The sequence below is a fragment of the Calypte anna genome, chromosome 2, assembly GCF_003957555.1.
Source record: "Calypte anna isolate BGI_N300 chromosome 2, bCalAnn1_v1.p, whole genome shotgun sequence".
Classification (NCBI taxonomy): Eukaryota; Metazoa; Chordata; class Aves; order Apodiformes; family Trochilidae; genus Calypte; species Calypte anna.
Window position 1 is genome coordinate 127859990 of NC_044245.1, and position 63246 is coordinate 127923235.

The following is a 63246-nucleotide window of genomic DNA, read 5'->3' on the forward strand; positions in this document are numbered from 1 at the left end:
CATGCTGGGCCACCTTACCCAGTGTGTTCACAATTGCAGCTCCTCTACTGTTTCAATAGTGCCCTTGCAGGTTCCTGGGGAAGGCTTCCAGCTCTGCGGGTACCCCAGGTTATGGCAATGACACTGTAAAACTGGGTGCTGTGGTTTGCTGTACACCACAGGGCAGTAGCAGTGTATTTGAGGTCATTACTCAGATCTTCATTCTTTGTGGCAAGGGGGTAGCAGTGTCTGGGGGGAGATGGCATCCCCCACCCACACAGGACGCAGCCTGCAGGGCATAGCCAAGCCACCCACCCAGCACTGCATGGCAAGTGGAAAAAAACTGCTTGGAATAAAGCTCTTGGCCACAATAGGTTTAGAAATAAATGCCACTGCTGGTTTATTGTGCAGGTGATTTTCCTCCCCCTCCCAACTTGTTATAAAACCTGTGAGCTGTGACCATCTTTCTGGATACTACAGGCGAGTAATTCTCCTATTGAAATTGTTCTGGCTGCAGCACAGTGATACCCAGCATCACCTCCACCAGCTGAGGCCATGGCCACAGAGCACACTACCCAGGCCAGGAAGATGGAGGCTGGTAGGTGGAATTTTAAAAAAAAAGGCAGCACCTTCCAAATCTGTATCTGTGTGTGCTCTGGGATAATTGTATATTGGCTGAACCAACTGGAGGGAAGAAAATTTCTGGTTTAATTAAATTAACACATTGAACAACCAGATGCTTGAATAAAGAATAAAGAAGAGCTGCCCCATGTCCTGGAGAGAACTTTGGTGCCAGGGCTGGTTCGTGGATGGGCCACGTTCTCCTGTTCCTGCCCCTGGGAAAAGCCATATATTGTTCCTTTGCTTGCAGGTGACTTGGACTGACATTGGTGGTGATCACACATTTGCACAGGAGGGGAAACTGAGCTCCCCTTGACAGCAGATTCTGGCTCTCCCTGCAGTGCACACCAGGACCACCTGACAAATCCCATTGGGTGATGCACAGCATGCTTTGGGTACTGACAGGTTTACAGAAAGCTGCTTAAGGTGGAAGGCAGCTGCACGGTGGCTGCATGAGGCACTTGCACCTCCTCCTTTCGCTGCGTTCAACTCAACCAAACTAAGAAGACGAAAAGCAATTTAAAAGCGCCTTGTGGATTACCTTGTCCAAGAGCTTCTTAAAAGCTCACACAATAGAAGTGCATTTGAGCTAAAAATATGGCATCAGTTATGACAGTCTATAGCAGCTATAATGTTTAACCTAGGAGGAATCAGCTCTGTTAAGCGTATCTCTTTACAACTGCTGGCACCTGGGAACAGCGTCTGTGTTTCTGGGTCAGTCTTTCAGATCCCAGTTTGTCAGACTAGAAGGGACTGATCCTCTTCTACCTAAACCACAGCAGCCCTCCATATTGTGCACTCGAGTAAATCTAGTGGCTGGCAACGGTGCAACAAAAATCATGTGGACAGCTGGTGAGGGAATTGATGCCTGTGATTTAATCCATCCCAAAATCAGTCTCAGGCACCCCATTTCAATGCAATTGGTGTTTTATGGAGGCATTTCTGCTGCTGAGTTACTTCTACGGTTTCAAGCCTGATGGTGGTCACATCCCCCATCCTGCCCAACCTGCCTGGCAGCCCCATGGAGGGTGAAGGGCTTCTTGGGAGTGGAGGCAGAGATATCCTTGGGCTTAGGGGACCTGAGTTTCACCTTTTGCTTTGACAGCCAAGTTGTCTTGACTTCTCTCGTTTTTAGCACAAGTTGGCTAATGAGCATTATCTGTTTGCAAAGGAAAGTACAAACAGCTTTTATCTCCATGAAGCCAGGCAGTGTGTGTTCCCACCAGCTTGGAGTTATCCATCTATCTGCACTGTTAAAAACTACCAGCTCCTTATCCGCAAAACCTCTTGCAACAGAGAGACCTGAGATAATCTTGTTTTCTGGCTCTCAAGACAAAGGCAGAAGCTGAGCTCAGCACTTCAAAGTTTCATTTTGCCAATCGTGAGTTTGCAGGGCTTGGTGTGCACCATCCCCAGCCAAACAGCCATGCCAGCAGGGCTGCTGTTATCACGGCAGTGAAGCCTCTTTAAACTGCCACCCTGCTATCGAGTACCCCAGTCCCGACACAGCTGGGGGGAAGCAGGTAGTCAGTTCTAGGGAAAGTGCTGTTTGCTTGATAAACATTGACAGTGTGGAGCAAGGAGTACTGCAACACTGCAAAAGGTCCTTAAAAAAAAAAATGTTCAGAGGATGAAAATTGCCAGCACTGTTGTGATTTTGAAGCTCAAATAATAAATGATTCAACAACTGTACAGTTACCATGGGGATGAATTCTCATTGAGCCTAAAATTACCAAGCTGCTGACAAGGACCTATTTTTAGTATCAGCAGATGTGTATCTTTAAAAACATCAGCACAAACCTACTACTGTGTGTTTATGTATGCATGCCTGCTTGCTTGTAATTGAGTTTTCTGATGCTAATAACAAAAGAGAAAAGAAGTAAATGTCTGATGGCTGCAGCAGACGATGCAGCGATTTAGTCTGGGGGTGGTAAGTGGAAGTTGCAATTAATACCTGATAAATAAAGCATGCAAAGTGGCCAGATTGCCAGTATGTAACTGAACTAGTAAGCAGAGCCCTATCATTACTGTCAGCCAGTGTGCAGCCGTAATGGAGTGTCTGCTTTCAGTGCCTGTGAGTATCTAATGGGAAGCGCCCGTCTGCCCTGTCCACAGCCTCACGACAGAGGGAAACGGAGGCTCAAAGCTGTCAGGAGCTGCTGGCACAGATCTCTGCGCTCCAAGCCTGTTTGTCAGCCCTCTCCTTCTACTTCACACTCGAAGGAGGTGCAAGGATAAACCTCCCACCCCCGAGAAACACACAGATTAGGCAAGGTGTTAAAGCATCCCCAGCAATGACGGGAGATAACGGGAGCGGGTGCCGGGGTGCTTGCAAACCACCCAGCAGCTCATCCCCTCCCTGCCACTCACCACTCTGTCAGAGGTACAAATTGTGCCACCAATTTAATAAAGGTTAAGGCCCCGGCACCGCTGGCTTTGACTGGGTTTTTCTCATTAACTCTAATAGGCCAGGCTGGAGACCTGCCTTTTTTCATAGCCTAATTTTGCTGAGGGAGAGGCCAGAGGGTGGCTATAATGACATCTCATTTGGTTTTAAAAGGACTGGTTTGTTTTTGCCAAACACGTAGCTGGATAGACATATCTCTGCTCGCCTCTTGGCATGCCAGTGCAGTACATACACACACAAACTGAGTTTGCTAGCAAACCAGCCAAGCAAAAATCAAAAGCAGTACATTACAGCTGAGCAGAATAATAGGGCATTACAGGAGACAGTTCAGCAGTTTTGTTCAAAAACCAAACAAGCTCTTCAAGTTTCTTAAAGGTAGAGATGGAGGCAACAGAGAGGACTGCAGTGGCTCGGAGCCGGCAGGAGTGCTCCCTGCCTGCACTGCCATGTGAGGCACCAGCCGTGCCTCCCACAGAGAGCAGTGGGAGAATAATGGCATTTCAGATAAGAGAGAGAATTAAGGACCAAGAGAAGCCGTTGTGCCGAGACACGTTTGAGAAAAAACTCTATCCCAGAGTAAACTATGTAAAGGGGACAGATTAAACTATTCATCATTTCCCATTTTTTTTAATATTTAATTAGGAAAAAGGAGTTAGTTCCTTAGAGTTGGCTTCTTGAGATGTGTTGGCCGTATATGATCAGCTTGTGGAGCATACGTGCCTCTATTACAAATGCCTGACTATGCTAACACCATAGTGTTCTGCTGCCATAGAAAACTCCCTGGGTTTTTGTTGTTGCTTTTTCTTTTGTGTGTGTGGGAGGGTGTTGTTGTTTTGTTTTGTTTTGTTTTGTTTCGGTTTGGTTTTTGTTTGTTTTGTTTTGGTTGATTGGTTGGGTTTGGGGTTTTGGTTTTTTGTATAATTGATCTTGTGTAATTTGAAGCTCGGTGGAATTTTGCTTGACTTCGAAGAAGCTGTCCCTGTGGAAGCCAGCCAACTGATATTCCAGGTGGTTTAGAGATGATGCTCTCATTCAGAAAGCCTGTCTGAACAGCTTGGCCAGGCTACAGAACACTGAACTGCAAGCTTCAGGAGATCTGGATCACTGAACTGCCTGGGCTGGCCCTGCCCTGTTAAGATCATACATGTGGGCTCTCATCTGAATTTCCTAATGCCTTGTTAAAAGAAGAATAATGTGGCATGCACCGGAGACCAGAGGTGTACAGAGTACAGAGACATGTCTGAGATACCCTCTCAGGCTTGTGGCTTACCTGAAGCTAAGAGTGCAAATTTAATTCTGTAGCAAACAGAAGCTTGACCTCGCATTCAGTCTTCAGTTTGAACAATCAAAATTGGGGTTTTTCTTGTTATCCAGACACAGCCATCTAAAAACATCCAACTTGGCCACTGAACCAGGACATTTTCTGAGAAGTTCACAACAAACTGCTTTCTGATACAGAGGGTGTTGTCAGCTCTTTTCAAGTCCCAAGGCACTAGAAGAAACCAAGTGTCCATGGTCTTGTCACTCCATTGGACCCTAGAGGAGGGTAGTACTTGAGATGAAGAGGGGCAAATGAAGCTAAAGAGGGAAAACATCTTGAAACTCCATTCTTATTAGGGGGGCTACATTGATTTAGCCTGGATTCCTTGCTCCTCACTGAGATTTAGGGAAATACGTGGTGAATTCCATTCACTGCATTAAAATGGACTATTTCACTTCAGGTGGATATGCCAACTTTGTAAAATCCTACTATAATTTGGGTCAGACAGATCTCGAGAGGTCTCTAGTCCAGCCTCTTGTTCAAAGTAGAGACAACTCTGGGGTTAGACTATGTTGCTCGGAAAATTACCCAGTGTGATCATAAAAGCCACCAAGGATGAAGTCTGCAATTCTGGGCAACCTGTTCCAGTGTCTCACTGTCCTCATGAGGGAAGAGGTTTCTCTTTATATTCAGGACACAAGGATGTGGTAAATTCTGTAATCAGCTTCTCTGTGCCTCAGAAACATCATCCTACACAGTGTGAGTGCTAACCACTGATTAACAACAGTTATCCAAGGGAACCTGTTGACACCAGAATCACCCAGTTCCACAAATCTCAGCTGTGAGACTCTCAGGACCATGTGCAGAATTGCAAAGGCAGCCCATGCTGACAACTTATGAAGTACTGAGGTCTTCGGTATTGACAAAACATTTCCTGCCATTGCTGAATGTACATTCAGAAGAACAGCAAGACACTAAATGGTGGGCAACAAACTCAGTATGAGTGTGCTGTAGTGACACAGAAAGCTGACAGGATGCATCAACAAGGGCATCACAAGCAAAGATAGAGAAGTCATCATCCCACTACACTCAATGCTTCACAATGGAGTAATGTGTTTTGTTCTGATCCCCACTATACAAGGAAGATGTAGACAAGCTGGTGAAGGTCCAGAGAAGGGTCACAAAGATGATCAGAAGATTGGGAAGCCTGCTGTACAAGGAAAGGCTTGTTTATTCAGCCTGCAGAAAAGGCTTAGAGGAGACCTTATCATTGTGTTCCAGTACTTAAAGTTTGGCTACCAAGAAGATGGAGACAACTTTTTATGAGGAGTCACATGGAATAGACAAAAGGTAATCAGTGCGAGTTACTCCTGGGGAGATTCCAATGATGTCAGAAGAAAATTCTTCACTATGAGATAGACATTTTACCCAGGGAAGTGCTTATCCTCCAACACTTTTAAAATTAATCTTGACAAAGTGCTGGGCCATGTCAACTAAATGGTCTTCCTACCTAGAAAAGCTGAGCCAGGTGATCATTGAGGCCTTTCAACCTGGCATTTTAAGGCCCCAAATAGTGTCTGTCCTGCCAGTGCAGACCCACAGTCCTGAAGACAACCAATGCAGGAAAATGTCAAAATCCCAGTGAGACCCAGGCAGGTGCCAAGGCCAAGGAAGGGCTGCCCGTGGTCAGTCTCCACATACCAGTACCTTTCAGAGAGGAAGCTGCTTGAGCCTGTCTTAGTTTTCTCTGCCATGCTACTGTTTTTCCTCACCAGGAAGCTTGTTTATACCTACAGTTCTCTAGATGGGTCTAGAGCATTTCGTCTCATGATGGGGCTCCAGAGTCTACTCCAAAGCTTGAGTAATCACCATCTCTAGAGGTCAGAAAGGGGAACAGAGACTTACACACACCTCTGGGTTTCAGTGTACCTCGTTTGGTCTAGAGTATTTGAAAATCTTCTTGTCTAAGTCCTTCACTTCCTTGTTTTGGTTCAAATCTCACCTCTTTTGCTCATCTTCTGTTTCTCTTCCTGCTCAGCTGCAACATTTCCTTAGGCATCTCTTCTTATGGAGCTTAACTTCCAGTCCCACACCTCTCTCCAGAGGCAGCTTTCATGGGCAGCATCCATTCCTGGTGTTATATTGTCAGCCCTTAGCATTACAGCCAGAAGCCAAGTTGGCCACCAAGCTTGTCTGGCAGGCTGGCCAGACTCTCTGCTTCTCACAGAGGGACCCTTACTCCCCCAGACACCCCGACCACCCTTTGCAGAATTTAGGTTTGTATCCAAGTGTACGTGGGCCAACTGACCAGAGCAGGTCAGGTCTCCTGGCTCCAAAAGCACTGGACCACCCACACAGCTATGCACAGCTAGCAAGAAAATCCACTGTAACCATGACTACAGATCTACAACCCAATAGTATAGAAGGGATAGTAAACACAACCAAGAGGGAGCCAAACTACCAGACATCAGGATAAGTGCAGGGACTCCTAATGATATGAAGCATCTGACCAGCACCCAAGATACTGAGCTACCTAGAGCTCAGTTCTCACCCAGTATGACAATCCCTTGAGTTTTAAAGATTTAATTATGTGGGTCTGTCACTTATGAAAGATCACCTTTGGTGTCAACCCATTAATCTCCTCTGCTGAGTCACAGGAGTTGAAATAAATTGGAGTGGACTACTTGCAAAGTTGAAATTGCTCACTGAAAATCTTTGATTTTTCTACGTAGTTTTAACATTCAAAGTAACTTCCTCTGCAATTTAAAACTTTCTAAAATCTATGGACTTAAAAGTAATGTCTCCTGGATAACACAATTTAATTTTCTAAGTGGATGTGCTCATTGTAGTTAAAGGTGAAGATCAGTTAGTCATGTAATTTCTCCAAGCAGATACAATCTGGAACCATTAAATGTTTTCCACAATTAGATTTTGAGTTGAATTTGTCTTTATTTTTTTTCTCCTCAGCCTGAAGGAAAACGTTTCTGACACTAGAAAATATGAGAAAAATCTCTACTCTTGCAAATGAAAAAATACATCCTTGGGAGAGTCATTCAGCATGGATATATACCTGACAATAAAGACTTTTATTTTGCTTAGGAAAAAGCAGGTGAACGAAAACCCAATTGAAATTCTATTTCTTACAATAATTTGGTAGCTCTGGTAGGGTCCGATCTGCTTTTACTGAACAGATCAGGAGCAGCTATCAAGGAAATGCATGCACAGGATATATGCAATATTGCACTACGAATGTTTTTGCCCTTAACTTTGACAAGACAAAAAGCATGATGTATTCTTCCATAATTTTTGCTGTATACTATTTTTTTTTTTTGCAAAAATATCATTTTACAGTGCTTTAATAGCACATCTCCTTTGTGTAGTACTATCTACTATCCTTAGTGTCAATAAAACATCTGGACATTTGACCTTGTGTGCAAGCCCTGTTTCAGCCTGTGACCTTGTGCTTGTGTGTGCACGTACACAGCACCCATGTGGTGCATGTTTGCTCTTTAGCCCCAGAGCACCTTTGCTTTACTGAAGGCTGAGGAACAGGATCAACACAAAACAAAAGGTGCTGTGAAAGGATGGCCAGCAAAATAATGGGAAAAGTAAAAAATGGAATAGTGGATCACTTCCATATCCATACTGAGGCAGGCAAATTGGCTTTCAGAGGTGCTGGCCAGCAGGTCCAAGGAAGTGATTCTGCCCCTGTACTCAGCACTGGTAAGGCCACACCTCGAGTCCTGTGTCCAGTTCTGAGCCCCCCAGTTCAGGAAGGATATCGAGGTCCTGGAGCAGGTCCAAAGGAGGGCAACCAGGCTGGTGAAGGGACTCGAGCACAGACCCTATGAGGAGAGGCTGAGGGAGAGCTGGGGTTGTTCAGTCTGGAGAAGAGGCGGCTCAGGGGAGACCTCATCACTCTCTACAACTCCCTGAAAGGAGGTTGTAGCCAGGTGGGGGTTGGGCTCTTTTGCCAGATGACTTTCAACAAGACAGGAGGGCATGGTCTTAAGTTGTGCCAGGGGAAGTTTTGGTTAGATATTAGAAAGAATTTATTTACAGAGAGGGTGATCAGACATTGGAATGGGCTGCCCAGGGAAGTAGTGGATTCTCCATCCCTGGAGATATTTAAAAAGAGACTGGATGTGGCACTCAGTGCCATGGTCTAGCAACCGCAATGGTGGTTCAAGGGTTGGACTCGATGATCTCTGAGGTCCCTTCCAACCCAGCCAATTCTATGATTCTATAATTCTATGACATCTGTAGCTCCTCTTAAAGGAAAGAAAATGAGTAAAAAACATTTCAAATGCAGAAGTGGGAATTTCTGACTCTAATTTCCATCCTGCTACCACTCCAGGCTGACATATTCCTTTTGTTATGATACTAAGAATTCTGGGTCCTGTGGCTCAGGATTCAGCCACAGTTTAGGACAGAGCTCAAAGTAGCCATGGAAGTTTCATCAGTGGCCTTGGTGGAAAGCAGCTGGTGGAAGCTAACAGAAGAAAAGAGCAGTGAGATGCAAAATACAAGTATTTTCTTTTTCCTTCCTTCCAGAACCATGTACAGATGGGGTATTACACTGCTGGGGTATCACACTGCTGGGGCATATGTGTGCACTGACTGATAGGTTGGTATTGACAGAATAACAACTGCCAGTGCTGCCTGCAAACAGCAGGAGAAGATTAAATATCCCCCCTCTTTTCCATCCTTCAGAAGCTGGGGATGTACATACACACATTCAGTCACCTGTTTTAGCACTGCTTGGTTTCCTGTGGAAAATTACTAGCCTTGTAAATATTAAAAGGCATCACAATGTGGATTTAAGAACACTAATAACCCAAATTTGCACCTTAACTTGGAAACCATGATTCTATAGATTTAGGCCTTGAAACTAGGCAATGGTTGTGATACAGACAGAATAAGCCTCGACCCCTTGTGATAAAATACTTAGAGAAGGAAATATTCAGTATTCAGCCAGAATCCATTTCCTCTAATTAAAACAATTTCATCCTAGTGCTTTTACATCACACACCACCAAATGAAAAATGTATGCTGCTCCTAAATTCAGTGCTGCTCCTAATAGTGATCCTGTTGGCTGGAAGACTACAACCAATCTGGACTGTACAGTCAATCAGAGACCACCTACTGAGGGGCAGCTGATAGCAGAAGCCCCATTGCACATTGGGGGAGGAAGAAAATTCCTTAGAGGAGGACTGACAGTACCTACAAGGGAGGAAAATTAAAGTGTGTCTATTTATTGTCTAGCTTGCCACTTGGATTCCACCTCTAAAAGCTCAAACAGGTTGGGTTGTTTTGGTTTTTTTTTTTTTCCCTAGCTTTACAATTGTTGCTGTTATAAAACCTGTACTTGGGGATGGAATTGAGCATATTATTTTTTTTCTTATAGCTCAGGAGCTTACAGTATTTCTTTAACACCTCTTCATGAGAGTCCTGTCAAGTCAGTGATTGCCAGGGGGACAGAGAGATGAGGTGTTTTTACAATTTCTTTTGATCACTGATTTCCTAGTGTCTACAGTGATGAAGAGTACCCTAAGATGACTATATTACTCTACCAGACACCACCAGATTAGATCACGAGAGGTAAAAATAATACAATCTAGATACAAGATATTGCATCAAGAAGAGATAATTCTGCACACCTCCTGATTTATATTGCCTGATGACTCTGCCATGACTCTGCTCTGATGACTCTACAGTGTCTATTCATGTGGCAGCCTTCTTCTCATCCAGGGCACCAATTCCTTCTTCTCCAGTGGAAGCCTTTGCCATACAAGTTGCAGAATGGCAATTCTGCAGCCTTGACAAAGATGGTAGGGGTTAGTCACACAGCCAAAGCACCAATTTTGGAAGAAAGACAGTGAATACCCCTCATTGGCTCAGGAAATTGGTTTGCTGATGTTATTATTGTGTTGCTGCAAAGGCATTTATGTACTTATCATAGCACTTTTAGGTGGTGTTTTCCAGCTACTTCTAAAAAAAATGAGAGGAAATTCCCACAAAACTGGAAATTTTTTCCATCAGCTTCATCTTTTGCTTCACTGCAGCTAGGATTTCAACACTGATTTCTGCTCTGTATTGTACAAACTAAAATGAAAGACAATTGTAACTTGGCCTCCAATTCATACAATGCAAGATTTATAAGAAGTAAAACAGATCTTGGCTAGATCAGTGGCTACAATATCTGAAGCCAAATGAACAACCAAGTCCAAAGTACCTACCAAAAAGCAACTGAGGAGAACAAAGCTACTTAATGTTTGGGAAAAGCAACATGACATGGGTAAAAGATGTGTACAAGTGAAAGATTACAACCACAACCTGAATATAATGGCCTGGGTAAGGGGGGAATTCAGGATGAAGAGAGGAGAACTGTAGGGCCAGGGACTAAGACAAAATGAGGGAGATCTTCAGATGGAGGTGGAGATGATGGAGATGGAGATGCCACCAGTACTGGCACTGGCCCTGCTGGCCAGAACTTAAATTGTGCATTAGGCATCCCATGTCCTTCTTCCTTATCCCTTCCATTAGAAGTACTTGTTATTTTCTTAAAAGCCTTCTTTTAAAAAATCACTCTACTTACCAGACTTCTGGCTAAACTAAGTTACTTTCAGAAGCTCAGGGACCGTATGAGTAAGACAGAGTGAGACAGAGCAAGGGTGCAAAGCTGAGTTTTGGGTTAGGGGTCAGGGAAACATTTGTTTTGTCACATAGAGAAAACTTTGGAGAAATTAGCTGCAAAGTAGACCACTATTGAAAAAGCTGTGCTAGTCTCATGCCATGCTAATGCAACACCACAGAGAAGTGCATCAAAAGAGGAGATTATGAGCCTTTTGTGCATTTGTATATAAAATTATTTAAAATTATGTTTACCCCCAAAATACCCCCCCAATATAATGAAATAAACTTCATCCCCAATGCACTGTGGTATCATTTGCTACAAGTACCTAAATGGCTTATTTTTGATCCTACAGCTCATGTGATCCACTGCAAAATCTTGTATTTTGAACAATTTTTTCTTGTCCCACAGATGGAAAAAAACCCACCAAAACCCCCCATATCTAAATGCCTATAATGAAAATATAATTTCATTTCAAATGTAAAGCTGAAGAAAAATACATTGTCACTTAAAAATTAAGATAGTCTAAGCATACTGTGAAGGCCAAATGTAGCAATTACCCCAGTTAGGTTTTTTTGCTTCTCTAGAAAACAACAACTGGTATATGAGGACCAGTACAGGCTAAATGCATTAAAGAAACCCTACCTCTAATCTACAGACATTTAAAGATTACAAAAATGTTTATTTCACTATTCTATATTTTCATCTCATTTGGGAAACACAGTAGATGGTGACTCTTATAAAACTTCCTTTCTGTTTGTGTGTACACACAGCATAGCACAGGGCAATATTTGACAGAGTTTGCAATGAATCAATGGAACCTTCTGGCTTGTGCTGGTTTTGTCTGGGATAGAGTTAATTTTCTTCACAGGAGCTGGTATGGAGCTGTGTTTTGGATTTGTACTGAAAACAATGTTGATAACACAGAGATGTTTTAGTTACTGCTGAGCACTGCTTTGCAGAGTCAAGGCCTTTTCTATTTCTCAGCCCATCCCACCAGTGAGGAGGCTTCGGGGTGCACAAGAATTTGGGAGGGGACACAGCTGGGATATATAATCCCAACTGACCAAAGGGATATCCCACATCATACACAACGTTGTGCTCAACATATAAAACTGGGGGAAGAAGGATGAGACGTACAAAGTGCTGTTGTTTATATTCCCAAGTAACCACTACACGTGATGGAGCCCTGCTGTCCTGGGGATGTCCTGGGGATGCACCTGCCTGCCCATGGGAGCAGTGAATCCATTCCTTGTTTGGTTTTGCTGCTGTGCACAGCTTTTGCTTTAGTTATTAAACTCTCTTTATCTCAACCCAGGAGTTTTCTCACTTTTACCTTTCCCATTCTCTCCCCATCCCACAGGGGGAGAGTGAGTGAGTGGCTGCATGGGGCTTAGCTGCCAGCTGGGGTTAAACCACAACATGGCAATATTTCAACTGGTTCAACATCTTGTAAAACTTGGCTTCCAAAACCAAAATAATCCATGTTCAACCCATTCCCTTATGAAGAAGTGACATGTCCTCTATTTTGAAGAAGATAATTTTAAAGACTTATAAGGAAGATGTGATGATAAAGGTTGCTGGCTTGACTTAGGATGTTCACGTTATGAGTGCTGAGGATGCATTGTTGAGTTATGCAAGTTATCTGCAACAAGTGCCAAAAATCCTTTTACCAAATCATTACACACTCTACATAACACTTAGCTCACTATAACCCTCTTCATATATACATTTCTCTGCCTCACACAAAGGAGAAAGTAAAAGCTATTTTAGAAGTAATAGGAAGCTTAAAAACCAGCAAGTCACTGTGAAATTTATTAGCATCTTTTCTAAGCCTCACTTCAACTGCCAGTTTATTGAAAAGTGTTATTCTAGTAAAATCCTTACAAGGAATGTCTTGAGGCTTTCAGTGACTACAAAGTTAGCTGTTCTCATTAGTATACAGAGGCTAGGATTTGGGGAAGGGAGAAGAGAAGGGGGAGGGGGATGAAGAATTGATGCATAATTATTAAAAATTAATGTCAACCACTTTCTGAATTTCAGTTCACCACCACACGTATACTTTTAACCATAGTTGTGTAACAGCTCGGGCTCCATTGGCTATGCTCAGTTTTTCAGGTGTTCCTACAGCTCTTTTAGTAAAGATAATTAAACTACTCATCCTAGGACTCAAATTCAGCATTGGCACAGCAAATACCAAGGTGCCCGAGCATCAAATACAAGAACAGCTAGTTTTTTAGTTGCTGGCTAGTGGCTATATTTGAAGATTTCTTTTTACATTCTATTGAACTTTTTTCCTGGATTAAAAAGGAAACAAGAAAATTTAAACTAAAAATTCCTTTGAAGTAAGGACAATCTACACATTACATTATTGTTTTAGAGGATAAGAACTAATGGCAGATCCGAATCCTTTCCAAGTTGTATAAAATGCAACAAAAGCAGCATAAGTTATGAGAAAAAGGACTTCAGATGTTAGTAATTAAGGAGGTTCTGAAATACATCTAACTTCTTCCTTTGCATTTTACATGCTTTGATATGGAAAAACTGCATCCTACTTATAAATTAATCAAGATAAAGCTAATAATAACATCACATACTGTTCCTAGCACATGAGGAATCCAGTGAGACACTATAAAAACCTTCAGCATCAGTTTATGTAAGGAGATGGTAGCAGAGAACAAAATCTGAAATATTTTGTGGATGTAATATGTTCTTGAAAGACCTAATCACACAAGTAAATGTAGCTGCTCAAATCACTCTCTTGGACAAAGGCAAACATCTTCCATTTTCTTTCATGTGGGATTGCTACCTTCTTCAAAGGAGAAGCTTTTACCTCAAATTGAGTGGGGGTTGGGAGACTGCCATGCTCCAGTCTATCTGATCTGTTCCGTTCTGAAGCTTTCTTTGACTCCTAAAAAGCTAACATAGGATTTTACCAAGGAAGCTATTCAGAATGGGTATTAGAATGTAATCATTATCAGCATCAAATTCTACATTTTAAAGATTTTTTTTATTTCTAATTGCTGCCTAGACATCTCTCCTTTCTAGAGTCAGTTTGTTTTGGTTTTTCCCTTGGGAGAAAAAAAACAAAACAAAACAAAACCCAAACAAGGCACGAATGCAACCTCTGTTCCTTCCCCTACACAAGACACCTAATTTTGGTTTCAGTATGATTTGACTTAGAAATTCCAACAGCCACATTACCGGCTGCTCAAAGGGGCGTCTCACAGCTTCCGAATGAACGCTGCTGGCAAACAAAGGGGCTCAGTTGCATCTCTGTGCATTAATAACCGATGTCCCACTGCATCAGACTCTGCGGATTGTTGTGGGGATTTTTTTTTTTTTTGTGTCTGCAAAATGGAGATCTCACAACTGAAAGGAGATAAAGGAGGAACGTGCCTGCTGGAACATCATGCTCAGAGTTTTGTTCACATGAAACAAAATTGACTTCCCCTTAACAATGAGAGACAAACCCAAAAATAAAAACAAAACCACGTTTATTCAATACAGACAGGTTAATTAAGACAGTAAGTCCTGTAAATCAGGAACACATTTCAAACACTCCGGTACGAAGTGCACATATTTAAAACCAACAGCTGCATCTTGTATTCGAGCCATTGAGTATGTCAAGGAAGGGTGGATCGGGTGTTTTGTTTTCTTTCGGTTTTTTTGTTGGTGTTTTTTTTTTTTGGTTTTTTTTTTGGTAGAAAAAACTTGTTTCGGCTACCTTATGTGAACAATGCGTCTCAGGCTCCATTCTGGAGGCTTTACAATTTTAAGTCCAGCTGCCTTCCAGCTTTGATATTCACATTTTTAAAACTGCTTCATACAGTCACAACGGGAAAATAATAATAAACGTTAAAATAATATTAAAAAAACAAAACAAACGAGCCCGGGAGGTGAAAGAAAACACCTCCCGCCGGGGTCAGCGAAAATTATTGCAAATGGCTCCTGGGAGACGGAGCCCGGCGGCGGAGCAACCCCGCGGCGGCCGGGGACCGGTGGGGGGGGGGGGGGTCGGTGGCCCCGGTCGGGCTGCCCCGGCGAGGAGGGGGGGGGGGGAGAAGGAGGAGGAGCTGCTCCCGGGGAACGGGAGGGGAGAAGATCACAACAAACAGCTCGGGGCGGGCGGCGTGCGCGGCTTCCGCCGGTTGGATATCGTCGGGGCTCGGCGCCGCGCCGGGGGTGACCTTGGGTGGTGCGGGGGGGCAACACCCAACACCCACCCACCCGACCCCACTGCGTCCGGTCTGTCCTCGTCCGGCAGCGGGAGTTGGGGGCCCCGCCGCGGGGGAGACTTACATCGCGGCGGAGCCAGCACCGCGCTCCCGCAGTCCGCTCGGCGGAGGGGCCCCGCCGCCTCTAACGCCCCCGTCCGCGCTCCTCTTGCCCCGGCCACCGGTCCCCGCCGGCTACTGCAGGGGCTGCAACGCCCGCCGCCTCCGCTGCCTCGACGTCCGCGCCGCTGCTTCCCTGCCGAGGCGCTGCCGCTGGAGGCCGTAGAGGCCGCAGCCGCCGCCGCCGCCGCCGCTAGCTGCAGCCGCCGGACGGCTTCTTTGATGAGGTTGCCGGAGAGGATGAGCTGCTGCAGGAGCCGGTGGGGGTCCTCCTCCTCCGCAGGTCCGTCTCCCGGCCCCGGTGGCGGTTGCTTCCTCCGGCGAGCGGCGCTCCGCAGCCAGCCCCGGCCGCACAGCTGCTTGGTCACCCGCTGGTGGCCGCTCCGGTCCGGCCGCGGAGGCTCGGAGTGCTGCTGGTGGGCTTGCGGCGGTGCCGGCCCCCGCGGCGCCAGCAGGGCGCCTCCGCTGCAGCGGGGCGAGTAGGGGGCTGCGCGGTCGCGGGCGCTGCCCGGCCCCAGGTGCTTGGGGCCGCGGGGCGGCGGCGGCGCCCGCTGGGCGCTCAACTGCAGCACTTCGCCCAGCTTGGCCACCAGCGCGTCTACTCCTTGGAGCCCGTCTGCCCACGGCGACCGAGCGCTCCAGCAGCAGGAAGCGCTCTCCCGGGCGGCACGGCATCTCGGCCGGCGCCGCACCCTGCCGGGCCGTGCCGGGCCGCAGCGGGACCGCGGCCGCCGCCCGCCGCCCCGCGCGCACGCCAGCACACGCGGCTCCGGCGGCTGCGGTTGAAGCTGGAGCTCGGCCCGCTGGGGTTGGTTTGTAAACAATGGGTGACGCGGGATCCCGGGCGCCTCCCACTGCGCCGAGCGGGGGGCGAAGGCTCCGACACCCACCGCTCTCCGGTCGCTCCCGCCGCCAACACCTCGCAGGGCGCGAGGGTAGAAGCACCCGGCGGTGTGGGAGCGGCTCCTGCGGACGGAGACCGCTGATCCGGGGGAATCCGCCCGGCGCCCACCGATCACGCCGCTCCCTCTCTCCCCCCGTCTGGGGGCCGCGTGGACCGGCCCGCTTTCAAACCCCGCACCTCGGGTCTCGGAGGCGGGGCCCGGGTGATTGGCAGGAGGGGTGTGAGGGGGCGGGGCGGGCGGCCCGGCTGAGGGGAGGAGCGGGGCTTACCCGGCACCGGGGAGCCGAGGGGCCGACGGGGGCTGCGCCGGGCGGGGAGGGGCTTTCTTCCTCTCAAGTGCCCGGAGAAGAGGCGGGGGGCTCCGAGGAGGGGGAATGGCACTCGAGCGCGGAGGGAGAGGTGACCGCCTGCTTACCGCCCTCCGTGGGGCTTCCTGCGGCCGCCGGGCCCGCTTCCCCCTCCGTCGGTACTGTGTCTGCCCCTTCCCCGCTGGCCTGACGGACGCTGCCCCGGATGACTTCTCATAGTTTGAAAGGCTCTATACAGGAGCGTACGCCGGTGCCTCGAAGCGTCCTGCGGGATGCGGAGACGGCAGCTGTACCTGTTCCTGCTTTCCCTTTAACCCTGCCCGTGGAAGCAATCCTTGCGCCTTCCTAAAAGGATGCTGCCATTCTGCACCAGAGCCTTCAAGAGCGGGTCATTATGTTGGCATCCCCATTACAGCAGTCTCCCGCAAGACTCAGTTTGGAGACTGCAACACGATCCTGCTACAGCACCCAGTCCTGAGGTGACAAGGTTACACTGTGATAGCTCTGCTCGGTATGTCTGCCGTGTCCTCCGTCCGGCAGCATGCTGATTTGGGGGTTAATTCTTTGGCATTTATGCTTAGAATGGCATAGAAATGCATTTGGGGTCTTATTTTCCTTCACTAGAATTGGCAGACATGAAGCAAAGCTGTATGGGCATTCTCTCGGCTTTTCTACCTGCCTGTCAATTACTTCCATCACCTGGACCAAAGCTCTGTACCGCCCTTTCCTATCCCAGTCCTGTCCCTTCCCTTGTATCCATCACCACGTCCTTTAAGCGAGCGCTGAAATTTCTTCAATGAGCCCTAAATAACATTTTCTGGATGTCAGAACTCTTGGGGCACAGTCCAGAACACATTCATTCACATAAACTGGGCGTGTGGTCACCACTGCCAGGGAACTGATAGTAAAATGGAAGTTGCTCACACACGTAGCTGCCATCAGCACCGTGCCCTTGATTAATCAGTAAGCAGTTGGCAAAGGAGAGGGCATGTCCTTTGGTCTGTTTGTCCATGTTTTGCTGAGCTACTTTCACTTGCTCTACCAGAGACCCTGAGCATACATGCACATGTTTGTGAATGTGCCTCTCAGCTGAACGTGTTGCTGGTCACTCCAGCCTAGATGTCCCAATCCATTGCTGCATCTCCAGGCTGGATTTATAAAAGCTGGGTATAAAGCATGCTACCTAATTGTGTATTATTTATTCATGTACGTAGTTAATGTACTGATACTTTCTTATTTTCCAGCACCTTCTTGGTAACTGACAATTAAAGCTCAGATAGCAGTGTTCCACAGATGGTGAAAAAGTGAAATTTTGTTTCCCCAAACCAAAATGTTTTTAAGAAAACACTTCCACCCTTATTCCCTAATTATGCAGATTTTGAAATAACAGCAGGCCTAGGTAGATGCAGGTGTTGGATCTACTTCAGCTCCAAGGGAGATCAATATTCAGAGCACTCCTGAGTAGGTAGTCTGGTATTCTGTACAAGCATAACTGCAATAAAATAGTACAGCTTATTTCAGCCTTATCTTCTCCTCCCACAAAAGGAAAATAAGCTACATCAGCAAAAGCTCAGTGCTGCTTGTGATTACATCTACACCTGGGCTTTCATGAACCCAGCAACGATAACCACAAATGGCACTTCGTTGCATCCCTCACCACCAGCAGTGTTGGGAAAAGTTTGCAGGATAGAGCAAATTGGTGACACAGATGGGGAGCTCAGAGCACAGTCATAAGCAGAATCCTGATGTCCTCAGACTTTTTTTAATACAAAACCTCAGTGATGACTGACTGGCAGTTGACCAAGAAAGTATCTGCTGAGGATTTTTGGACTAAACTCACTGAAAATATGTATATTGAGTGCTACCAGTCATAGTTAATAGTTTTACCACCTCAACAAACTCAGTGTTGAAGATCAGCATATCTTAAGAAGTTATCAGGAGAAAGGCTTTTCAGATCATGTTCAAGAGGAATCAGGAACCTCAGCCATTACTTTGGTACTCTACCTGCTCTCTTTGCAGTAGGAGTGAAAGACAAGAGAAGAGAGTGTACCCTATGCCAGATCTGAAGTTCCCACTCAAAGATTTACATGGGAAAACTGTGGCAAAGAGAGCTCAGTATCATATGTGAATATTACATCATATTCACATCTATGGAGTGGATCTCAGCACATCAGCACCCAGAGATCTTTCTGGCATTAAACTCCATTTAATGAAGGGAATAGATCTAGAATGTCCGCAGCCACAATCAGAGGTTTCTGGCAGAAATCACTACAGCAATTCACCAACTGTTTGCTGTTTGCTAGTGTCTCTCTGTAGAAATAACAACCACTTCAGCATCTGGTTTTGCAATCAAGTGGCTGCTGGACACAGGGGTGCCCTGACACAGCGTTTGCAGGCCGAAGTGACAGGGTTGGCTGCCAGGTCCATCCTGAAGAAGATGGGGCTTCCGTTGTAGCCACCAGGTTGTTTGGCTGAGTCCTAGTTAACTACAGCCAGGTATTTTCATTCAGACTGAGAGAATGCAAGCCTGGTTATCATACTTGGTCTTCAACTGCTGGCAATGACTTCTGCAGCACTGCTTCTACTTTAGCAGTTTACCACAACAGTTTCAATTAAAAAAACCCTCAAACCAAAATATTAAGGGTAGGGGCAGCTTCTATAAAAAAATAAAAGGATGGAAAGAGTTGCAAAACCGTTGACAAGATTTTTTCTGACCACCACCAACATTTTTCTGAGCAGTAGTTTGACAACAAGCAGTGCTTCGATTCTTTGTTTCCCAGATACATTTCTCTGTTTTGTCAGTTTCTGTTTAGGGATTTCCAAAATTCCCACTGCAAATTGTTGTCTAACTCATTCTATTAGCAGTATGTTACAGTTGCAGATTCCTTTATATTATTTATATTCCTTTATATAATTTATATATATGTTACAGATTCCTTTACATTATTAGTGTTAACTGCACTTTCCCTTTGTCTGCTTGTTTTTTACAGAAAACAGTCTTGAGGATATTTTTAGTAATACTTGACTTTCAGATATCCCTAGCAGAGGACAAAGTCTGAATTTTGTAAACAACTACTAATTATGTAGATATCTGTAAAATTTTGACATTTTGTGGTGTTTTCTGAGGATGCATTTGATTTTCAAAGTATAAAGTCCAACTTATGTCTTTTACGTGTTGTACTGATCCTGTAGAGGTGGACAACTGGGTTTGAATTCTCAGCTTTAAACCTACTAAGGGCAGAGAAAAAAACCAACTTAAATCATTTGAAGTCCACAATCCACAATCTCAGTCCTTTAGTATATGTGATCGTGCACATGTTATGTAAACCAAATCAATGTGAATTGAAAAATAATATTTACATTTCAAATCTTTATTCTGGAGCTGCGTGATCCCAGACTTTGACATTGTGTATAGAAATATATCAGGCTGATAATTTTGTGACAGACTATGGTAGTGTTGCATTGCAATGCTGAAGTGTTTATAGTGTTGTTTACAAAACAGTATGAGGGCTTTGAACTGGGTGAACTCAAGGACTAGGAGTCCTTTCTAGTCCTTCCTTTCTCCTGGCATTTCTCATGTCTTTTATGTTCAACAGAAACTTCCACCATATCTATTAAACATGCAGAGGTTCATAACAAAGGTGTCAATGAAGTATGCTTGTGCAAAGTGAATTAATTTCCTGTGCACATTTTAAATGCAGAATGGGGAGAGGCCAGAATACCATCCAAACAAGACAAATTTAGATTCCTCAATAAGCATTTTGCAACCTCCATTTATAGTAGATTTCCAAGAACAAAAGGCGATCCTTTAGAAACAGCTGAGGTTGCTAAGTGACAGGAGTGTATTTACTGTGTCATAACTTGTGAGAGCCAAACACATTAAAATGGGGTAATTAATAAGCAGAAAGGTCATGAGTCTTACCCTAACTCCCAGGGTAAATACAAACTTGCTGGCCAACAGTCTTACGTGGTTTTGAATGCCCACTCTGAGACCTGACTGGAAACGGGAAAAATTTGTTGCTTTTGAAAATGCAGGCTTTCATTCTTAAGAAATTCAAATATGCATATTTTTCCCCAACACAAGAGCTGAATTTTGATGTATGGGATTTATTTCTTTCATGTATTGTTTCTGTTTATCCTCAGTCAATTACCTAAGAATTTGTGTAAGGGGTACTTCTTCCAGGTAAAGCTGGGAGCTAAGTCATCACTTGTGAGGCTGAATTACTTCTTTTTGCTGAAGTAATCACTGTTTCTTACATCTTTTAGAAAAAAGAGATTATCTCCAGGTAAAAAGCTAATTCTGACACCACCTTCTGTTGTCTCACACACCAAATTGTTGTATCCCAGCTCGTCAAGTGCTCAGCACATGTCCCATCTGGAGGGACCACAGGAACTTCCCTTTGGCCTGATAAGCTGATTCTTCCCTTTCCCTAAGCTGTAAAACATCTTCTCCCTCCTTTAAATACACACAAAATGCTGCTGATTCTCTGTGCCAACCCCAAATGTGTGAAGGTGTCCAGTGTGCTGGGATGGCTTCAGAGGAGTGCATTAAGCTACCTGTTTATTAGGAACTGTCAGGTTGCCTTGCACAACAGCCTCTGCTAGTTTAGGAATGAGACAGCAGGCGTGGGAAAGGAGCTTGCAGACGTCTCAGGGATGCACTAAACTACTGGGCAACCAGGTCTTTGTTTGTTTATTCAAATAACTGACTCACTTCCAGCTTTCCTAATAACTGGAATGCATTTTAATGGTAACATTATATTATAAGCAATGGGCCGGTGTGATTTGTCGTGTGGGCTCTAATAGATTTTCCATATAGGCAATTCCTGTGAATAATTTCCATTTGTCTGGTCTTTTCAAATATTAAAATAAAGGAAGCAGAGATGAAAACAAAATATTGAACCACCCCCAAAATCCTATGAAATGGACTTTTGCCACATCTCTTGGAGAATACAAGAGAATCAAAATAAAATTCCATTCACCGTTTGCCAAAATTCTCTGCACATTTTCGTATGTCCTGACAAAGTCCCTGTGCTTGCTGTTACACCTTCAATCCATAATTGTTTGTTAACCAGAAACATCTCTTGACAGTTCTCTTAAAACAAGCCTATCTACAGTGAATACTGAAAAGCCACAATCAATAAACTAGTACATAATGATTACAACTGATGTGTCTCACTCAGCATGTAGGCCAAAAAAGAAAGAAAGGAAAAGAAAAAAGCCTCTTTTCTAATTGTGTTTGAAGTAGACTTGTCTAAAATCAAGGGAGCACTTGTCCCACAAGGACCAGAGCCAATTCCACCAAATCAATGGAACCTGGGGCACGACTGCCAGCTTGCTTCATTGAAATCTCTCCTTCGAGCATACTTTTGTCATTAAGCCATTAGAAAAAGATCACTGTTGCTTAAAAATAAAAAAGAAAACCAGGCACCACCTGAGATCTGATAATTCCTTCTTGTTTTGAACCTGAACTGTAGAGTTTTCATAATTTGGGGCCTGGATTTGCTCCTCACAAAAGCATGGTCAGCCTTTGCCTGAGAAACATCTGCTGGTGTCATAGATATGGCTGCATTTCCTTCTTTCTGCTCCCTGGCCACAGCATTTTTTTTCTTCTTTTTTTCTTTTCCTTGTGTGTATGTGGTATTACTCATCTCATTGTGAATGCCTCAGTTTTCAGCTTATTCTGGTCCTGCACAGCACTACAATGTTCATTTGTGGTACTCAGTATGAAGCTTGATCTCTGGCATTTATCTCAGTGAGAGTCTGTGATTTTAAAACCAACAAACTTCATATCCATTTTTCTAAAGTCTTTTAAGCTCCTCAGAACAAGACAGGTAGGTCTAGCTTTTTGAAACACCTTTTTTTCTCTCAGAAAAAACATACATTTGTGACAGCCTGATTCTACCGCACAAACACACCCCCCCCCTTTTTTTTTTTTTAATACAGTCCTTTTGATCTGCTTTCAAACCCTATTTTTTTTTTTTTTACATTTTTTCCCCTGTTAGCATCTAAAAAGCCACAGTGGCTTACTTGTTTTGTTTCTCTTTTTTTGTTACCCTGTCTGCTTATTTTATCTTCCAGCCACCTATTAGGTCAGCCTGATTTTCCCTTATTAAATCAAGCCAATATACATAGACAGTGAATTTCCCAATAGCAAAGTCAACAAACAAGATCCATAAATTATTAGACAGTAATAATTTCCATCACGTTAGTAACCACGTTTTGCTGTATATTTTGTTTAGAGCTGCCCTCAGTGGATAATGAAAAAACTCCATTTAGGTTGCAAGCCTCTCAGCATATGATGTCCAACATAATAGAGTTCATGAGATCCTTGGGTACTATTATACATGCATAATTTATAGTAAGTATCCCAGGTCATGTTGCTTACCTCCTTCTGATGTAGTGCGCTCAAGACTTTTGGATAAAAAAATCTCAGGCTTACAGTAAGAAACATGGAGAGTTTTCTGCCTCATTCACTTTTCCTCTTTTCAGTGTCCTGCTGAACCACCACAATCCACAGCCAAGGGCACCCATGAAACTGGCCATGATTTTAAATCACAGAGTTTTACAATACCAGGTCAGAAGGGACTTGATTGTCCTATCCAAACTTTCTTGGCAAAAGCATGGTCTAGACAAGATGGCCCAGCACCCTGTCCAGCTGAGTCTTAAAAATATTCAATGTTGTGGAATCCACCACTTCCCTGGGGAGATTATTCCAATGTCTGTCTGTTCTCATTGTGAAAAAATGTCCTCTTGTGTCCAGTCAGAATTTCCAGAGGAGTAACTTGCACCCATTAACCTTCATCAAGTCTATGTGGCTCCTTGTAAAAAAAAAAAGGGCTCTCTTTGTGGCCACACATCAAGTACTGGAACATGGTGATGAGGTCTCCTCTAAGCCTTCTTTTCTCCAGGCTGAACAAACCCAGTTCTCTCAGCCTTTCCTCATAGACAGGCTTCCCTGTCCTCCCATCATCTTCATGACCATACTTTTGACTCTCTCCAGCCTGTCCACACCTTTTCTATATAGTGGGGACCAAAACTGAAGATAGTGCTCCAGGTGTGGTCTGACAAGTGCAGAATAGAGTGGGATGATGACTTCTTTATCTCTGCCAGCTCTTTCATCACCCTCAAGCAGATATTGTCAGGGCCCATCATTTTGTAGGGGTCAAGATCCTGTAGCAGTTCACATATCAACTCTTCCTTTGCTGACAGTGGGTCAGTGTTGGCACCAACCTGGGTTTTTGTTTCCCAGGCCTGGGGCCCAACAGTGCTGGTAAAGACAGAAGTGAAGAAAGTGTTCAAAACCTTTGCCTTTGCAGCATTGCTGGTGACTAATTTGCCTCTCCTGTGTAACAGGCAGCCAGTATTTTCCTTCTGTGTCTGCTTATTGTTTACAAACCTGAATAATCCCTCCTTGTGGTTTTTGACATCTCTTTGCAGTTTCAATTTGAGCTAAGCATTTGCAATTCTAACTGTATTTCTGCACATCCTGGCAATGCCCTTGTAGTTCTCAATAGGTATCCATCTGGTTTTACATCCCCACACCACTTCCCTTTCTGTTTTGAGTAAAAGCAGTTAAGCCAAATTTTACTTTTCCTCTATAGGCTTGGATTTGTGGCAGTTTGGTAGCTGCAGCCTTCTGCAGGGATTATTTGCCCCTGAAGCAGGAAGAGCAGGCAGTGAGGAAGTGGGTGGGAGAAGCTCTTGCACCCATTCCAGTGTGAGCATTTCCTTCCCACTTGGGATCAGAACATTGTGTTTGGGTTGAATGGAGGGCTGTGGTATGAGGCTTTGCAGGTAAATCCACTGCTTTGTGCAGCATCTGAATTGTTCTAATTGGACTCTTTCCTCTCTTTAAAGACATTCAGCATTTTGGCATAATTCACCCCCTCTTCCCTCTTAATCACATTGTTAAAATTAAGAGCATAAAAAAAAAATCCTGCAGATTATGAAGAATTTTTTTCAACACTTCAAAACCAAAAAAGTACCAACCTTTCTGTGTCATGCTGTTTCCTCTTCCCAGCAGTGCCTGCTACAACTCAGCAATCATTGCTACAAGACATTTTGATTTCCATATTACATCCTCTTTTCTTTGCCAAAAGATACAACTGTATTTTAGAGGAGTGAGTCATGGGGCTTCAAGTGTTTCTTGTCAGGAGATTACAGCTAGCCCTCCTCAACACTCCTTGAGCCCTGGCTGCATTTTGTTGGGATTTACAAGTGATCTATGTGCTTTTGTGGTAGCTGCTTAAAGCCCTTTGCTAATATATAACTGGACACTTGCAGTCTCTGCTCCCAAGAGGATAGGGGGGAATCTTCATCCCTTTGCTTGTACCTGAAGCAGCAGCCACAGCTTCACAATGCACAATGTTTAGAAACAATTTTGCTTTAAGGTCTGTGACCCCACATGCCCTCTGCCATGCCTGTTTTGGAGCTTACACTGTTGTGCTAGCAGATCTGTCTTAAGCCATTCTGGAAGCCAATGAGCTGGTCTTTAAAATTCTGTATTTTTCAAGACTACAAAAACACTGGGTCAGCAGAAATGAGCAGTGCTGGGGCAGAAGAGGGCAAGGCTGAGGAAGGATGGTGGGAAAAGAACACTGAAAGTGGATTTACCCATCAAAGCTTCACATCACAAAACCATGGACTGAGATTTCTAATAACTTTAATGGTTCTTAGCAGTACCCTAAGCTGGCTGTGCTATTAAGTCTGTCTCAGGTATGAGCAGGAGCCCTCCAGCAATAAGTAATGAGGAGTGGGAAGGCACTAAAGGACAACAGCGTTCAAATGGTGCAAAACAGTGCTCACAGTACAGAGTATCTGACAAGACAGACACTTTATTATCAGTCTATCTCTGTTAAGCTCACACCTCAAATCAAAAGCAACTGCAGACCTGAACTTCATGTTTTTATGTAGGAAGGATTCCAGCAATATCTGGAATAAGTTATAACTCAGGTTAGCTTTGCAGTGCAATTAAGCCCCAAGAGCTTATAAACAGGAATCTTGAGTGCAAAATTGATTTAAAACTGTCTAAAGTAGATCAATTGCATCTTAGCAGTGAAGACAGGATCCCAAAGGCCAACATTTCTAAGGCAGTTTGTCCAAGGAAGAAACTCCCCTTTTCACTTAACAAACTATTTTATGAAGCACTTAATATTATTAATTTAAATTAGACCTTTACTAGGAAATATACATTAGGTCACTGTCTTCAAATAGGAAGTTATCACTTAAGTTATGTACCATCAGCATTATGAGTTCATATATTTTAAGAGTTCCTCCTTTGCTCTTTTCATGGTCCTTACTTTAAATTTGGGTTTCTGCAAGAGGAAAACTCTCTGCCACATTTGCCAAAATTCGTTACTGTTGCAGCCTGGTGGGTTTTAGTGCTTTCATTTGTCCAATAGAGTAAAATAACAAACTGAGCAAAACAGTGCTAAAACCGAAAGTTGCAACATGGTTTGCCAAGGGGCAAACTTAAAAATGAGCAACAAAACTAGAAACTAGGGGAAGTTGGACATCATCTGTCTATATGCTTGAGGATACCATCCTTCTACCTCAAAATCATACCTAACTTGAAACATGCCCACACATCAGAACAAAAATTATTTTAAAATACCCAAAGGAAAAACTCTGTTGGCAATACCAGCTCTGTGATTACTTTCTTCCTCACAGTTTTCCTACTCTTCATATTTATGCAGATTGTTATCAGCACTGGGCATTTCATAGTCTTCAATAGCAAATTGTGTTACATCAGCATAGGGATTGCACTGCAGAAAATAAAATGTCAGTGATGATGATTAAGGTTTTCCTGGGTTTCCATATGCACTGCTATTATCACTGCTGCCATCATTCAGCTGCTGAACTCTCCATGCTGTGCTCATTGATGCCTCTGTAACTGGAGTAGGTAGGATATTAAACTGAAGAAATTTCTTGACTGTGAATCTAAATTGCTCTTCCTTCATAAAATCATTTTGAAAGAAGTAGGCAGTCCCAAAATCCCAAAAGAAAATCTAAGATACCAGAAGAGGAAGACAGTTGCATCGTTCAATTAGAAACCCCTTGACAATGACAAGCAGAAAGGAGTGACCACAGGAATATTTCCTGTGCAGAGTTACCCCAGATTTCATGGGGGTGTTGTAAGGTGACTTGTGTAACTTGTGGGTAGTCTGGCTGGCACCACTTTGTGGAGATGCCATCTTATAATGACCTAACATGACTAGAGCCAAGATAATGGCAAGTTGCCTTTGACATCCTTTCCCAACTTGTACCACTCTTTGTGTTTGTAACACATCTCTTGTGCTGGCCCCAATGCTCTTTGTAGCCACAGCCAGTCAGATCAGAGGGCTCAGCCAGCAGAAAACTAAGCCTGCAAAAAAGCAGTGAGGTTTGTATCAGTTTTACTTTCTGCACTGAATAATTTATGATTTGATGTACATGTCTGGGAAAGACCTTGCAGAAAGCATGGCTGGCAGGCAGGCTGGGGAGTTCTCCTTTTAGCTTTAAGTTTGACTTAGAATCATAGAATCAAAGAATGTGAGGGGTTGGAAGGGACCTCTAGACATCATCAAGTCGAACCCTCTGTCAAAGGAGGATAACACAGGGCAGGCCACACAGGAACATATCCAGGTGTGTTTTGAAAGTCTCCAGAGAAGGAGATTCCACAACCTCTCTGTGCATCCTGTTCCAGTGCTCTGTCACCCTTAGAGTAAAGAAGTTCCTCCTATTGTTGAGGTGGAACTTCCTATGTTCTATGTTAAACCCATTATGCCTTCCTTGCCCTTTTACTGGGCACCACCAAAAAGAGATTGGCCTCTTCCTCTTGGCACCCATCCCTCATATATTTATAGACATTAATAAGATTCCCTCTTAACCTTCTTTTCTCAAGGCTAAACAGTCCCAATTCTCTCAGTCTTTCTTCAAAGGGAAGATGTTCAAGTCCTTTAATCATCCTCACAGATCTCCATTGGACTGTCTCCAGTAGATCCCTGTCTCTTGAACTGGGGAGCTCAAATCTGGATTCAGTATTTCAGGTGTGGTCTCACCAGGGCAGAGTAGAGAGGGAGGAGAACCTCCCTGGATTTTCTGGAACTTAAGAAATGTGTTGGTGAGTTTCCCCAAGACATTGACTTTGGCAGTGAAGTTCTTTCAAAAGAAGTGCATGCCCTGCTCTATGCCCAGCCAATTGCCCCTACTCTTGTGCTGAAGTTCACAGCCCACAGATCAGGTATGACTGTGTGATCATCCTCTATAGGGCTGGACTATATCTTGTCCTGTGGGTCCAGGTACATAAATTCTCATGCAACAACAGTGGTGATGAGCTGTGGTGTTAGACCAGGAGTGAGTAGCTGGAGGTCATAGATGAGGAACTTCTTTAACCAGCGTGGCTGCTGGAGTCAGTCTCTTATGAAACTTGGAGGGATGTCAGTGCATCATTCTCCTTGGATGTAGTGAATTCAATTCTCTCCACAGAAAATGTTCTGCTGTGGGAACACATTAACACATAGCTATTACAGCATAGTGTTGTGGGCTTGTATGAGACACCATGGTTGTACCTCATTTGGTCTTGCACCATAGACAGAAATTGCAGAGGGGGCCCTAAGACAATTGCCATAGAGTTACAAGGGCTTACTGCTGCCACAGACCTCCTTTGCAGAGTGGAACCATGCATATATGCTCAATATAGAATCATTTTTTATAGTCCACAGATATTCAAAATCCGTTGCTCTAATCATGATTTAGCAATAAACAAAAATCCAGTTTCTTCCATGCTGACAATAAACCAGTTTATGTTCAGGGAGAAAAAAAGCCCTTAAGAATGTCTATATTTAGACTTGGGCAGAAGCACCTGAAGGTGTGGTCTTCACAGACAATCTCAGTGTTGCCACTGGAGTTTGTGCTCAGACAAGTCTCCAAAAGAGGTGTGATTCTGATGCAACCACATGACTTGCCAAACCAGTGTCCAAGGCAAGGACCAGTCACTATGAAGAGCTGTCTCTTTTGAGGTTGGTGGAAGAGACAAGTGAGCTTTTGGGGCTTCTCCTGCTGAGAAAACATCACAAAATATTTTATTTATGAAAGAGCTTCTTCTTAGAGAGTGTGGCAAAGTTCAAACTAATTATTCACTATTTTGAGTGAACTCTTTCTCCCATCCTTAGATGTTTGAATTGCCCAGCTCACAATGAGCTCTTTCTCTTACTACAGCCCAGGCAAAATGTGTACCGGATTTTGGCAGATCCCCTCTCATCCCTGCCAAAATCTAAAGGAGACTAATACCACTGGTTAAAAAATCACACAGAACTTTATGCACATAGTTTCTCGTTCTTATAATCAGGCAATCATGAGTATGATGGAAAGTGTTTTCTTTCTGAACAAGTTTGGTGTTTATATATTGCTGTTTGGAGCAACAAAGAAGCCATTGTAAGGTAAAAATGTCAGTCCTCAAGTTGAATTTGTAGTTGAAGTTATCTGATTGTGTAAGAGGGGATGCAGAAGAACTGTAAAATTCCCAAATATTTGTGCAGCAAAAAGTCTGAACCCTTTATGCACTTTCCTGGCCATGCACACAGGCATGTTTCTTGTGCTGCCATTTAATGTGTGCTGTGTTTTAGAGCACAATTTGTGTAAAGTGTAACTGTGATTTACTGTATGATTTCCTGAGTATGTAACAATCCCAAAATATGTACCATTTTGTGGGTAGAAAAGTATTTGAGTGCAGCTCACCACCTCCAATGTGTCAGCTAGATCTATTACGCCACAGATTCAAAAGAATTTTCTACACTAATATTGGAATTTTTCTAAGACTGTATTTAGCTTTGGCAAATGTTTCCCACGTGTCTTTGAGTGACAGTCCATCTTCTGATGTTTATTTTTACCATCTGGAGATGTCAGCTTTGTTCTACAGAAGAACTATGAAATGGTTTAAGTAAATCTTAAGAAGTGGAAAAGAACATTTTTTAAAGGTTTACAAACAAACGTAGCCACAAATAGCATAGCAGTGTAAGTTTTATTCATGTGCAATGGTATGGACATATTTTTTTGGCAAGCCAGTCTACTGTCTGAATTTTTTTCCAAATCCTACTGTTACAGATAGCAGGAAGGGAAATGTAAGCAAATTCTGCAAGAGAAAGACTATGTACTATAGTTTTTAGCCTGGTCATGTTATGCATATGATTGTATGTTCAGTATGATCAGGCTCACAGTTCTTTCAGTGCTCTATATAATGAGGCAAATTTCCTGATTTTTTGTGGATTTTCCACACAACCTCTGTGGAAAAATATTTGAACAAAGGATGACCTGAATGTAAAATATAAAAAATTCCTGGGCTCCTTGCACACGTAGATGCAAGAATTATGCATTATTCTTATGGCTATTACTATTCATACTTGCAACAATTAGAATGCAAAATCTGTATTTCCTGGTACTCAGCTACAACTCAGATAAGCATCAGAAGAGTTTAAATTTAACTGTATAAAGGATGTAGCCTCCTGTTATGCTTCTGTCGGTTTCTTCTGCCACCAACTACTGCAGGATAATCACCAACATGAAATTCAGATCTTGGCAGATAGAACACTTCCAGTTAAACTTCATTATTTCCATAATGTGGAATATTTGAAGCTATGGCCATGTTAAATAGAATTAGATGCAACTGATGGTTGGAAACCACAGAACAATTAAAACTCAGTGCCTAGAATGTAAATGTTCTTTACAATTATTTATGCTGTTGAGGTAGGCAGGGCCACATACAGTACTCAGAAACAGTACACATTCATCTATGTTTATATCGCGAGGAAAGGCACTGCCATCTGCCCCTAGCATTTCTCTCTCTACTCGTTGCTCTTTGTAAGATGAGCCCAGCTTCAATGTCACATTAGGATTTATTGCTAGCGATCTGCTTCGAGTTGTTTTCTGGTCACCAGCAGTTTGTTTGGATTCCCTTTTCTCTTAGCTGTTGGCTAGTGTCACCGTGGGACTTGGGCTTGTCAGAGTTATTTTATACATCATTAGCTCAGCAGTGTCGGGGACGATTACTTTCCCATAGAAAAGTAATTCTTTCTTGGGAGGCACATGTAAATCTTGGCTGTTGAGACAGAGGCTTTTGCAAATTTCCTTGAAAGCTGAATACTCAGGTTTTTATTCTTTGCTGCCTCATACCTCTTGCTGCCATTTACACTCCTGCCAAAGAACGCTACTGAAGCAGTGGGACCGCACACTGCCTCTTCCAACCTTTCCGACCTCCTCCTTTGTAACTTTAATGCCCTTGTACACAAGTCTTATTTACTGATTTTTAAGGCAATTTCAAGTTCATTTCCTTTAATGATCAAAAGCCGGTGGCGTGGTTTAGCCCCAAAAAGGAATTGTGCTGGAGCTCTCACTGCCTTACGGAGAGAACTCGGGCCGGGTCCAGCTGGGCGGCTGCCAGCCCCTGGCTCCGACATTGGGAGATTGGGAAGCTCCAAGGTGAAACGTAATTGGACACACTCAAAAGCTAGAGGCTGTAAATAGAATAAAACAAATAAATGTGTTCAGAAAAAAGGAGGGCCGCAAGAGCTGGGCTCTTTCAAAACACTTCCTTTTTGTTGTTGTTGTTTTTTTTACAGAGTCATCATTTAGTTTGTTTTGTAACACAAGATCCAGCTCTCAGCACTGCCCTTTCCACAGCCTGAGATGTGCTCAATTTTCTGTCCTATTCCTCCTTGTGGATTTCTTTGCTGAAAGTCTCAGGTGCAGAGCTGTTAGCACCCATGAGCTTGGTGGGTGGGCTCAAGACACCGCAATTCTCCCAGTGTACTTGGGGCACCTCGGTGGACAGCTGCTGCCATTAGTGCCCCAAGGGGCTCATTTTCAGAGCCTGAGAGCTGCTCTGTCATTGAAACCTGTGAGAGCTCAGGGCATTCAGCACTGCCTCTATGTTTCTCCAACATTAAGGTTTAATTTCACAGAATCATGGAATAGTTTGAGTTGGAAGGGACCTTAAAGATCACCTAGTTCTAATCCCCCTGCATGGGCAGGGACACCTCCCACTAGACCAGGTTGCTCAAAGCCCCATCCAACCTGGCCCTGAACACTTCCAAGGAGGGGCAGCCACAACCTTCTTGGGGAACCTATTCCAGATTTGTAGAATAATTTCTCCAAAGTCTTGTCCTGTTCCTGCTGTGGAGGTGATGTGATACTGCAGCAGTGCCTGGTGTTTATCGGGAACTCAGGCTTGCATGGAGTCAAGTACTTTGTAATAGCAGCAAAGTTGTCAACCAACCCTCCACACGCCAAACACTTCAACATCTAGATGGGCCCACATACATGCTAATATTTGTAAACAAATAATTCTCTTAACCAAGCTGTCAGCCTGACTTCAAGTATTTTCCATTCAATTTTTATCTTTATGTCGTATGACTTGTCCACTCTTCATTTTGCCTCAGTGAGCTTTGCCCATCTTTTTAATAGCACTTTCTGGAGTAGTCTGAAAGGACCTTAACAATCCCTTTGCCTTCCATTATTTACATTTTATTTTAATTAAAACACATTTTTAAAAAATATCCCTATAATGTAGCATTATCAGTGAAGAAATGTGTCCCACCCAGATAATGGAGAATGGTTCCACCTGTTATTAATGCATGTTATTTGTGAAATTCCAGTAGTATTCGCCTTATTTAAGGGCTGCACAAATTACCTTCCAGAGGAGGCTGTAGATTTGTTATAGCTTAGCTCCCTGGGGCCTAATTCTCTTCTGCCTTAGTTTCTTGTTAGCCATTTATACTTGTGCAAGGTGTGCAGCAAATATTAGGATGAGTGTATATGTGGGATTTAGTAGCATTTTGCCTTCATCCACGAAAATCTACAGTGACCCAAAATTCATGCCAATAATACCATACTTGTAGCCAAAGATGTCCTTTGGTCTGTTCCTACTTGCAGGGGTCACTTGGGATGCCTGTAATGTAGTGCTGGCAGCCCTTCCAAATGTACACCAGCCCTGGAGGATTGGACAAGTCATTGATGGACAATCAATATTCTTATAGGTAGAGATCAAGCTTGTAAGACCTGCAGCAATACTTCCTCAAGAACTGTAAAGAAGTTTATCTGTGTACATCTCCATAGAGGACTTCTTAGGTTGAGATTTTTAAGGGGACAGAGAGTGCCTTGGTGGAATTGTCTAGGGAATGAGCATAATTCAGAGATAGTGGGTTCTTACCCATCATCTTTTTGTGATTAAAAAAGTCTCAGAGCATGGCTCCACTAAGGAAAGCATCAAGTCCAAGGCACTACTAATTTCAGCTATTCCTTTCTCTGACATTTGTCTCTGCCCCTACCAATGCTGCTGCCAGCTGCCCCTTCGGTATGTAAGCTTAAAAAAGTAACCCTGGGGGGGTGGGGGGTGGGGGAAATGTGCTGACATTTCAAAGCTGGACCAGTTTCTTAATCACTCCCACAAAGAGCTGGGTTGGCTTCCCAGATGTGATTTTGGGACCGGGGAGTTGAGGTCAGGGTGGATGGCAGAGGGTGGAGGGGGACTCTGTGGTTTTGCTGCCCCTTTTCTTGGTAGTTACATTCCAGATATGGAAATATACTCTAAGTGGTTCAGCTTTACCAGGGTACTCAGGAGAGAGCGACTGTTTTGCAGTTGGTGTGTAAGGGTGAATTACCATATAACACACACAGGAACTGTGGAATGAAATATCCAAACATATGAGCACCTCTGTTTATCCTTACAAACAGACTCTAGGACATTACTCCATGAGAGGCTGCGAGAAAGAAGCCAGAGCAAAAGCAAAACCCAGAATCATTCACAACTCTCAATTAAATAGTGATAAACTACCTCAAAAAAATAGAGACTTTCTGAAAGCCAGCTAGGCACTGCAGTCATTTATGCTTCATACTGGCCTGTAACTATTGCTATATGTAAAAGGATAGATAATAATTAACATAAAACTGGTTAGTTATTACTTGGACGTGGAGCCAAACCATGTTCTGGCTGATTTATCATAAAGGTTTATCTGCACACACACTGTTCCCACCCCTGCTCCTGTACCAGCACAGCTTCAGCTGAGCTAAGAACTGCAGAAGCTCTTGTTCGACCAAGCAGGGACATTTTTACTGCCATGTGGGCTAATCTGGTTGTGCAGCCATGTGTGCACAGCACAGCGTACGGATCTATGTTTTACAGCTTTTCCTTAGAAATGGCTTTAATATGCATGCCAACAGTCAGCATATAAAAATCATTTCTGTCAAGTGAGTTTGGGATATAGGAAAGACAGATTTCAAGGCTCGTTATTATGCTACTGTGGTGGGCTTTAAAAAAGGAAACGTTTTTGCTAGCATGTTATAAATAACCTGCCATTACAATCACAGGCTGGGAAACTATCACGGCTACCCAAAGAACAGCAGTAATGCCAAATCCCTCACTCTCTTTTGTTTCCCTGATTGAGAGCTGCAAGAAGGGAAAACGTGCTTATATCCAGACATTTTTTAATTTTTTTTTTAACTTGTTGTTTACCTTAGAAACAGAGGCTTTGTTTATGGTGTGTTCTGTGTTGGAAAGCATATGAAAATACAGGCAGTCCCTGCATGAGTTACTCCAAGGCTATGTATTCACAGGGGGACCAAGATTCAGCTTTGGGTGACTAATCCAAACAAGAACATGTCTCAGAGGACTCAGGCATTTGAAAGCACAAGCCTAAGTTTCAAAAAGTAAGCAAGGAGTTAAACAATAAACTATATCAGGTAGCCTGTTTATTACCATATGGCTATTTCCTCTGCTGTTCTCCATAAAGTCGTGCCAACACTTTCATTTTAAACACTGTTTTTCATTAGCTTATATAACACAGCTGTAAATATTTTTTCAGGCTGAAACTCAGTATTCAAAGTCACAAGGGAGAAACTAGAGAAAAAAACCCACCCCTGGCTATGCTGTTTCTGAATTATATAGAAGTGAAACTGCTGGGAGTGTTGTATGGGACGGTATGTTCAACCCAATAAAAGCCTTGGATTAAAAAGCGGAGGATGTACAGAGCCATCTCAGCAGAAGTCATCCATGAGGCAACAGCAGTCCTGGAAAAGGCCAGGGAACAGGCCTGTGTGTTGTATCTTGGAATGGAAAAGGCTCAATAAACAAAATACCAATGTAGTAATACTGAAGGGATATAATTAGTCACCACATTTTTGACTTCTGCCCTCTGGTATTTCCATTGTAAATGTGGATCATCTCCATCGAGCAGGGGTAAAGCTGTGGATATGACCACGTGTCCTAGTATAAGCAACAGAGATCCAGAGATCAAGGATCAGATCCCCGAGGTTGAGATCATGCAAGACAGCTAAGCCATCTAACAGCCCAGTAGAAAAACTAGCTTAATTCTTTTGTTTTTGTTTTTGTTTTTTTTCCTTTCCACCCTTGTTTTCTGCCTGGTTAGTGCACCCAGTTGCTCCAATGAAGCCCCCAAAGCAAAACTGCTGGAGCAAAGACTCTCTTCACAGCACCTGGTGATGTAGCTCAGCCCCTTTGCATGACCATCCTTTGGGAGCATCTTTCCAAGGGGGACATCTCCTCAGTAGTAGTGTTAAGCAGCTGTTTCTCCCTGCTCATCCTTGATCTTGTGCCTCCCCTTTGGTGGGCTGGCACAGCTGTTTGTGCTGCCAGGTGGTGAACTGCACCAGGGAACACAGATAGATTTGCTGGGTTATTTCCTGAGGCGGTTTTACTGCATGGTTACACAAACGGTTGGGCTGGTGCAACTCAGGAGGCTGCAGGGAAGCTTGAGTGATCAGCTGATGGGGACAGGGTAAACAGCAACTGCTTTTGCCAGTCCAAAGCAGTGTTGTCACCAGAAGGCAAACCACAGGCTCAAGTTATTACAGTTCTTTCCACTGGCTTCTGTGAACGATAATTAGTCCCCTTATTGCAAACCCAAATCTCGGTGAGAGTAAAATCGTTAATCTGTTTTGTTCCCCACTATTTAAATGGAATTGTGTTTAGAGTGAAAAACTCACTTGAGTTTTGATGTTGTTTATGATGCTTCCATTTGAGGACATTTGGAGCAGGTACTAAAAAGCCATTTGGGTAGCAACCCATACCGTTTTTCCCATTTCCTGTCTTATTTCCTGTCTTATTGTCCTCACTTGAATTTTATGTGACTATTGATATTCTACAAGAGCAGCTATTGGTCTCTGCCAATAACTAGGAATGATGTAAAATAATATGAAATTAAGCTCCTTCAATTTGAACTGAAGGAAAAAAAAAATCTGTGGCTAATAAAGGCTCCTATGTGTCTGGCTCAGCTGAGAACTGGCTGGGAAAAAAGCACTAGATGCCTGGGACCTGTCTGCTGAAACCAAGCATCCATCCTTTATGTTACCCATGCTTGGCCATGTATTCCATGCACATGTAGCTCTAGCAGTTGTGCCGAGGAAGTCCCATCATGAATTTGCCCATCTGAGTGGGTCAGTGCATCTATTTAAACCCCACTTGCATTAAGCCAGAATGGAGAACAAAATCGTGTCTCCAAAATAATCGAAGGAGGTCAAGTACCGGAGGATTAACACAATGGGCCCTTTAGGTTTGTAGCTTATGCTTATGGCAGGATTACTAAAACCTCACTCTTTTTTTTTTTTTTTTTTTGCTTGTTTTGGTTCTAGGAGCCCAGTATCCACAGTAAGTATCAAAGTTTTGGCCAGGAACTCCCTGGGTGTGGTGATACTGAGCCATAATTCCTGCTCAAACCTGTGAGGGTTTGGCTCTTTGAAACGAACTTTGGGCACTCCTAGAAAAAATCAGAAGAAATGCCTTGATGTCTCTGGGAGCAGGATTTGTTTCTTAGTCCCTAAATCTGGAAAATGCTTATACTTAAAGAAAACCTCACAGAAAAACCATGAGACTTAATTAGTGCATGCAAAGCCCTTCAGTGTGTACACAGTGAAGACTGTTGCCGGAGCCAAGGAAGGGACAAAATGGCCCAATAACTCTGTGGTGAGTCAGTGATGTTGCCTAATCCACAGTACAGCTGTGCAGTGTGGGATACTCACTATAAACACATTGCTTTATCACCTGTTTACTGGGGAGGGTGAACTGGTTCAGCTAAATTAAGAACAGGAAAAAAAACCTGCATCCAACAGTACCTCAACCTAACCTCGGCTTATGCTCCAGCACTCCCCATCCTGGGTGAAATAAACTCCCAGGGGATTTGATTTCTTTTTTCTTGAAGTGTTAATTACTTAATTGAACAAAATAAGGGAGATTGAAAATAACCCTGAGAAATGTGGGCTTGTGCAGTGTTTCAACCAAGGTTTCTAAGCTGAAGTACAGCAATAAATGTCAGGGACCAGCTGCATCCTTTTTTGGATGACTCCATATGGAGATGGTGATTCCCTCCAGATTCCCCCTTGGGAAGCCCTGGCTGAGAGTATTATTTACAAAAGAAATCAAGGATATCAGCAAGCAGAGGTGAACTTTATATTATTCCCTTCTTATTTCCCCCAATTCCAATCCGCCAACTGCTGTGGCTGCTTTCAGGGAATTCATAAAATCATTTGGCCCATGGAGCCTCTGGTTCCACTCCTCTCTGAAGTCAGGTCCCACTTCCCAGCACCTCATGGGCAGGAGAGTGAGGCCAGATGTTCAAAGCATAGCACAATGGTTCAGCAGATTCTGGTTGTCCCCTCACCCTGTCCACAGGGACATGTTACGTGTCCTGTGGCATGTCAGTGTTGCTCAGGTGTGGTATGAGGATAAAAGCACCTTGCCACCTCGGGAGGATGCTCCGAGCTCCTTTGTGATAGGTAAGTGAGTGATCATTAGAGAGAGATGTTATAAAGTGCACAACTCCAGACATCCTAAGATTGCATGCAATGAGGGCTTTATGTATTATTTTGATGATTATGTGGCATTTATATTGCAGGAGTGATCAGATGTGCTAGTAATTGTTCATGCTGATAGGGAAATACAGTCTCTGCCACTAGGGAACACTTTTAAAAGATAAAAGAGATGGAGCCTGGAAGAAAGTAATAGTCTGTCTTACAAACATATACCAAGGTAATGATGAGAGCTCTTGCACACACTTATAGATCACACCCAGGGAAATACACCTGTAGCAGATTCGTTAATCTTAGCTTTATTGCTTGGTTGTGTTTTGTTTAGAGATCCAGTTTTTGAGTCAGGAAAGGCTCATCAGAGTAGAAATTATGGGGTGGGGAGAAGGGCTAATCAGTAAGGTGATAAGAAACCTGAGATGGGGAGAAAGAAAGAGCAGAAAGAAAGAAGGGGAGTGCAATCAGTATGCAAAAACATATCAGTGGAGAACACCAGCATGGAGAGGTAAGAGGGTGCAAAATTAGGAGAAAAGCAGCATAAAGCAGGGACATCTGCCACTGGTAGTTTAGTAAGAGTGAAAAATAACCAGAGTTTTAAATGTGTACATGTTGGGGTCAGGAGCTCTAGAGCATCAGAAAGAATGCATGACCCTTGGGACTGAAGCAGGGACACTACCTGATCAGGGACAAAAGAGGATGCTGCCACCTCCTGTTATGCTGCTTCCCCGTCAGCATCCTTTTGTAAGGTTTGCTTTTAAGAGTAGTTTCTCCTAAGGCCACCAGTCTCAATCCAAACAGTCCTGAGCCCTGGTGCTAAGAAATGTGCAAAATAGAGAGTCAAATCCATTTGCAGTTGTCCTTCATTTGAATGAAATCCCAAACTAAATTTGGGGCTATATTTAGATTTTAAGAGGAACTGATGCCAGGCTCAGGTGTTTCTTAGGTGCAGTCTTCATTATTTGCAAATGAGCTCTTCAAATTCATGTCTCACTGAGCACTGCCAGGAAGCCAAGCCTGCCTTTCCAGCCAACATCACTCCTGACTCTTAGTTTCTTTCTTACTTCCACTAAACATGGCACATCACCCCTCTTCTGTTTTTTCCTCCTTTTTTTCAACTTCCCAGGCACATGCACTCTTCAGTCTGTAATAGTCCTAAGGAAGCTCTTTGATGCTTGGAGTGGTGCCTCCTACTCACAGCACTCTGCAACCACACTGCCTCTTCAGCTGTGTCATCACTGCTGCTGCACTGCCAGCTGCCCAGCAGGAGCAGGATACCAACCCCAATTTAAAGAAATGTTACAAAAATGAGAGGAGAAGGGGAGAGAGGGAGAGGTATGGTTATTTTTAACATGGATCAAATCCCTTGCCCACTCCACGCTGCAACCTCACAGGCACTTGCACCAACGGAGAAGACAACATCAATGAGCTGGTGGCTGGGGAGTGTGTGCTGCTGGACCTTCCTTGCCAACAAGACAAGGGTGATATGTGCCCATGCTCCGCTCAGCCCGGGATGTGCTGGCCAGTGGTTTCTGTTGCTAACACCTCAAAGATGTACCATTTGTCCTCCCTCCACATAGTGAGCTCAAGGCAGCAAGCAGCCAGAGGTGGAAGCTTTTGCTCCTGCAGAAAACTAAGGGTGTATGTGACATTGTGGCATTGTGATTATGTGGCATTGTTTCAGCTTGGTCATGTTGTCCTGTAACACAGAGGAAGATCTGCTTGACTGTGCTGATGGCTCTTACACCATTGCCTCAATTTTAGTGATATCAGGTGATGTTGGTAGGGGACAGCTGTTGGAGTCAGATGTTCATAGGTGAATCTCAGGTTTCTTTTTCTTTTCTTAAGGTAAGCTCATGGCAGGAAAATGAAGGAAGCCTGACAGCATGACACAAAGGCTGAAGCATTTGAAGCCCATAAAACACACTTCAAATGCACACATTTTGTAAAATCTCATTATTTTTTTTGAGGCTTGATTCATGACAGCTGAATCCTCGGGACTGGCAATATTCATATAACGTAAAAGAGCTATAAACATTAAAGAAGTAAAAATGCACAAAGCTCCTACATCACCCACCAGCTGCAGCCAAGCTATGCCTCATCAGGATTTATTGCAGCATCCTCAAGCAGAGCAAGTGGTGAAGTGGTACTATTACTTCTGATTACAAATGGACTGGGTAAGAGCATCAGTGCTATAAACACCCCATTACAGAATGGGCTGCACAGTACAACACCTACTATATTAAAAACACTCAGTTCTTCAGTTTTAAAAATAGTGCTCTCAGGAAGAAAAGCAATTGCATTCTAGTCTGACACCTGAAAGGAAATGTGGGAAGGAAATAACTGTAACTAGCACAGCTAATAATGGGCTATGATGTTACCCCTCCTGGGAAACAGGGAGAATTGTCCTGCACTTTAGACTGGAGTTAGCCTGATTTCTCAAAGGTAAATCTGTGTTAATCCTTCTAAAAGTTAAAAAAAAGACTAGGTGAGTTTTCAGTCCCCCATGGAGTTCTTCTGTGATATTTTGATGGAAGAAAAGGGTCAGAAAGCTGCCTCTGCAGTTTGCCTGAAGGTATCCCTCATACCAGAGAGCCAGAGACATCCCTGCCATTCCCACGCAGTCTCTCCCCACCTGCCAAGGGCAAGAAGTGGCTGGAGCAACCTGCCCTTCAGTAACCTTTAGCTAATGTAATGGCACCTCGAGGCCTTGGGCAACTCAAAGATTAGAGGGCTCATCCAAATACAGAAGCTGCACCAATTTATCTTATGTCATGGCTTTGATTTGCATTCCCAGAGCCAGTTCAAGGTCTGGTTCCATGGGCTCCTAGCTCTTTTCCCCCATCCTTCTGGACAGAGGTCTATCTCCCAGAGGAACCAATGCATTCACCTTGTCATGGGTGCTCATCTTGGTTGCTTTTGTGCAAAACCTTCTTTCCCATGCAGCTGCCTCCATCACCCACTTGTGGGAGGGAACTGGACTTTTGCCCCTGGGGCAGAGCAAGGTTTGGTTCTGCCAGCTCACTGCAGGATGATGATGACCAGCAAAGGTACTGAGTAAACACTTGGGATGGGGACTCCTGGAACATAGCAGCAAGGGTTGTCATCATTGGTCAGTCAGCACAGCTGCCTCCACAGCCCCAGGGAGTTCAAATCTTCCTTACTCACAACCCGGCAGTGTGCCCAAGCCACACAGCTGTGGGATGGCTGAAGGAGAAGGGGACACCCTCCATCTCATTTATTACCTGCTAATAAGACAGAAATCAAGATTCAGGCAGAAGGAACAAAGAGAAGCCTTTGATATGATGTTCTGCTGGTGGATCTCAAAGCGGTTTCGAAGGCAGACAGCTTTACAGTCATTGTATAAACACTGCACCAATAGAATGGAGTTAAATTAATTAAATTTAATCACAGATTCCCTAGTAAAATTCTTGCATCTTCCTCCCATCCCCTGGAAAGTTATCAGATTTGAACAGAATCTGTCCTATCCCTGCCTAGGACTTCCACTACCCAAATCATGTACAGGGAGCCTTAGAAGACTCTGTTTGCACCCATGCACCTACCCTGGAGGTGTGTGATGGGATGCCTGCAAGCTTCAAGATACACCAGATTATCCATGCCATTGCACCATCTGATGCAACATTACACATGGGCTAAAAAGGAATCCCCCCCAGAATTCTGAGGGGGATTGTATTAAATTGTATGAAATCTTTGTCCCCTCACATTTTCAGACTAAGTGGTGCATTAGCACAGCTGTAGATCCAACCTATTTTGTACTAAGCATTGACTGAACTAATCTGTCTCAACTCCACTTGTACAATGAGAGGCTTCTTTAATGGCAGGAAGTCTGCTGTCCCCATATTCTTCCCTGAGACAAAAGTTCTGGGCACTGCTAGATGAGAAAATAGCTATGGCTTTTTCTAAAGAGACACTGAAATAAAATCACTGGAGGAAGTATTCCAGAGCCTTTCAGTACAGCAAACTGTGTGGGCAAAGCAGTAGAAGCAGAGCTTACATCATTCCCAGAAACAACCAAACAGCTCTGTGAAGGTAATTACCAAGTATGATGTAAACAACAGGATAGGGGTGTGTGTAAACACTGCTAAACCAGAATACTGAGCATGTTATCCTGGAGAACAGAATGAGAGTATTTCTTGGCCTATGTTAATTCATCAGCTCTCACCATTATTCCTGATCACAAGTGCATGCGTTTCAATACTGTCTTGGGAAGCTGTGAACATCAAAGCCCAGAGTGGCACACACAGACCCAGGTCCACCAGCTCTGCTGGGGAGTTAGGAATCTCCAGCAAGCAGATGATAACAAATAGCAGGAAGCTGTGAAACCTACATCTTAAGCCAGTGCTGGGAATGTGAATCAAAGCCATGATTTAAGTTACTTTGATTCAGCCCCTGTGTAGAGACTCAAAACTGAAAATCAAAGTGGGACTTGGTACCTTTTTCAAGGAGGTAGCTCCATGTCCTAAATGAAAAGAGTTGGCAGCTCCCTCAGAAGTGTGGGTCCAACTCTCAGCTGAGATGTGGGGAGAAGCTCTTTTCTCTTTTCAGAGCTGTCTGCACAAAGGAGTTCACTTTGAAATGTGGTGTTGCAATGCAGCTTCTTCATATAAATGAGTATGCAGGAGCAGTCTCCAAATGAATGCATGGCTTTTACTTCCCAAGTCATTGTTTCTGCTTGGAGAAAGAGAGGGAGGGTTCTTTGGCATCTATGGTGAGCTGGCACCCAGTGGTGTCCAGTGGAGTTGCTGAGCTGTCAGATTGCTCCAGTGGCACCCATTGAGGCAGGTGACAGAGCATAGATAGAACTAATTGATTTCCATCCAGATGTTTACACCATCAAATCCATGTGCTTCACCTTTTTGTGTGGTATCATAATTCAAGTTCCCAACAAATCACTACAAACAAACCATCTGTTGCCAAGGTAACTGGGCTGGTAACAAGCTGTCGATGTCAACCAGTGTGGGGGGATCCTTGGTGTGGCAGTACCAGACAGCTGCAACTTTTCCAGGCAGGCACAACTTTCCCACACAATTTTGGCTGCCATTTTTCTGACTTCCTCTTCCTTGCTGGCAGCAATGTCAGAAGCATAAAGATGCAGAGGAGGAGCAGAAGGAGCTCAATATGGCTGAGCAAGGTGCTCTCCTGGAAGAACTGCCTTTCAAATGTCTTTACTCCTCATCATGTGCTTTCCATCCCTAGTGGGAGAGGAGTATGCTGAGGGCCACCACTGGCCCACAGGACCTGCTTCAAGGTGTGAAGAGGCAATTTTTTCACATGAGTGCCATAACATCATAGAATGGGCTGGAAGGGACCTTAAAGATCTTTAAATCCCTATTGCCCTGCCATGGATAGGAGCACCTCCCACTAGAGAGGTTTCTCCAAAGCCTCATCCAACCTGGCCTCCTTCCACGGAGGGACCATCCACAGCTTTCCTGGGACATCAGTGCCTGTGTCTCACAATCCTCACAGAAAATAATTTCTTCCCCATACCTAATCTAAATTTACCCTCTTTCAGTTTGAAACCTCTACTCCCTCATCCTTTCACTGCATACTCAAAAGTAGACAGACATCAACATCCAGAACGGTGTCACCAAGGGAGCATTTGAAAGTCTCCAGGTCCTGCGGTGTTGTTAGTGTCGCTTATGAAGGTCTAGCTTCACTGCTTGGCTGGCAGCAAAGCCCTTGTTGCTGTTATCCCAGAGACAAGGATGGAGTTAATAAATACACCAGGCACCCATAACTGGGTGCAGCCCTGGCCTCGGTGGGGTAGACAGCACAAGTGCAGCATCACTCCTGCTCACCTGCACCAACCCCATCTCAGGCTGTGTTACTGGTAGCAGCTCAAGCCCTACAGCTTTCCAGTAAAACTTCCTCTAGGGGTTGTCTGCTCTACTTCAGGCCTTGTGAAACTCTTACAGAGGTCTTGGCCTTTGCAGTGGATGCAGTTCACCAGGTTGTCACCTGCCTCCACTGATGAAAAACAGAGGACTGCCATCCCACTTAAGAGGTGTCATTAACAGTGCCAAGGTTTCTCATTTAGTTTATAGAAGGTCCTATCTGCACCCACCCTGCACAGCTGAGTAAGATGTCAGTGAAACATCTGGATTATAGGTAAGCCCATTGAATGACAGCAGGAACAGCAACAGGACAGCAGTGTGGCTCCCCTCATTTTGGTCACAAGCTGTACAGAGGCAACAGCCAGGCTGCATGAGCCAAGCATGATGTGTCCACACCTCCAGCTGCCCCAGACAGAAAATGGGACTCACCTCAGCTGGAGAGCAGAGGCTCAGAGGCTTCCAGGCTGTCTCAGCAGCCCATGCTGTGCACCCATTGGAGTGGCAAGTTCCAGGGCATGTGTCACGCAGGTCTTCAACACTGCTTCTGAGAGCAACACCTTGGATGCAGGCCTGACATAATACTGGGGATATTTGTTATGATTTGTGGTACAGGGCATCACTGATACAGTGACACGACCTGCTGAGCTGTGTGGGACATTTCCTTTGCTATGACGTGTGAGTTCTGCATGCTCAGCAAGCCTTTAATAGTTTTCAATAGAGTAGTGAATGTCAATTAACTGTGGGAAATATGTCAGTGTTTGTTAGTGCACCCTGCACTCCTTGATGAATTTTTCATACCATCGTGGATGCAAATCTGCTCGGGGGAAAAGTCAACAGCAGCACAGTGCACTTCCCTGCAGAGCCCCGTGCTGGGAGGCCAGGGGTGGAGAAGAGGGGGAGGATCTCTATTATTGCTTGATATTGTGAGACATTTTTTCTGAGTGCCCGAGTACATGAATAGATAAAATTGTGGAACTTGTGCAAAACCAGTTTGAGTGCCTAAGTGCTGGCCTGTGGTCCTTCTCTTCCTGCCTGCAGCATCATTCTGCAAGCTTTGTAAACCTTTTCTAGGTCATTATCAATTTTATATATTGGACTACATGTTGGATAACACTGATGCATTAAAAAAAATATATAAAATTCAGTTTTAAAATTATAAATATTAGACAAAAATTCCTCCTCTGCCCCTCCCCACCCCAGAAAAGTGCAATATTTGAATGTTAAGCAAACAGAGCAAAGGTAAGGGGGTAAAATTAAAAGACAAAGGAGATTTATGTATACACAGCTGGGAGCTCTTGGCACATTGTGGGCAGTCTTCCAGTGGGTATGACCAGATTTCCCTATCTAGGAATCTTGGGAACTGGTGTGGCATGGCCTTCTAATCTGCACAGAACATCAAAGGTGGATCCACCTCCATGAAGCATTTTTGTGCTGGTTCTTTGATCAGGAGGAGAGCTGTCTTGCATTCCTCACCTCTGCTCCTCCCAGAGCATCACACTCCTGTCCTGCACATTTCTGCATTTCTTAGAGCTCAAATGAGGCCACCAAACACTTCCTTCCTTGTTTTTCCCTTTCTTCACTCTCAAGTCCTTTCAGGGTGCTTCAGGCACAGACCTCGTAGACTCAGATAAGTCACAGGCAGACTTTGTCCTTTCCCCACAGCAGCTGAGTTAAGTGAAAGGATTGAGAGCGGCTGCCCCACTCTCTGGTGCCACCCTTAGAGTTTTGCCCCACTTAAGGCAGACTTATGAAATGGTGAACTCTTTTCTACCTCTGCTCCCATGTGATTTGGGACCTCAGACAGGGATCAGGAGCTCTCATGGGGAAGGGGCAGCCACCTGACTTTTTGTTAGATCATGAAGAGAGCTTGGCTGATGTTCTGCTTGACTGGTAGGAAATAGCCATGAGTTTGGGATCTCGGGGGTGGCAGCCAGAAGCTCTGCACTTTGGGCATCAGATATTCCATTTATGTCTCTTGCAGCCCTGCTCTGAGCTCGCATGGCATTTTGCACCACTTTGAGATTAATTTGAGGACTGGAAATGAATCATATTGCAGCCTTACTAATAGCTCTCCTTAGTGTATGTCCTGCTTGGACTTCCTATGGCTCTTCTGATAGACAAATGCCATTTCAAGACTGCTATCAATAGGAGATGCTCATCTGAGTTTTATATAGTTTTTCACTGGCAAAAGTAGCCTGGCTGACTGGCAAATGGGCTGTGTGAGGACTGAGCAGGATGATGGGGTGGTGGGAGAGGGAGTCAGGAGGACAGGGAGTTACCTCTGAGGCAGACACCTCTGAGGCTCCCTTTTGCATCCCATGTTTGCAGGGAGGGAGATTGTAATGTGGGGTTGTTCCACAACACCATAAACCAACCTCAAAAGGGGCTGCCATGGGGTTCATCCTCCTCTCCAGCTGTAGCTGGGCTTGCCTTGCACACCCAGGGCTGACAGGGTGCCACTACAGGGAGCTGAGCCTGCTGAAAGCTCTCACCACAGGGAAAATATCATTAGTCTTCAGCCAAGCCAGTGCCCTTACCCAGTCACTTGGTGGTTGCACTGGTGTCAGTGCTGGTGCCAGAGGTGAGAGACAGGGAGGATGGCTGCAGCCCCAGATTACATCAGACTGGGGTCCAGTGAGCTTGTGTCCCAGCTTGAAAGGCTCCTTGAAGAGCCTGGTTCCTGGCCAACTTCTTCCTTCCCTGCCCATCCAATGTGCAGAAGGGGTGCCCTGCTCTCAAAGGCAACAGGTATGTTAGTAAATCAAATGGGTATGGGCTTCTTCCTCAGCCCTAAGGCAAGTGGCATGGTTAAACATTCATCATGCATCCTGCCTCTGGGGAATGGTCCATGTATTGTTCATATCCCCCAGGCTGGGCTGGAGTGTAGTCAGGAGCCAAAATCATGCCAAGGAGTAGAAATCTGCTATCTAGGGTAAGGAGGCTCTGAGCCTTAGCAGGCACAAAATGAAGCAAAAACTTATTTTAGTGAGTGAATTCCCCAGATGTGCCTGGGAACAAGTCAAATGACTACAAAAGATCTATTTGTCTGTAATCACTATTTAGAGTAAAATTGCACTTTGAAGTTTTGAAGGCATTTTCGCAATAGAGGGGTTTGCCCTGGTGTTGTCCTTGGCCAAAAATAGTCACTTCTCTTATTTTTGTCCTGCTAACATATGCCAGCTGGCTGCCACCCGTCATTCCTGACACGGCTGCATTTCAGTTCTCTTGTTTATGTAAAGTTTGTGCAGTATGATTTAGGGCCCTTTGGGATGAAATGTACTATATACATAGAAACTTTTATTTCCAAAGCTTTTCCATAGCCATTAAGGGCCTAATTCATCCCACTAAGCAAGGGTTCACACCAAGAGTTGGGCAAACCAGAATCTTCTGGCTCCTTATGAGTTCATTCTCTGGAGTAACCTTCCTTGAGCAACTTTTGCAAATACTGCAGTACAGCAGAGCCCCAGCACTGAGCTTCAATTTGGACCAGGATGCTGAATGTTCAAGTGATAGGGGTGTTTGCATACATGGGCTTAGTTTGGTGTTTTAATGAAGAAACTTGTCTTTTGCAACTAGATTGGAATCTGGATTTGAAGTTTTGCATGTTTCCTCACACTAGAACAGATTGGATCCATCTAGTTGATTTACAAATACAGCCAAGTGGGTGATGAGGAAAAGGGTGGGCTACAGCTATTTAAATGCTTCTCTTTCAGCCTCATTATCAATGAAGACTGAGATTGAATTTTAGCAATCATCATCTCAACTCTTATCTTTTCTAAGCCAGAAATAGGGGATTTCCTAGGACCTGGATTCCTAGGATTTCCAGGACCTGGGGGTCCTGGGCAAATTTGCTGCTTTCACAAACAAATCCATCTCAGCTTAGGAACTGGAAGAAGTAAATCTGGTCCAGTGTGATTGTATCTTGTCACCCATGACAAGCAAGGGCCTGTCCCAAACTCTATGGAACACCTATCCACAACACAAGCTGCACAATACAAAATGCAACGTTTGCAACATAGCAAAGCAAATTATCTACAAGACACAGTTATCTATTTAAAAATAGTGTCCTGAATATTTATCCACTGGAATTACTGTCTTCCTTTAGCTGTAGGGGGAGTAGAAAAAATGCGGACTTTCTGATATGGCTGGAAAGGTAAAGAAAGTTTAAAAAAAAGGTAAAGTTTGCAAACCCACACCTACAATACCTGTTCAGCAGTTTTTAATCAGGGGTCTTCAACTTCCACTTACTGCATCAAGAATTACATTGAAAACCAAGATATTTCCCTTCAGTTTTAGAAGCAGCAAAACATAAAGCAGAGTTCATGTGCCATAACATCAGGTGAAGCTGAAATTTCAGCTGTTCCCAGCCAGTGGCAGCTTCTGCCAGCCCAGGCAGAACCTGTGATATGAAAGCCCATTCTTGTGTTCATGGGTTGGTGAGCATGGAAGTCCACAGCCTTCCAGCTACACCTCCTGCTCCTGTTTCAACTCAGATGAATGTTTCTACCTCCAAAAGCTGCAGTGGGGGGCAAAAATGAAAGAGGGTCTCATTTTCCATGAGACTGTGAGCTTTGCCATGAATTCAGTTTCCAAACCTGCACTAGCAACAGCACAAACACTCATGCTCAGCCTTTCATGTGCTCTTCAAATCAGCACCAAAACCACCAGAGCATCAGGAAACACAGAGATACTGCTGATGATGTCCTTGTCCAAATTCAGACATGATACTTGTGGTCATTTGTCACCAGGCAAGACAAATGAAGACTAGAGGGAACAGACTGACACCCACACTATGCCTGGTGTAAAATGCTGGGGGTTGCTAACTAGAGGAGGGAAGTCTGCTCTGGCCACCCTCCTAAGTGTGCCTAGGTGGCTTCTGAGAGCCAGTGATGATGAATTAACACCTTGCTCACCAGCAAATTTCCTTGTAAGTGCTGAGATGATATTTTGGACATCACCAGCTGCTTTTCTTAGACAGGGTACTGGGGCTTCACGAAGCAGGTGGGAGCACTGCACTGAAAATTATGACCTGGAGCCACTGAGTTTACAACAAGCTGTAGTGAAATGAGGCAACCAGGTGCCACTAATTGCCAGGGAGTGAGCATGAGCTTGTGTCAAGCCCACCTGTGCCTAATTAGGGTGGGCCCTCACTGCGCATGAGGGCTTGACACAAGCTCATGCTCACTCCCTGGCAATTAGTGGCACCTGGTTGCCTCATTTCACTACAACAAGCAGCAAGACTGACCTGGGCATTGAACAGGCAGAGGAGATTTAATCGACATCTCCAGGCCAGAGCCGCAATTCCCCTTGATGCATGGGACAATGCACCTCCACAGCTCACTCTAGCAGAGCCTGTCATCCCCCTGGAGAAGAGACTCACCCCCTCAAACCTGTCTGAAGGTAGAAGAGACCATCAGACAGAAAAAATCTGTTCATGACACTACATCAAGTGAGAGTTGCAGGCTGCACAAGGCTGAGACACTGGATTTAACTTAGAAAGTTGAGACTGCAAGGCATTACTTGGGATTAGGGTTATGTGGGATTAGATGTTATTAGCAGCAGGCATTTTGCTGACTGTGTGTGTGACACCAGCAGGTGAGTGTTGGTGAGGACCATCGAGCAGGACCAGTGACTATGGGGCAGGTGTCACATGGTACCCTCAGCCTGGAAATGGCCTGACTCTACCCACTAAAACAATGTCCTGGAGCACACCAGTTTTCTCCTGGCTTCATTACAGGTAGGCCATCATAGCATAGGTACTCTTTACAGGAGACCTAGAGTGTCCATGAGAGGTACCAACATTCCAGAGCTCCTCAGACCAAAGTGGGAATGAAAGTTCAGTGTCCCTTTGGAGCAAAAGCAGGGATTCTGTCTATCTCTGCAAGGCCGCATGCACATAAAAAGACACACACCCCATGCTGTCCTTTTCACCCTCCTTTACTGTGTCTTCTATCCTCTCACTAGTATTTCAGTCCCCTAAACCCACTTTCCCACCTCATCTATATTCCCAGGACAAGATCCAAAAAACTGTACCCATATTGTGCATTTGCTGCTACAGAGGTTGCTGCTTCACTCCTGGTGAGCACATCACCTCCACTGAAACATGGGACTGGTGCTAGTGTGACACAGTTTGGGCAGAATTGCAAGAAAGGGAGACATCTTTTTTCTAAAAAATGTTCTTTCTCTCCCAGAAAGTCTCATAACTCACTTTTTCCTCTCTGGATTCCCCTCTCTTCATTATACCCTCAATTTCAGCTCTGCTTTTCTTCTGACAAAAGCAAAGGGAAGCTCACTGCCACGTTGTCATTCCCAGTGCAAGAGTTATGGCTACAGAAGGTTCACTGCAGGCTGGTGAAGGGGCTGTGGTATGCAGTTTGCCTATCTCTGGTATCAGCTGGGCTTGGGATGAGCCAAGGAGATAAGTCAGGCAACAAACAAGTGGGAGAAGGAATAGGCCTGTCGGCAGCATGGCGAGGGTGCGTCTGCCACTGACTCAGAGACCTGCTCAATGTCTTATCATTTCTCACGCCTTCCAGCTCCAGCACAAAACCTCCAGGAGTTCTTATCTGGGGATGAATTCCTCCTCCTCCCAGAAGCATGTAGTTGAGCTCTCTGCATGGGAAACACCCGTGCCTTCTCCATGTGGTAGAAACACCCGGCCAATGATTACAAACACACCAGCCAATGGACAGACGTGTATCCCAGCTGCTTCTACCAAGATACGTAATGTCCCTACTTGCAAGTGGTATCAGCAGCCTAAGGAATCATGAGATATATTTTATAGCAGAATTAGGTGATTGTAAGGGAAACGGAACTTCTAAGGAAGAAGTTCAGACATCTAAAGAAAACAAGCAGAGGCACTTAGGAGGACACTTATCATGCAAACACATGAGTCCCTCAGAGGCAGCCGATTCCTGTGTCACAAAATGAAATGCTGTCCTGGTGTCATTCTGCTAGGGCTGTGAAATTTCATATGAAGATCCCTTGTGAAAGCTGGAGATCAGTTTATCAAAGGAGACTTATGTTGTCTTAAAAAGAAAGAGATACCTAAGAGACAAAGTGAGAGCTATGCCGATGCCTTGCACGAGAACCTCCTTAACTAGAAAGGAGCCATACTGCAAGACTCCTTAGCACCAAGCTCAAGTAGAACCCTTTTTAGCTCCTCGGTGGAGCATGGGCATCTCCTAAGTCTCTTTGCCTTGTCCTCTTCTTTTTCTTCATCTGCTCTGACCCTTCACTCTGACCATTTCAAACAGCCTTTTTAGCACTCTCAGGACTACTGGCCCCTCCCCATCCTGAACATGGCTGTAAATGATGCTCCTTCCTCCTGCCTCGCCCCAGCCTGTGTTCTCTCTTCTCTATCCTCCTCCTCTATTCTCCAAAGTGCTTGGCACATCTTTCATCTGCCTAGAGTGAGCTTCACAGGTATGTGATGAGCACAAAAGCTAATTAGTGACTGATGCTTCGTGGTTTTCATTTGAACCTCATTGTGCAGCCGTGCTTTGAATGTAAATAAGGCACATGGGTTTGGGTGGGCATGGGGGGTCCTTTGAGAGCTCTTTAGTGGAGACCAACCCAGTGCTCACACCTAGGCATGACCCCTGCAAACAGTCTCTGAAATACTCAGAAGTCTCAAGTGCTGCTTTCAAGCTGTTTTGGAAAATTGCCTCAGTGCTTGAACTTACAAAAAATTCCATTTGGAACATCGGTGAGATACCGGCAACTGCACACGTGTGTGAAAATTGTGGAATTCACTACAAATCTTTAGTGGCAGAAATATGGGCAAATTTGGAAAATGTATTCAAGCTTTCAGACAGCCAACTGGCATCCACTTCTAACCCCCCTCTGGCCCCTGTTTACTAAAAGAAACTGAGCTTAAACTAAAGGAGTAAAATTGAGGAAAAGATACTCCTAAGGCTAAATTATTAACATTATAAAGAAAAAAGAGCAGCAAATCAAAATCAAATAAATGCATCAAGATTATCTCAATAATCTCAACACAAAACAAATAAATCCTTATAACTGTTAAGAAAAGCTCCTTGGGAAGCAGCTGTCCCTTTGGTTATAAACATGTTAAAGTCCATTTAACATAGAAACTGGAGCTGCTGGAATAGTTTAGTTTTGAGGCATTACTATCTAATGTTCACATCACCAAGCCAGTTATAAAACTCCCTTCTTACATTTCCATTCTCACGGAGTAGGTAACCCTTTCCTCCCCTCTGCAGACAGGCTAGATGATAGATTTCAACAGGATATCTCAAATAAACAGAATTTTGACATCTCCTCTTAATGAGAAACTATCTGCAGCAGCACTTAGGACTCCAGATTTTTTCAGCATAAAATATTTTGTCTTTGAGCCAGCATTTAATCCTAAAACATTTTTTTCATAGTGCAGATTTTAGGGCTGGACACATGCATGCATGTACACAGTAACATTTTCATGACATAACATGAAGCCTTTAAAAGTCCAGACATTTCCTAGATACTAAACACAGCCAGCAAATGTTGATAAAGAAGTCACTTCCCAGAGGACTGGGCTTGGAGTTGCAGTCATGGGGGGAGCAGACAACCTCTTGGCTCAATGCTTCTCATGAGCACATCTTGTTTGGGTGTTGGCAGGGAAGCAGGGACAACACGACCAGCAGAGTTTTGACTTCTTCTCTTTAAAATTACAGTGAGTGTTTGGAGGCTGGAGATCCAGTCTTCCCTCAGCAGGCTCATTGATTTTTGAAGGTAAGATATCCCTGGCCCTTAGGGTTTGTGAACTAAATTTAAGTGCCCTGGTGAGCTGTCCCTTCCTCAACCTGCAAGCAAATCCTTAGCAAAGCCTGGCTTGGAGCTACCCCAGACTGGAACTTAGCAAGTGGCACATTTGGAAAAGTCCCATTTACATCCACAGAGTAAAAAGTATTTGGCACTTTAGAGAGCAGACACTTTACGTCTGCAAATGTTCCCCTGAGCCTTCATTTCCCTCCCTCCCTGTTTTTGTAAATAAAAAATTAAATGTGCAAGATGTTTCCTGAAGATTTTGGCATGGTCTTATCTGGATAAAAGGTCTCATGATGACGCTCTTGCCAACTTATAGAAATTTCAACACAAAACTATCCTATAAAAATAGCTGCTTGCCAGGGTTTGTTTGTTTTCTTCCCAACCATCGCTCAACATTCACCCATCTGCAAACTCAAAAATAAATGTCTACAATTTATTACTACTGTCATCATTCTTCTCCTAAAGAAGGCAACTTATAGTCAGCATTCTATTTTGGAAATAAGCTAAAAGTTAAGCAGTTTCTCTCTTGCACTCCTTTAAAGTAGCAAAACCTGCCAGTTATTTCTTTGCTGACTTGGCCACAGAGCAGTGCTGGGCCATACTGCCTGATGCTTCCACAGCTGATGCCAAAAACATCCTGTACCCCACCAAGAAAAGCTTTTGTGATATCCCTTTGGAGACAGGATAGCCATGGGGTTTCTGAGGGACTGGGATCTTACTACCATCTCCTGAGGAGACTGGTCTGGCTGCAGGGCAAGGGGACAGGGAGCAGGGGCTGAATCCCAGGAGCTTTGCCCCAGAGCAACACTGCCTCGGGCAGGGTATCAGAGCCACCACTTCCCTGCCCATCCACATCCACGCTGCTGGGCATGGAATGGCAGCAGGCCAGCATCACCCATTTCTCCATTTGTCAGGAAAAGGGAAAGTGTCAGTGCAGGGGAGAAAGAGAAAGAAGCCATCATATTGCTCCCTCCCCCAGCTGCCCTTCCTTCCCACTTTTTGGTGGATCAGTGATGACAGCACTGCTCTGATGCCATCATTAGTTTATAGTAAATATCAATAAAAATACATATTCTGTGTTCTAGACTTTTATGTCCTTGGACTTGCCTGTTAGGAACAAAGTCTTGTGCCTCATTCAGAGTGTTTTTAACATGAAGGTGAACAGCTTGCTGGGACTGGGAAGACCCACCTTTTCTCCATTATTGGAGACTTGCTTTGTGACAAGGATAAGATGTCCAGAGCTACAAAGAAAGGCCCAGCTGGCTCATCCATTGAAAGCCTGGCCTGTGCCTGAGCTCTCCATCTCTGGTTGGTAATAAAACCACTTCCCCACATCACACATGTATTCAAAACTGAGAAACACTCAGTGACAGGGCAACCAAATCCTCATGCTAATAACAGGGAACAAGATGCTGTGGGGAGAGCAGTCTTAACATGTCCAGTTGCTCTTGGTGGGACAGGACCACAATGCTGGTGGAAACTGAGGCCCTGCTGCCACATCAGCTTTGCAGAGACACAAGGAGTCAAAGGTTTTGGCTGGGCACAGAGCATGGTGGGAGGTAAGCATCATGCAGGGCTCATGGCATCAGCAGCCTGAGTGGAAAGGAGGCATGCCCATCACTTCCTTGCTCCAACAAGGAGGGGAAAGGGAAGATTTGAACTCAGTCACCTGATATAAATATTAAAGGGATTTTGCATGCTTATGTTTTTCTCCTCAGAGACAAATTATGCTGCTTTGGGTTGCCATGGTTTTGGTTTCCCTGGTTACCCCTTGGTATGGGGTGGGGGATGAGGGAAGGTGAGGGGAAGGAAGGAGGAGCCCAAAAAAAGGTGAGACAGTTGCAAAGATCCTAACCAATACAGATGATGTCTGCAGTTTGGTTGTTTGGTTGTTTTTTCCCCAGAAAAGAACAAAAAGGGTGAATGGATGTCTCTTGGTGAAGACAGTGGATGTGTTTTGTGCCCTTTGATGTTTTGTAATTCTAAAGGGAGAGAAGACTGCAACAAAATTAATTGTGACTCCAGCCCCAGAGACAGCAGGCTGGTGCAGCTCTCCTTGCCAGCCCCATCCTGCAAAGCCTTGTGCAGGCAATTCCCTTCCAAAAATCAACATAACGAAGTACACAAAGAGGGCTTCTTTACACTGCCAAGACCCCAGTCCTTAGTGAAACTTCCACGTTGTTTCCAGGCATTCAAGATTTGAGTAAGTTTTAAACGAAGTCCATGTGAACCCTCTTTATACAACTGTGTGTTTCAGTGGCCAGAGAAGAAATCCAATCTGATCCCAGTGGCAGTGTGCCAATAATCCTCTCACCTTTCTCTTAATATCCTGTGACTCAGTGATATATGTCAGGCCATTTAAACCCCAGCAGTGGAGTTCAGGTACTGTACCAATTATACTGAGTAGATGGGGAGACATACCAGTTGAACAGGAAATAGGTCAAAGGAATGATCTAACTAATAAATTATATTAATGAAAAGTTCTTTGGGGAGCTGTTTGGTTTATAAATCTGCAGAGGAGAAGAGGGTCAGCAGGAGGCAGGAGAAAAAATGAGAGTGAGTAGTGAGACGACCTGGCAATAGACCTGGGTGCAGCAGTGAATGGGTGACTGAGAAGATGGGAAACAAGATGAGTTGAGCACATTTGCTCTCTGCGGGACAGGCCTGGCTGCACTGGTATTGAAATCATCTTCATGTGGCATAGAGGTGCTTGGGCTAGCTCATGCCAGGAGGAAAACCTCTGCCTTAACCGAGGTCCCTGTTGAGGTCAAAATAGGCTGTTCCTTGTCAAGGTTAAAGAGTCAGGATCATGGTGTCTCACCAGGACAGCAGTACCAACCTCCAGCCCTGGCAGTAGCTCACTTAAACCTAGCATGGGCATCTTTACACAAGGTTGCATTTGCTACATAGAAATATCTGCAGGCCTGTCCAAAATCCACTGACGTCAAGTCTTCCTGGAGCTGGGCTTTGAATCAAGCCCAAGACTGGCGTCTAGAAACAGAGTTAGCAAAACTGAGAGCATTGTCAGGAACACATAGTATCCTTGGGTTGTCTTCATTAGCGATTCAGTTTGAAATGATTCCTAAAGACTAACTTGCTGTGCCTTGATTGCTGGGGTTTGGAAGTGCTGAAGAGGGTGTCAGAAAGGTGGGAGCAGAGATCCTGCTCCTTTCTGCAGGGTCCCTTGGCTGCACGTGTTGTACCTTCAGACAAATCAAGCCAAGGCATGCTTTCAAATCATACTAATGGTAATTAATCTAATGTCCTACAGGTAGTGCAAGGACATCACTAGGTGTTGGGAAAAATTACAAGGATGAGCAAACAAGGTACCTTTGGTGTCTAGTCCTTGCCTGTGATAACTTGCCTGAGATAACTTCAAAGTTATGATGTCATCACTGCAAACTAAGACCTAGAGGTCTCTGACATCTAATTTTAGCTGTTTTGAAGTTAGATGACTTGTCAGCCAGGGGCATAGCTCCACCTGTGTGAGAGGTGTCCCTCTTGGGAACCTTGCATGGGATGTGATGAAGCCTCTCCTGGTGGTGCCTGTTTCTCTGCAAGTGATTGCAGTTTCCTGACTTCTGAGTAGACCATGTCAGGTGTACAAGTCCAACCTCTACCATCTGTGATGGCTCTTGACAAGGAAAGCTGTGTCCTCTGTCCACAGAGCTCCTTCTGAAAGTGGCCAAGGCTGAAACTTCTCCTGGTAGTTGAAGACAAAATGACCCCTGACAAAAGGCAGGAGATGGGCATGGGCTGGGACACTTCCCTGCATGGAAGGCATTTTGGCCTTCTGGTTTCTCTCTGCCATACAGTATCCAGTCCACAGAGCTTATTTCAGGTTGTGGCTGAATTGCTTTTAGAGCTAATGTCAAGCAAACCACAAAGCAAGGCCTTTATCAGAGTATTTATTTTTGCAGTGAGATTTGAAGAAGTTTTACAGTACTAGCAGTTTGGAAAATAATAATCTTCAGCATTCATGAGATGTTATAAATTTGGGCTTTCATGTATTAAGAGACAGGGCAATAAATGCCAAAGGGGATTTATTGGTTATTGCTGCTCTGATAAAAGGGTCATTAAGAGTTGTAAAAGTCTAAAAGATAATGGGGAGATGTTGTAAACGCTGTAAGTGAATAGAAAGAAAGAACATGATACAGTTGTCAGCTGAGGTCACTTCCTAATAGTTTATAACCCTCTTCTAACCACTGAGGTGAAGCGTGGGTTTGCCCAGTCAGACAACTGAAAATGGCCATCAGTAACTCCAGCTGGGGTTCTGGGGTATCCAAACCTCCCTGACTGGCATCCTGAGATAACCCAAGCCTATGGAGAAAGCCTGAAGACCACGGGGGGACTGCTCTCTGAAAAGGCAGCAGTGGAGCACAGATTTGCATCACACGTGGGACACCACCGAGGCCCATTCTGAACGAGGCACTAAAATGGTCATGTGGGAAAACAGACCTGAGTGCCCCAAATCTGCAGCTGTGATGAAGACAAACCTCATCCTCCTCTGGAATCCCCCTTCCCCCCCCCCCCCTTCAAAGGGGGTTTTGGAAGAAATACTTCTGCAAGACTGGTGGTGACTTAGCAACACTATTTGCTTTATCTGCCCTGCACATGGGACCAATGAGTCCCATCAAAATTCAAATACAAAAATTATTTTAAAATTAACATCATCAATTCCCACTGCTTATTATAAGCAGAGCTGCTGACAGTTTCTCTAATTAAGGTCTCCAGCATGTCCCATTAGGAGCCTTGTTTTCTGTGGCTCATGATTTTGTCAAACTTGACCTGAAATTTTTCATTCCAAATCTCTGTCTCCTGTTGAATTATTGTGGAAGATTTCAGGCAGATCAGCACACCTGTGTCCAGCCGTAAGGCTTGAGAAAAGGCATCATTCTGACTTTGTTAAAATAGACACCAGAAAATTTTTATTTCAAGAAGTCTTAATTTCTCTGTACACAGAAGTCTGTCATGGCAGAGTTATTTCTTCTCAGTGATCTGCAATTTCATAGGAAAAATAGGGAAATCTGGTAAATTATGTCATCTGGGAGAGAAAAAAAACCCACCAAATACCCAGTCAAGATGCTAATACATCACACCTGACTTCCCAGGGTGCTCCAGCCCAGGGCTGGTTTCTGATCTTACCTGCAATTAGCCAGGAAGTGCTTTCATTCCAGAGAGGGATAGATGCCAGAACTAAGGGGAAAAGGTGATTTTAGGTCCTTAATGTGACCGGCTGCTGCAGTGAAGAAGAATCTACCTGATCCGGATGTGGGAAGTTTAGAGCCTGATTTATAGGGCATGGGCAGAATAAATTGCAGGAAGGAGTTAGAGAGAAAGGAAGATTACACCAGGGAAAGGAATTGCAAATGCAGATGGAGTGCCTAGACAGGAGGCACTCCTGGTGAATTTCACTGGTGAGTCAGGTGGGCTTCTCTGCAACAGTGCCTGGGGGCATTGCCCTTGCTTTGCTTTCCCCACTCCCCTGCGTGGGTGAATTCCTCACCCACTTTCCCCTCTGCTTGCCAGCACAGCATGTTACTGCAGTTGCCAGGTCAAACATCTGCAGATGGGAAATGTCAGGGATTCCATGCACATCTTATATTTTTCTGAGCTACTCCAGACATATGATAACACAGGAAAAAAAAAATTCAAAGCAGGGTTTGAAGACAAAATAGTAAACAGGGGCTGGTCACACTTAAGACAGTAAACAAACTGCTCATCTTGGACACTAGTGGGTAATCATGGGGCTAAAGATTGCATCATAAATCATTTGCCACCAGGAAACAAATGTGAGTTGAGTAAGTATTCTTAATTTCAGCATTTCTTAACTTTCCAGTGTGTTCCTTTGCAACCTCATGGTGCCTCCAGTTTCTGTGATACATCAGATAGGGTGGCACTCTGGGTATCAGGGCACTGCAGGCTCCCTCTGACCCAGTAAGAGAGGCACGTCGGATTTATTCCCATAACAAGACTTGAGCAGGCACACTGCAGACCTGCCCTCTGCAGCAGATGAGCTAAGGAGCTTGGCATTCACCTGCCCTTAATTCCCCCAGTCAGAGCAGAGCAGTCGAGGCTCCTTGTGGAACCTGGTGGAATGCAGCTCTATTGAGTCCAGCTTGCTTAGTAACTTATTTGCTCTGGCAGGTACCACAACATCTTGAAATATCAGTTTCACATGAGTAAACTAATCTGAAGAGGATTAAAAGATTGGCTGGCATTTGGGCAAACAAGATGTTTTGGGGTCTTTTTCCTAGTGGGATCTGAGTCACCTTTTATTTGACTAGACGGGCAACTTTTCCTATTTTAATCAAAAGGTTGTTGATTATATTTACTTTTAAAAGCTTTTAATTTTCCGGTCAGGATCAAGTACAATGATGCATTTTAGAGCTCAGCTATAAAACATAGGGAATAAAGAATTTATAAACATCACATGAAAAGAGAAGGTATTATCTGAATTATTTACAGAACGCTTACAAATAAGGTGTTGATGAAGACAAAACATAGACTCCTATGCATACTCAAAGGGAAGAAGTTCATCAGTGAAATAATATGAGCAACTGTAACTGTAAACAGCATTTTAAAAACCAATAACAGTATCAGAGAAGGCTTCTCAGACAAATATCTTCAAGCAACTGACCAATTATGACATTACTCAGAAAACATTGCAGAGGTCCCAGCCCTGCAAATGCCTCAGCAAATTCTCAGCATCTTCAGAGAGGATAACCTCATTTCCAGGGCACTGTTTAGAACAGACAGACAAGCTGGTTTTGTTTTCCATTTCATTTTTGTCTTCTTGTTATTTAAATGGTACGCTGTTGTTTTGGTTTCCAGCACTTATGGTTAAGCTACTTATAAACAGCATGACTGTAACTTCACCCATGGAAATGATGGTGGATTTATTTACAAGATATTCATTTGCACTTGTGTAACCCGAGTGGAGAATTCTCCTCCAACCTGCATGTTCTCACCTGGCATTCTTCCTGTTTGCTTGTTTTTAATTACTTCTAATATGCATACTAATGCTCTTAATAGCTTCGCTCATGAAATCCACATCTGCAGTGGGCTTTTAATTTACAGCTTGAATGTTACTGCTTTCAATTTCTTCTTTCCAATAACAAAGCAGCTACTGATGCTGCAGATGTGATCAAAGGACTTAAATATCCCTCCCGTGTGCAGTGTGCTGCTCACCACTTTACCAGCACCTTTCTTGCAGTGGGCCAGGAACACACACATGGGATAACCCCATGCTTATACTGGTCAGTACATCACTCACTGAAAAGCCCTATGTATCCTTCTCCACAAAGCCTAAGTGGGGCCTGAGTTAAGGTTACTAACTGGTGGAGCACACTGCAAAAGGAGAATAAGAGGCCTTGTTCTAACCCATATTCTCTTCATCAGGTCTCTTTCTTGACTTCTTCTTTCCTTGACTTCTTGACATCCTCTTGACCTTTCCCCCAGTTAAAACAACCTCCATAGAAAGCAACCTACCACCTTTACACCAAATCCTGACTGTAATTGTTGTTTCTTTTCTTACTCATGGGGCAGCCTGGGGTTCATTAATTACATGGACTAATAAACTTCACATCAGGAATTAACTTAAAAGTCATGAGACTAATATCCTACAACCATAGAATAATTTTGATTGGAAGGGACCTGTTATCTAGTCCAACCACTCTGCAGTAAGCAGGGACATCTTTAACTAGATCAGGCTGCTCAGAGCCCTGGCCAACATGAACTTCAATGTTTCCAGGGATCATCCATCTATCACCTCTCTGGGCAAGCTGTTCCAGTGTTTCACCACCTTCTTCCTTATATCCAATCTCCCTTATTTTAGTTTAAAACCATTACCCCTTGTCCTATTGCAACCGGCCGTACTAAAAAGTCTGTACTGATCTTTTTTATAAGCCCCCTTTAAGGATTGAAAGGCTGCTGTAAGGTCTCCCCAGAGTCTTCTCCAAGCTGAACAACCCCCAAATCTCTCAGCCTGTCTTCATGGGAGAGGTGCTTTAAATCCCTGATGATTTTCGTGACCATCCTCCAGACCACCTACAACAGCTCCATATCTTTCCTGTGTTGAGGACTCCAGAGCTGTGTAGAGGGGGAGAATCACTTCTCTAAACCTGCTGGCCACAAAGATACATTTGGGGTATATTTGCCTTAACTTTGCTGAGTCTTTCCAAGTTTCTATCTAATCCCGAAAGTTGGGAATTTGATTAAAACAAAACAAAACACAAACAAACAAACAAGCAACCAAAACATACAAAAACCCCAACCAAACAAAAAACAAAACAAAACAAACCACAACCCAAACCAGAAATATAACTGTGATTCCTCCCCATGCACATGACTGTGAGTTAAAAGCAAAACACAAAAAAACATAGAGCTTTAGAAGTAATGAGAAACAGAACGACTACAAAGACTAATTTGTGGATGGTAAATAAACTTTGAAGATATATAGCAAATAATGGTTGTGATAGACTGTAAAAAGCTCTGGGTTTGGTTCAGATTTTTAAACATAAACCATATAGTTTCCTGAGGAACTATGTTTAATATACATGCACTTTAAAAGCTCTAGCTCTGCATCATTATGTGGAGCAAATGAGACACAAGCTCTATATTTACATACATTAAATGTGCAGAGTGATGTGTTTTGAAAAGACCAAGAGTTAATAATGCATGGAGGGTGCTACATGTGGAGGTAGAAATATTTGGCTTGTGGTTGCTGAAAGCTTTTGAGGTGCAAAGGGAATAATACAGACTTAACAGATACCTTTCCTAGGAGGTTTTTCTGGGGTTTGTTGTTAAAGTTTTGATTCACCTTATTTTTAGTTGAAAATACAAAACAAACAAAAAAACACCCTCAAAAAACCAAAAAAACAAAACCAAACCAACCAAACAAAAAAGAGGTTTCTGGGAAAAAAATGGAAAGAAGTGTTTTAGTTTTTAGTAATGATATACTAGACAATTCCCATTGTAAAATCTTCTTTTTCTCCTGCGTTCACCCTGTGTACCCACAATTTCAATCCATGCTTCTGGATGTTAAGGCTTTTTCTCTCTTTCTGAGCCCTGCAGTTGTGCTGCTCAGGCACAATTTATCTCACCCATCTCCAGCCCCCAGGACTGCTAAGGCAATAGCCCAGACCCCAGAGATGGGCACTTGCTGGGTGTGATTCCTCACACCTCTCCCAGCCAGCTCTCTCAGGATGGGATGAATGGCATCCAGGAGATGTCTCTCTGTATCCTTTAGCTCAGCTGGAGCTGGGACAATGAGCTGGAGAGGTATGCCAGGCATTCAAAATAGGGGAGAGCAATCCCATCCCTTTTTCCAGTAACTCTCATTTCCTGGTTTTCCCGGGGTTACACATCACTGAATTGTGAAAAGGAGGAAACAGAACAACCAAAGAAGTAATTTGACTCCACCGGGAGCTGCTGATGAAAAGCATTCAGTCGGAGCTTCTAAAAGAGAGGCAGAAATATTATTTTGTGTCTCACTTAAAGTGACCCACATTTATAAAGCAACGTAAAAAGCCAAGGGGTCTGCTGCCCTTCATGGAATAATATAATAGATTTGGTTGGAAAAGACCTTTAAGATCATCAAGCACAACGGTTAAAAGAGTTTCAAAGAGCAGAGTTCAGAGAGCAGATTTTTCACAGAAAAAACATTTAGTGATCACTGCCAGGTGGCATAGGATCAGATGTGACAAGAGCCATAAAATCCATAAATTGTTATGAAACTGAAGGCTAAAGCTGTTGGGAATAAAACACAAAAATAGCACAAGACTGGCTGAACTCTGCACTGATCAACTTAATACAAGTTAGGTGGCAAATTGAGTGCTAAAAAGGATTCAGAGGTCAAAGGTCTCCCACAATGGTTGGCATCAGATGGGGCATGGTGTTTGGTAGGTGAGAAAAGCTGCCCTGCCCTTCTCCACCCTGAGCTTGTTTGTGGGTAAATACGTGGATTCAACATTCCAGATGTCTTCAGTATTTCAGGCTACTACCCTGACCCTCAACTCCATCTTTCTTGAAGCCTTGTTTATCAGTGCTAATGACCTATTTCATGGGGCAAGTCTTTATCTTTGCTGATATACTGTGTTCCCGAAGGATGATGTAACAAGGGTCAAAAATATCTTGTGACAAATCTCTTCCATCCTCTCTAATTCCCATATGAAATCAACTTGCATGTATCCTAGATTGTGTACTGCCAAGCAAGGAGACAGCAGCTTGCCACAAGCACGTTTAAATCCCCTAGGTGCAGGGAAGGAGAAAGACAGATTCATTACAGTAATAAAGTTTCAGCCTTCTAGGGATGAGGTCAAATGAGAGCAGCAGAGTGCTGGCAAACAGGAGAACAGCATCTTGTGTACATAAGAGCTATAAATAAACCTCCTGATGTGTATCTGTTCAGCAGGGTCCATTGAGGGAAACTATCTGTCCCATAACTGAACATGTCACAGGGCAAAAAATGTCCAGTGGGCAGAAGCAGGATTACTTTTTACCCTATCTGAATTTGCTTTCTTAGCTCATTCACCTTTGAACCTGGCCAGCAGTGACAAGTTCTGACAATTTCTGTTGCTCTAATCCAATAGAAAAATGACATGTGTCACTTGTGCACTTAACATTTTTGTATTTCCTGACAATCCTTTCTTTGTAATGATGGAAATGCAGTGTTTAGGGTAGGAACTGCTTACTGCAATCAAGTCTGGAAACAGCAAGAGTGCACACCTGAATGCTGCCCACTCTTTTTGAGTCTTTGAAAACACTTGTTCATATTAATATCATTATACTACCACATATTAATATGTTTTTATTACAGAGTAAAAGCTACTGATCAATATAACCAAGCAATCTGAAAAGTACAACTAATATCCAGGTTGCAACATGTTGCCATAACATTTCCCAGAAACAGCAGCCTCCTGGGAGTGGTGTAGGTGGCATTTGTTCACCCCAGAGCCCCAGTGGCTCTATCAAGTTGCATTTCCCTGACACTGAGCATGCCAGAGCCTGCCTTAATATGGACTCTGCTCTCATAAGACTCTGAACTCCCTCCACTGCTCCCTCCTGCAGGCACAAATGGCAGCCAGAATCTCCCAGAACTGGTCTCATCAGCCTCTTGCCCTTCCATTCAGCAGAACTATGGGACATAGGCATTAGCTTGGATTTAGTTCAGTATTTCTCCAAATGCCAACTGCAAAAACAGGGTTGAGGAGGAGGAGGGAAGAAAACTCCCCAAGCAAATATAATGCTCTCAGGCTGATACTTCCATTAACCTTTCAAAGGAAAGGCAGGCATACTTGTTTTTGTTTTCTAGCAGTCTATGCATTTTCTCTCCATTTACATATGTATCCTTTACCCTGCTGATAAAGTGTCTAAACCAA

The 63246-nt window shown here is 44.1% G+C and overlaps 1 protein-coding gene across 1 annotated transcript; it reads right to left on the minus strand.

The window, feature by feature from the left end:
* Positions 1–15174: 15174 nt before the first annotated feature.
* Positions 15175–15945, minus strand: LOC115597853 (GSK-3-binding protein-like). Its single transcript, XM_030445050.1, is given in 3 exon segments — positions 15175–15375; positions 15377–15854; positions 15856–15945. Coding segments are annotated over 3 exon segments (648 nt in total). The 5' UTR covers positions 15915–15945; the 3' UTR covers positions 15175–15264.
* Between the last annotated feature and the right edge of the window lie 47301 nt (positions 15946–63246).